General features: G+C 45.4%; 2 protein-coding genes across 3 annotated transcripts; one reads left to right on the top strand and one right to left on the bottom strand.

Moving 5' to 3' along the window:
- Nucleotides 1-34354: 34354 nt before the first annotated feature.
- LOC123425736 lies at nt 34355-37120 on the top strand. Of its 2 annotated transcripts, XR_006621873.1 has the most exons (3): nt 34355-35706; nt 36622-36702; nt 36870-37120. XR_006621873.1 is itself a non-coding variant. In XM_045109448.1 (2 exons), exon 1 carries the CDS (start codon nt 34365-34367, stop codon nt 35700-35702), a length of 1338 nt encoding a protein of 445 aa, XP_044965383.1. In that variant the 5' UTR covers nt 34355-34364; the 3' UTR covers nt 35703-35706; nt 36870-37120. The 2 variants fall into 2 exon arrangements, 1 of the variants encoding a protein (XP_044965383.1); XM_045109448.1 differs by lacking the exon at nt 36622-36702.
- Nucleotides 37121-37206: 86 nt separating this feature from the next.
- Nucleotides 37207-38557, bottom strand: LOC123425738. Its single transcript, XM_045109449.1, has one exon. It carries the CDS (start codon nt 38376-38378, stop codon nt 37704-37706), a length of 675 nt encoding a protein of 224 aa, XP_044965384.1. The 5' UTR covers nt 38379-38557; the 3' UTR covers nt 37207-37703.
- Between the last annotated feature and the right edge of the window lie 33532 nt (nt 38558-72089).

The following is a 72089-nucleotide window of genomic DNA, read 5'->3' as shown; positions in this document are numbered from 1 at the left end:
AGAATTGCTAGCATACATTTTCCTGTGCTTCGGTACTTCTCACTATTTGTGGGAAAATGTTTGATTGGCCGTGGGGAGGCTGGATCACTTAGTTCTCCAGACCTTGCGGTTTTGTGCGAAGGCCTTTATAACGATAAGACTTATAGCTTGGGCGCTATAGTAGCTCAACAGTTGAACCTGAACCGTTCTAAAGGTGTCGTCTATGGAGGTATCTATGCTACCCGTCTTGCCAGACACTTTGAGATACCCATCAGATTGGGAGAGGAAGGAGAGATGCTTCTCCCTGAGAAATATCTGGATTATGACAGCATGGTTCGCCATGATTTTCTGGATAGAGATGCTAGTAGACGGATGATTTATAACCTGGTGTTTAGTCAGGGTACTCGAGAGACTATTTCTTTGCCTGCTCCTTCTTTGTTTGATCTTCATGCAGGCAGGTACACTACTATGCCCTCGGACATCTACTCATATTGGGGCTTGGCCAAACCACAGGCGCCCGTGCCCGAGCCGCCAGTTGAGTACCAGACACCACTTTATCAGTGGGAGCCAGAGGAGCTCTCACAGCAGTGGCATCCATAGTCTGCTCCGGAGTATCCTGGAGCTAGTTATTTCCCACCTTGGGAGTAGACCAAGATAGGCCAAAAGCCTAAGAGTGGGGGAGTACGTGTTCTCACCGACTTTACATTCATGCTTAGGCTTTCACTTTGTTAGCCGGTGTTTACACTTTGCCACTGTATTATCCATGCTAGTTTATTTTCGTTTTCTAGTTTTGTGTCCTTCTGAGAAAACCCAAAAAGATTTTCTTTCTTCTTTTGCTTGTTGGGAGCTTTCCCGTGTAAATAGTTTTTTTTTTCTTTGTGTCAAGGTAGAAGATATTGGTTATAATGTTTATTGGTTCTTGCATGCTTACCTGTTTAGCTTTCAAAGAGCCATATTACTTTGTCTTTTCCTTTGTGTTTGCCTGCATATTCATCTTAGTCCAATGCACTTATTATTGTTCAGATCGTTCGATCGTGCAAATGAAAGGCAACAATGATGATATATGATGAAGTGACTGAGACTGAAAAGCTGGTATGAACTCTATCTATTTTGTTTTTGTAAATATGACTAGCTTGTCGACCCAGATTTAGCTTTGTTGTGAGAGAACCATGTTTGCAATGACAACTTAGAGATCATAGTTTCTGATGCCATGCTTATTTAGCTGAGAGCTTATAATGGTTTGTCTTGAATGCCAACATAGATTTTGAGATGACTATGATGTAGTATGATAGGATGGTATTCTCCTTTGAATGTTTCAAGTGGCTTGACTTGGCGCATGTTCATGCATGTAGTTGAAACAAAATCAACATAGCCTCTATGATGTTATTGTTCATGGTGATTTATATCATGTTCATGCTTGCATTCAATGTTAGTCAAACTCATTGCATCTTGATGACTGTTGTCGCTCTCTAGTTGGTCGCTTCCCAGACTTTTGCTAGCCTTCACTTGTACTAAGCAGAATACTGCTTGTGCATCCACTTCCATAAACCCAAAAGTTTTTCCATGAGAGTCCACCATACCTACCTATTTGCGGTATCTACATGTCGTTCCAAGTAAATTTGCATGTGCCATTCTCTAAACCTTCAAGAAATAATCTGTTTTGCATGCCCGAACCGCTCATGTGGTGACAAAGGGCTATTGGTATCTTCCATGCTATGAGTGTTATCCTCTACATGTGTTTATTCACTGTCATTCACGAGAAAGGGGCCGGTAATTGGAATGCCCAGATCCACGCTTAAATCAAAAACATAACTGTAAAACAAGACTCCCCCCGGATTGATGTTACTATGGACGGTACCCGAGGATTCGGCTAGCCGTGGAGTGTGATTGATTGGTGGTGGGGGAGTTAAAACTTTACTTTTCTGTTTGGGAACCGCCTATAGCATGAGTAGCATGGAAGATATTGAGAACTCTTGGTCATTGCATTGACAATGAAAGCATGCCACCCAAAATTATTATCTCTGTTTTCAAAGTTTGAGCTTTGGCACCTCTGCAAATCAATGCTTCCCTCTGCGAAGGGCATGTCTATTTATTCGCCTCTCGAGTCATCCTCCTATTATATAAGCACCAATTAAAGAGCACCTCTATCATTTTTATGCTTTGCTTTTGATTGATATTGAGTATGACTATGACTAGATCTTCGTTGCTATGAATTACAATGTTTAGTCAGCCCTTGATCTTTGAAAGTGCTCTGCATTTATGTTTCGCGATCTCAGAAAGAGCTAGCGAGATACCACCTATTCATATTGCTTCATGCTTGTTTTGATTGAAGTGTTGGTATTTGAAACTCATTATTATTTGCTCGTTAACTGATTATGCCATTGATATTAGTTTATCGTGAGACCTTTGTGTCACTTGCTTATGTGGTTAACTTGTGATCTTGCTGAAATTCTGGTTATGAGTTAGACATAGTTGCAACAACAAGATCAAACAGAGTTTTTCAAAGTTTTTCTTTCTCTCTCAGTTTGTCAACTGAGTTGCTTGAGGACAAGCAAGGTTTTAAGCTTGGGGGAGTTGATATGTCTCCATCGTATCTACTTTTCCAAACTCTTTTGCCCTTGTTTTGGACTCTAATTTGCATGATTTGAATGGAACTAACCTGGACTAACGTTGTTTTCAGCAGAATTGCCTTGGTGTTATTTTCGTGCAGAAATCAAAGTTCTCCAAATGTCCTGAAAATTTACGGGGAGCAGTTTTGGAAAATAAGAAAAATATCTATGCCAAGTTCCACCTGAGGGGGTGGGACAGTGGGCCACAGGCCTTGGCTCCGCCACCACCCCCTGGTGGCGGTGGGCAGGCTTGTGGAGCCCACACGGCTCTGCCGCCCCCAACCTCAGGTCTATAAGGCCCCTTTCGTCCCAGAAAATATAAAAAAGAGAAGTTTTCGTCGCGTTTGCGATACGGAGGCACCGCCATCACCTGTTCTTCATCTGGAGGGCAGATCGGGAGTCTGTCTTGGGCTCTAGAGAGGGGAAATCGTCGCCATCGTCATCATCAACCTTCTTCCCTCTCCAATTCCATGAAGCTCTTCGTCGTTCATGAGTAATCTATTCGTAGGATCGCTGGGCAGTGATGAGTAGGATGAGATCTATCATGTAATCGAGTTAGTTTTGATGGGGATTGATTCATAGTATCCACTATCTTCTGATATTGATGTTCCTACTACTTTTCCATGCTTAATGCTTGTCACTAGGGCCCGAGTGCCATGATTTCATATCTGGAATTATTATGTTGTCACCAATATATGTGTGTTTTAGATCCGATCTTGCAAGTTGTAGTTACCTACTATGTGTTATGATCCGGCAACCCCGGAGTGACAATAACCGGAACCACTCCCGGTGATGACCATAGTTTGAGGAGTTCATGTGTTAACCAAGTGCTAATGCGTTGTTCCGGTTCTTTATTAAAAGGAGAACCTTAATATCACATAGTTTCCTTTTGGACCCCGCTGCCACGGGAGGGATGTACAATAGATGTCATGCAAGTTCTTTTCCCTAAGCACGTATGATGACACACAGAATGCATGCCTACATCACATTGATGAATGGGAGCTAGCCACATATCTCTCCGTGTTATAGCTGTTGCATGATGAATATCATCCAAACAAATCACCGACCCATTGCCTACGAGTTTGTCCTACTGTTGCTACTGCTGTAACTTGTCTTGCTCTGCTGCTGCTACTAATGTTGCTACTGCTGTTACTTGTCTTGCTCTGCTGCTGCTACTACTGTTTCTACTGTTGTTACTGCTCTTGCTCTGCTGCTACTGTTGCTACTTGCTATTGCTGTCACTACTGCTTTTCCTTGCCGCTGCTATTGCTCGTTACACTGCCGTTACTCGCTACTTTGTTGTTACTACCTTGCTTGCAGATACTAATCTTTCAGGTGTGGTTGAATCTGATAAATTCAGCTGCTAATACTTGAGAGTATTCTCTCACCTCCCATCGTGTGAATCAACAAATTTGGGTCGAATACTCTACCCTCCAAAACTGCTACGATCCCACACGCTGGTGGGCGTCAACGACATTCTTCTAGTTTCAATTGCCGGAGAGTGCTAACACCATTCTTCTGGTGTCGTTGCAAAGGGGAAGAATAGTTGACATCAGTGCATGTCTCTCTCAAAAGGTGTGCAGCAAGGATGATTGTGACACAACAAAAATAAAATACTCCTACGATACAAGACGCTCCAAGCAAAACACATATCATGTGGTGAATAAAAATATAGATCCAAGTAATGTTACCGATGGATTGAAGACGAAAGAGGGGATGCCTTCCCGGGGCATCCCCAAGCTTAGGCTTTTTGGTGTCCTTGAATTTGGCTTGGGATGCCTTGGTCATCCCCAATCTTGAGCTCTTTCCACTCTTTATCCCTTTGTCCAGGAGAACATCACCCAAAACTTGAAAACTTCACAACACAAAACTTAAACAGAAACTCGTGATATCATTAGCACAAGAAAACAAACTACCACCTCTTTAGGTACTGTAGCAATCTTGATTTCTATTTATATTGGTGTTAGGTTAGTGTATTCAAACTTTCCCGTGGCTAGTACCCCCCCGATACTATCCATAGTTTCATTAAAACAAGAAGCCAACACAACAAAAACAGAATCTGTCAAAAACTGACCGGTCTGTAGCAATCTGTATACTTCATATACTTCTGGTACCTCAAAAATTCTGAAACATTACGACAGCCAGGTAAAAAGGCATATCAACCAGCATAAAAAATAATCAACTCAAAATATCTTTCTGAATAAAAATGAAAAATAATTTTGTGAGCGAAAAGTTTTTGTCTTTTTCCAGCAGGATCAAAAAATCAACACCAAACTAATCATAAAGGTTTTGCTTGGCTCAAACACAAAAATAAACACAAAAAACACAATCATAACAGAATTATGATGGTGTGGACACAACAAAACAGAAAGAAAAAGATAAATTCATTGGGCTGCCTCCCAACAAGCGCTATTGTTTAACGCCCTTAGCTAGGCATAAGGCGATAGAATCACGTATCGTCGTCTTCGGTGCTCAGACCATAAGTAGCCCTCATCATGGATTCGTAAGGAAATCTTATTTTATTTCTAGGAAAATTCTCCATGCCCTTCTTTAAAGGAAATTGAAATCTAATATTCCCTTCCTTCATATCGATGATAGCACCAATAGTCCTTAGGAAAGGTCTACCAAGAATGATAGGGCATGTAGGATTACAATCAATATCAAGCACAATGCAATCCACGGGTACATAGTTCCTATTTGCAATAATAAGAACATCATTGATCCTTCTCATGGTTTTCTTGACAGTAGAATCTGCAAGATGCAAATTAAGAGAACACTTCTCAATCTCATTAAAGCCTAGAACATCACATAAAGACTTTGGAATCGCAGAAACACTAGCACCCAAATCACACAAAGCATTGCATTCATAGTTTTTGATTTTGATTTTGATAGTAGGTTCCCACTCATCATGAAGATTTCTAGGAATAGAAACTTCCAACTCAAGTTTCTCTTCAAGAGATTTTATCATAGCTTCGACGATATGATTGGTAAAGGCCTTGTTTTGGCTATAAGCGTGTGGAGAGTTTAGCATGGATTGCATCAAGGAAATGCATTCAATCAAGGAGCAACTATCATAATTGAATTCCTTGAAATCCAAAGTAGTAGTTTCATTACTACTCAAAGTTTTGATATCTTCTACTCCACTTTCAATGCTTTTAGCATCAAGATAGATGGACTCCGAATCATAGGGGCGTTTGTCAACCAAAGTGGATTCATATCCAGCCCCATCAACATTAGGTTTGACACAAGAAAACAAGGATTCAATGGGAGTCATACCAAACACTTTAAGATCTTCGTGATTCTCATCACAAATTTCAGGTTTAGCAGCCATTTTATTGACTAAGGTAGCCTGTTTATCAGAAATCTGGGCTACCAATTTTTCAAGACGAGCAAACTGAGAATTTAGCGCAAGGAATTCTTTGGCCATATCATCAACTTCTTTATTCATAAAAGCCAAAAAAGAATTTTGCTCCTTCAGTTCCCTACGGAAGTAACTGTTATAATCAAACTGTGTAGACATGAAGCCTTTAACACTAGTTCCAATCTCTTCCAACCTCGCATAGTAAGCATCAAAATCCCTTGGTTGGACCATACAGGTCTTAGCAGGCAGACAAGCGAACATAAAGCAAGCGAGAGTAAAGGGCTAACGAAAAAGGCAAACGAAAAAGACAAATATTTTTGTAATTTTTTTTCAGAAGTGGGGGAGAGGAAAACGAGAGGCAAAAAAGTAAATGCAAGAGATAAGTTTGTGACACTTACTTGGATGAGTTCTTGACTTGATCCTCCCCGGCAACGGCGTCAGAAATCCTTCTGCTGCCTCTTGAGCTTGCGTTGGTTTTTCCCTTGAAGAGGAAAGGGTGATGCAGCACAGGAGCAGTAAGTATTTCCCTCAGTTTTGAGAACCAAGGTATCAATCCAGTAGGAGAATCTAGCCAAGTGTCTAGAGTACCTGCGCAAACACAAACGAGCTTGCACCCAACGCTATAAAGGGGTTATCAATCCCTTCAAGATTGATTGCAAAGTGAGATCTAAAGGAGGAAAGTGCAACGAAGTAAAAGAGTAAGGCTGAAAATATGATGTGAAGTAGACCCGGGGGCCATAGTGCTCACTAGAGGCTTCTCTCAAAATAGAAAATATTACGGCGGGTGAACAAATTACTGTCGAGCAATTGATAGAACCGCACAAAATCATGACGATATCTAAGGCAATGATCGTACATATAGGCATCACGTCCGAGACAAGTAGACCGATACTTTCTGCATCTACTACTATTACTCCACACATCGACCGCTATCCAGCATGCATCTAGTGTATTGAGTTCATGACGAACAGAGTAACGCCTTAAGCAAGATGACATGATGTAGAGGGATAAACTCAAACCAATGATGTAAACCCCATATTTTTACCCTTGATAGCAACAACATGATGCATGCCTCGCTACCCCTTCTGTCACTGGGTGAGGTCACCGCACGGTATGAACCCAAAGCCAAGCACTTCTCCCATTGCAAGAATCATAGATCAAGTTGGCCAAACAAAACCCACAACTCGAAGAGAATTACAAGGATATGAAATCATGCATATAAGAGATGAGTATAACTCAAATAAGATTCATAGATAATTTGATCATAAATCCACAATTCATCGGATCTCGACAAACACACTGCAAAAGAAGATTACATCGGATAGATCTCCATGAAGATCATGGAGAACTTTGTATTGAAGATCCAAGAGAGAGAAGAAGCCATCTAGCTACTAGCTATGGACCCGAAGGTCTATGGTGAACTACTCACGCATCATCGGAGAGGCTTTGGTGTTGATGAAGAAGCCCTCCGTATCCGAATCCCCCCTCCGGCAGGGCACCAGAACGTGCCCCAGATGGGATCTTGTGGAGACAGAAGCTTGCGGCGGCACAAAAGTATTTTCAAGGATCTCTCTCGCAGTTTTGGATTTTTATGGAATTTATAGGCGGATGAGGTAGGGCAGACGAGCCACGGGGGGGGGGGGGGGGGGGGCCATAAGCCTGCTAGGCATGGGCCCCCTCCCCTGGCCGCACCTAGGGGGCTTGTGGCCTCCCTTGGTGGCCTCTGCCTTGGTTCTCACGTCCCGTGTATATCTTCTGTTCCGGAAAAAATCTATTCGAAAGTTTTATTCCATTTGGACACCGTTTAAAATACTCCTCTGAAAAGGGTCAAAAACACGGAAAAAACAGGAACTGGCACTTGGCACTGAGTTAATAAGTTAGTCCCAAAAAAGATATAAAAGGCATACAAAACATCCAAAGTTTGACAAGAAATAGCATGGAACCATCAAAAATTATAGATACGTTGGAGACGTATCAATGGCAAAAGCCTTTGCCATCAGGTAGCTGACGACAAAGGTGTCGCATGGCACCCAGCTATGCAACCTCGGCAGCAGCAGCTGGCCATATGGGCTCTTTTCCGTCCGCTGACTCGGGAGGCTGACGGCAAAGAAGTCGACAGGCGCTGGCCCATAGAAGCAGACGACAAAGATGGGGAGGGAAGCAAACGGCAAAGATGCGGCGGGAAGCAGACGGCAAAGCCTCCGTTAGCCCTAACGGAGGCGTCGCCTGTCGGCTGCCGTCTCAATCTCTTTGTCGACTTCTCAGTGTCTGACACAGACAGCAAAGAGATTTGTCGTCCACTTAGGGTAGGCTGATGGCAAAGAAGCTACAATGCCGTCGTAGGCTGATGCAGAATCTTTGCCGACACGTGGCAGACGGAAAAGCTCTTTGTCGTCGGTGTGGACCTCTTTCCGTTTGTGATGGCGGACGACAAAGAAGCTGATTCCTATAGTGTTAGTAGTAATAGGATAGATAGCACGACAACATCGATGGAGACACAATGATGGAGATCATGATGATGGAGATCATGGTGTGGCGCCGGTGAAAAGAAGATCATGTCGGTGCTTTGGTGATGCAGATCAAGAAGCACAAGATGATGGCCATATCATGTCACTTATGAATTGCATGTGATGTTAATCCTTTTATGCACCTTATTTTGCTTAGAACGAGGGTAGCATTATAAGGTGATCTCTCACTAAAATTTCAAGATGAAATTGTGTTCTCCCCGACTGTGCACCGTTGCGATAGTTCGTCGTTTCGAGACACCACGTGATGATCGGGTGTGCTAGACTCAACGTTCACATACAACAGGTGCAAAACAGTTGCACACGCGGAACACTCGGGTTAAACTTGACGAGCCTAGCATGTGCATACATGGCCTCGGAACACAAGAGACCGAAAGGTCCAGCATGAATCGTATAGTTGATATGATTAGCATAGAGATGCTTACCACTGAAATTATTCTCAACTCACGTGATGATCGGACTTGAGTTAGTGGATTTGGATCATGTACCACTCAAATGACTAGAGACATGTACTTTTTGAGTGGGAGTTTATGAGTAATTTGATTAGTTAAACTCTAATTATCTTAAACATAGTCTAAGTCAACTTTGCAATATTTTATGTTGTAGATCAATGGCTCACGCAGTAGCAACCTTGAATTTCAATACGTTCCTAGAGAAAGCTAAGTTGAAAGATGATGGATGCAACTTTGTAGACTGTGCTCGTAATCTAAAGCTGCTCCTGCAAGCTGGGAAGAAGGGTTATGTCCTTAATGCTGCGCTAGGAGATGAACAACCCGCTACGTCTAGCCAAGATGTTTTGAACACCTGGTTAACACATAAGGAGGACTACTCAGTAGTTCAATGTACAGCCTTGTATGGCTTAGAACCGGGACTTCAACATCGCTTTGAGCATCATGGAGCATATGAGATGTTCCAGGAGTTGAAGTTTATCTTTCAGAAGAACGCCCGGATCGAGAGGTACGAGACCTCCGATATATTCTATGATTGCAAGATGGAGGAGAATTCGTTTGTCAATGAACTTGTGCTCAAAATGTTTGGGTACTCAAACCGTCTAGCTGAGCTGGGGATTGAACTCCCGCAAGAGGCTATCACTAACAAAATTTTTCAATCACTGCCACCTAGCTATAAGAGCTTTGTGTTGAACTATAACATGCAAGGGATGAACAAGTCACCCGGCGAGTTATTTGCGATGCTGAAAGTCGCAGAGTCAGAACTCCGGAAAGAACATCAAGTGTTGATGGTCAATAAGACCACTGGTTTCAAGAGAAAAGGCAAAGGCAAGAACGGTAACTCCAAGAAGAGCGGCAAGCCTGTTGCCAATCCGACAAAGAAACCCAAGGCTGGACCTGAGCCTGAAACAGAGTGTTATTATTGCAAGGGAATGGGTCACTCGAAGCGCAACTGCCCCAAGTATTTGGCTGATAAGAAGGCGGCCAAGGAAAAATCAGGTATATTTGATATACATGTTATTGATGTGTACTTAACCAACTCTCGTAGTAGTGCATGGGTATTTGATACCGGCTCTGTTGCTCATATTTGCAACTCGAAGCAGGAACTGCGGAATAAACGAAGAATGGCGAAGGATGAAGTGACGATGCGTGTGGGAAATGGTTCCAAGGTTGATGCAATCGCCGTCGGCACAGTCTCACTTCAGTTACCATCAGGATTAGTTATCAACTTAAATAATTGCTATTTAGTGCCTCTGTTAAGCATGAACATTATATCTGGATCTTGTTTATTGCGAGACGGTTACTCGTTAAAGTCAGAGAATAATGGTTGTTCTATTTCTATGAGTAATATCTTTTATGATCATGCGCCCAATGTGAGAGGATTGTTCATATTGAATCTTGATAGCGATGATACACATATACATAACATTGAGACCAAAAGATGTAGAGTTAACAATGACAGTGTCATGTTTTTGTGGCACTACCGCTTAGGTCATATTGGTGTAAAGCGCATGAAGAAACTCCATTCCGATGGGCTTTTGGAGTCACTTGATTTTGAATCACTTGACACGTGCGAACCATGCCTCATGGGCAAGATGACTAAGACCCCGTTCTCCGGAACAATGGAGCGTGCAGGTGACTTGTTGGAGATCATACATACTGATGTGTGCGGTCCAATAAGTGTCGAGGCCCGCGGCGGATATCGCTATTTTCTCACCTTCACTGATGATTTGAGTAGGTATGGATATATCTACTTGATGAAGCACAAGTCTGAAACGTTTGAGAAGTTCAAGCAATTTTAGAGTGAAGTTGAAAATCATCATATCAAGAAGATCAAGTTCCTACGTTTTGATCATGGGGGTGAATATCTGAGTTTCGAGTTTGGTGCTCACTTAAGACAATGTGGAATTGTTTCACAGTTGACACCACCTCGAACACCATAGCGTAATGGTGTGTCATAACGTCCTAATCTTACTTTGTTAGAAATGGTGCGATCTATGATGTCTCTTACCGATTTGCCGTTATCGTTTTGGGGTTATGCATTAGAAACAGCTGCATTAACTTTAAATAGGGCACCATCAAAATCCGTTGAGACTACACCATACGAGTCGTGGTATGGAAAAAGACCAAAGTTGTCATTTCTTCAAGCTTGGGGATGTGATGCTTATGTCAAAAGGCTTCAGCCTGAAAAGCTGGAACCCAAAGCGAAAAACTGCGCCTTCATAGGTTACCCAAAGGAGACAGTTGGTTACACCTTCTATCTTAAATCCGAGGGCAAAGTGTTTGTTGCTAAGAACCGAGCTTTTCTTGAGAAAGAGTTTCTCTCGAAAGAATTGAGTGGGAGGAAGATAGAACTTGATGAGGTTGTCGAACCTCTAATCCCTCTAGATGGTGGCGCACGGCAGGGGAAACCTCTGTCGAAGCGACGCTAGTTGAGGAGGAATTTAGTGATGATGATCATGAAACTTCGGATCAAGTTCCTATCGGACCTCGCAGGTCGACAAGATCACGTACTACTCCTGAGTGGTACGGTAATCCTGTCTTATCAATCATGTTGTTAGACAACAATGAACCTGTGAATCACGTACTACATCCATAAATGTTGAGACCAATATCATCAATGTCATAACTCCAGAGGAGTACATAAGGGATGTTTATCAGCCTGTTTCAGACCCTGAAAATGAAGAGGTATCTGTTTCGGTAAGAAATTGGACTCCGATGCTTTTCCATTAGGAAATTTCCTCCGTTTTGGAATTAATGGAAAATTAGAAAAATAAAAAGTAGTCCGGAGAGCGCATGAGGCGGCCACAAGCTTGACCACCGCCACCCCCTGGTGGCGGAGAGAGGGCTTGTGGGCACCTCGTGTGCCTCCCGGACTCCGTTTTCTTGTGGAGCACTCCTTCTGGTCCAGAAAAAATCAATATATATTCGCCTGAAGGTTTTGATCTCCGTATCGCGCAGTTTTCCTCTGTTTTCGTTTCGAGCTTGTTGTCTGCCGCAGATCTAGGTCAAGATGTCTTCTCAGGATTCACAGGGGGAGAGCTATGTGGGTAACTACCTTTCTAACCCCAAGGTCTATGGGGACCTGGAACCATATGGCTGGACCACAGACGAGGAAGAGGACTATGAGCCCAAGGGGAACGAACAAGCGAGTTCTGATGAAGAGGAGGCTCCTCTACCTCAACCTCGACGCACTCATATGGAGTTCAAGAAGTCAAGCCTCCCTGACCATAGGAAGAAGCCTAAGACCTTTTTTATCCCTTCTCTTTTCTTGCAGGAGAGTAAGCAGGAACTTTGCCATAGAGTGTTGAAACTTGAGGAGGAAAATGACGATCTAAGGGAGCAAAACTTTTTTCTCAAGTGGAAATTAGACAAGCTCAAGACTGCTTCAACAACTCCACCACCATCACCACCAAAGGAATACAACTAAGCATTGGTATGGGCAATCCCCTTGGCTTCTGCCAAGCTTGGGGGAGTTGCCCTGGTATCGTATCACCTTTATATCTTTTGCTTTTACCTTTGTTTTAGTTCTTTCCTTTTCAGTTTTTTTCTTCTCTTATAGGAATAAGTATTTAGTATTTAGTTTGAGTCTTTTGCTTTTGTCTCTCCTCCGATGTATTCGAGCTTACAAGCTATATAATAAAGAGTATCTTAGTCAAGGACTTTGCTTTGTGCCATGATCAAAAGTATGAAAAGAACGATAGCATGAAAGATCATGAGACGATCTTATGGAAAGTGATAACTTCACATATGACACGTATGATGATTGAAACTTGTTGAGAATAAATCAACATAGACCTCAGTCATTGTTGAAATTAATAAGAAGTAATAAGGAAAGAGAGGTTCACATATAAATATATCATCTTAGACACTTTTTACAATTGTGAGCTCTCACCAAACTATTACATGCTTAGGAGTAGATGTTGGACAAGGAAGACAACATAATGAATTGTGTTTGCTCGGTTCCAAACAATGTTATATGATTAGAGATCCCTTAGCATGTGACGATTGCTTCCACCTCACATTAGCCAAAACTCTTGCACCAAGTAGAGATACTACTTGTGCATCCATAAACCTCCAACCCAGTTTTGCCATGAGAGTCCACCATACCTACCTATGGATTGAATAAGATCCTTCAAGTAAGTTTTCATCGGTGCAAGCAATAAAAATTGCTCTCTAATATGTATGATCTATTAGTGTGTGGAAAATAAGCTTTGTACGAACCTGTGATGAGGAAGACATAAAAGCGACAAACTGCATAATAAAGTTCTTTATCACAGGAGGCAATATAAAGTGACGTTCCTCCGCACTAAGAGGACATGCATTCAAACCTCAAAAGCGCATGACAACCTCTGCTTCCCTCTGCGAAGGGCCTATCTTGTACCTTTACTTTTTTCCCTTGTAAGAGTCATGGTGATCTTCACCAATTCCCTATTTTTGCCTTTGTCTTGGCTACCGTCACATGCTTGGGAAAGATCTATATTCATATATCAACTTGGAGTTGAGTACTTATGCTTTATTATTGTTGACTTTACCCTTGAGGTAAATAGTTGGGAGGCAAAACTATAAGCCCCTATCTTCCTCCGTGTCCAACTAAAACTTTGACACCATGAGTACCACGTGAGTTGTAACAATTGTGGGAAACAAAAGATATGATTGAGTATGTGGATTTACCTTACAAGCTCTTACTTGACTCTTTCTGATGTTATGATAAATTGCAATTGCCTTAATGACTTTGGACTGTTGTTGGTTACTTCTTGGTAAGGTTTTTGCTTCATGCTTTTCTTTGTGAAGGAATTGTTACTTTCCCATAAGAATCTTTATGATGTATTGTTGTTCTATGTGTGATCATGATGCCCTCATGTCTGTATTATGTTCTATCGACACCTTCGTCCCTCAACATGTGGACATGTTTATGGAACTTGGTTTTCGCTTGAGGACAAGCGAGGTCTAAGCATGGGGGAGTTGGTACGTCCATTTTGCATCATGCTTTCATGTTGATATTTATTGCTTTATGGGTTGCTATATTACTTTGTGGTACCATATTTATGCCTTTTCTCTCTTATTTTGCAAGGTTTATTTGAAGAGGGGGAATTCAGGCAGCTGGAATTCTGGACTGGAAAAGGAGCAAATCTTAGTCCACTATTCTGCACATCTCCAAATGCCCTGAAAAGTTACGTGGAATTTTTTGGGATTATATAAAAAATAGCGGGCGAAAGAAGTACTAGAGGGGGGCTACCAGGGCGCCACAAGCCCTGCCACCGCCACCCCCCTGGTGGCGGAGGGCAAGCTTGTGGGCTCCCTGACGGCCCACTGGCCCCCCTCTTTTGCTATATGAAGGGTTTCATTCCAGAAAAAATCAATCGGGAGCTTTTTCGTGGTTTCACCGCTGCCACAAGGCGGAACTTGAGAAGATCCAATCTAGAGCTCCGGCAGGACAATCCTGCTGGGGAAACTTCCCTCCCGGAGGGGGAAATCGTCGCCATCGTCATCACCAACACTCTCTCATCGGAGGGGAGGCATCTTCATCAACATCTTCATCAGCACCATCTCCTCTCCAATCCCTAGTTCATCTCTTGTAACCAATCTCCGTCTCACGACTCCGATTGGTACTTGTAAGGTTACTAGTAGTGTTGATTACTCTTTGTAGTTGATGCTAGTTGGATTACTTGGTGGAAGAGTTTATGTTCAGATCCTTGATGTTATTCATTACACCTCTGATCATGATTATGATTATGCTTTGTGAGTAATTACTTTTGTTCCTGAGGACATGGGATAAGTCATGCTGATAATAGTCATGTGAATTTCATATTCGTTCGGTATTTTGATATGTTGTATGTTGTTTTTCCTCTAGTGTTGTTATGTGAACGTCGACTACATAACACTTCACCATTTTTGGGCCTAGAGGAAGGCATTTGGGAGTAGTAAGTAGATGATGGGTTGCTGGAGTGACAGAAGCTTAAACCCCAGTCTATGCGTTGCTTCGTAAGGGACTGATTTGGATCCACTAGTTTAATGCTATGGTTAGACGTTGTCTTAATTCTTCTTTTGTAGTTGTGGATGCTTGCAAGAGGGGTTAATCATAAGTGGGATGCTTGTCCAAGTAAGGGCAGTACCCAAGCGCCGGTCCACCCACATATCAAACTATCAAAGTAACGAACGTGAATCATATGAACGTGATGAAACTGGCATGACAGAAATTCCCGTGTGTCCTCGGGAGCGTTTTTCCTCCTATAAGACTTTGTTCAGGCTTGTCCCTTGCTACAAAAGGGATTGAGCCACTTGCTGCACCATTTCTACTACTTGTTACTTGTTACTTTTCGCTTGCTACGTTTCACCTCACTACACCATCACATGTTACCGCTACTTTCAGTGCTTGCAGTTATTACCTTGCTGAAAACCGTTTATCAGAGCCTTCTGCTCCTCCTTGGGTTCGACAGTCTTACTTATCGAAAGGACTACAATTGATCCTCTATACTTGTGGGTCATCAGTATCAGACGTCGCAGCGTAACTGGGTGACTATAAAGGTTCTCTACAGGTATCTCCGAAGGTGTCCGTTGAGTTAGTATGGATCAAGACTGGGATTTGTCACTTCGTGTGACGGAGAGGTATCTCGGGCCCCACTCGGTAATACAACATCACAAACAAGCCTTGCAAGCAATGTGACTAAGTGTAAGTCACGACATCTTGTACTATCGAACGAGTAAAGAGACTTGCCGGTAACGAGATTGAAATAGGTATACGGATACCGACGATCGAATCTCGGGCAAATAACATACCGAAGGACAAAGGGAATGACATACCGGATTATATGAATCCTTGGCACAGAGTTTCAACCGATAAGATCTTCGTAGAATATGTAGGATCCAATATGGGCATCCAGGTCCCGCTATTGGATATTGACCGAGGAGTGTCTTGGGTCATGTCTACATAGTTCTCGAACCCGTAGGGTCTGCACACTTAAGGTTCGATGATGTTTTAGTATAGCTGAGTTATATGTGTAGTTACCGTATGTTTTTCGGAGTCCCAGATGAGATCACGGACGTCACGAGGGTTTCCGGAATGGTCTGTAAACGAAGATTGATATATAGGATGGTTTCATTTGGTCACCGGAGAGTTTCGGGCATTACCGGCAGTGTACCGGGAGTGACGAATGGGTTCCGGGTATTCACCGGGAGGTGCCCACCCACCCGGGAGTGAGCCCAGTGACTCTAGGTTGGCACACCAGACCTTAGGGGGCTGGTGAGGCCAGCCCAATAGGGCCATGGTGCCACAAGAAAAAAATACCAAAGGAAAGAAGAAAAGGAAAGAGGGAGGTGGGAAGGAAGGAGTGGACTCCTTCCCCCAAACCGAATTGGGGTGGGAGTCCACCTCCTCCCTTCGCCCGGCCCCTCCCCTCCTCCTATATATACTGGTGGTCTTAGGGATTTTGAGACACAACTTTTCCACGTGCAACTCAAACCTATACCTTGTAGTTTTACCTCTAGATTGGATTTCTGTCGAACTCGAGCGGAGCCCTGCAGGAGTAGATCATCACCACCACCGGAGCACCGTCATGCTGCCGGAGAACTCATCTACTTCTCTGTCTCTCTTGCTGGATCAAGAAGGTCGGGATATTCATCGAGTTGTACGTGTGCTGAACGCGGAGGTGTCGTCCGTTTGGCGCTACATCGGAACGGATCGTGGGACGACAGTGATTTGAATCACGAAGTTGTACCACTACATCACCATCATAGATCTACAAGGGTACGTAGATCTAATCTCCTCTCATAGATGGACATCACCATCATAGGTCTTCGTGTGCGTAGGAAATTTTTTTGTTTCCCATGCAACGTTTCCCAACAGGTTTCTCTAGTGGCTTCTCTCAAGAAAATAGCAAGCGGGGGGTAGACAAATTATTGTTGGGCAATTAATAGAAAGGAAAATAATTATGACGATATTCTTGACAAGGAAAACAATTATTGCCATGGTTCTTGAAGAAATGTTTATCAAAGACGGAAACAATAAGTTGTGGGAGCACATGACCTACAAGGTTGAGAAATTGATTTCTGGTTCATCCATAAGGAGGAAGGCTGGAGCGTCAATCTTTGTTGCGTTGCCCTTAAGAGGTGATTTGACTATTGATAACGAAAAATTAGTTTTGATGTAATTATTTCCCAACCATGTGTTTGAATGGGTTATTGGTTTCCGATCTAACTTTAATTTCAATAGCAAAATATTGATATTGTAGGAGGTGATTTTGCATTTTGGTTAGGATATTTCAGCAGTACAAAAAAATTGAGCTAGTTTTAAAATTTTGTCTAACATTGATGTTTGATTTAAGTCAAGTTCATACCAAAATTTATGGTCATTTGGCCATATTGGAAACTACAATTCCATATTCCATTTATTTTAGGGGTGCCACAAATATTTCGAAAACCAAAGTCTATGTCAGAACTGTTGACTCGTGATTAGGTCTAAGAAATATGGGGCATTGCTATGCCTCGCTCGACATGTATTTCTTAAATATCTGTCGGCTCGACAACCGTTAGTTCTAGTGCCAATGGATGGTCCAGTCTTGTCTTTATGATTGCAACAACTAGTTCTGGTGCCAGCGGAGTCTTGTCCTTATGATTGCAACAACAACATTTAGTTGCTCCCTAAGGTGGTTTTGGAAATTAATCACAACATATGCATCCCTAGACTAATGAATTTATCCAAGTACATTTCAGAACAGTTTAAATATGCTTTGGCTACATGATTGTGTGGAGATGCCCCTTCGATGCAAAGAAGGAATAAGATTGGCTAAAGCTTCAAGCAAGAAGACTCTTCCTCTTACACTTTGTGAAAAAACACATTTGAGTCCATAGGAAAGCCAATATTACTAAAAGGGTTTGAGGTATTATGACTTATTTGGTTGCTCAAGTGCTTAGAGATAGCCACCAAGAATACTCATCCACTTCCCCACAATATATATTTGTCCCAAGCCAAATATGGAAAATCGGAGCCACCAACATTCCTCACTCGGCTATACCGATTTTACACTTAGATAGATCCTATGCCAATCCCATCATCTCGGTACAACCAACATTCTTATCGGTGCCACCGAGATTAGGTGACCAACTTTTGGTTAAGCTAATTTCAATTTTAAGAAATTCCGAGTTTGAAGTCGGCCTCACCAAGTTTGGAAATCCAGTCTAGGTCATTGTATCGGAACCACCAAGATTCATATATCGGTCTCACCAAGAATTCAAAGTTGCCACGTTTAGTGCAACTCGGTACCACCGAGATTAATATTTCGGCTTCATTGAGTTTGCCAATAATGGTGTAATGGTTGGATTTTGGGAGATGCCTATATATACCCCTTCACCTACCTCTCATTCGTAGAGGAAGCACTCAGTACACACTTACACTTGCCAGATCCATTTTTCTGAGAGAGAGCCACCTACTCATGTGTTGAGATCAAGAGATTCCACTCCAACCATTTGAACCTTGATTTCTGGCCTCCCCAAGTTGCTTTCCACAAGTTCAATCTCTCCTACCCCTGCCAAATCCGAGAGAGAGTGATTGATTGTTGAGGAGACTCTCTTTTGAAGCAGAAGAGCAAGGAGTTCATCATTCTACCACATATATTACCTTTTGGAGGGTGCTGCCTCCTAGATTTGTTAGGTGTTGCTCGGGAGCCTCCTACTTCGTGGTGTGGAGTTGAACCAAATTTTTGTAAGGGCAAGGAGATCGCCTACTTCGTGAAGATCTACCGTGAGTGAGGCTAGTCCCATTTGAATGGAAGCCATGCTGTAATGGACAAGGTTGCTTCTTCATGGACCCCTTGTGGGTGGAGCCGAATTGCAATCTCTGGCGATGGCTAGACGAATGCTGATGACAACAAACCTTCCCCTGCAACGGCACCAGAAGAATGCTGCTAGCACTCCCCGGCAACGAAACTAGAAGAATGTTGTTGATGGCCCACCAGCGCGTGGGTTCGCAGCAGTTTTCGAGGGTAGAGTATTCGACCCAAATTTGTTGATTCGCACGACGGGAAATGAGAGAATACTCTCAAGTATTAGTAGTTGAATTGTCAGATTCAACCACACCTGAAAGATTAGTATCTACAAGTACAGTAGTAACAGCAAAGTAGCGAGTTACGGCAGTGGCAAGGAACAGCAGTAGCAAGTAGCAACAGTAGCAAGCGACAGTAGTAGCAGCAGCAGCAGAGCAAGACAAGTAACAGCAGTAGCAACAGTAGTAGCAGCAGCAACAGAGCAAGACAAGTAACAGCAATAGCAACAGTAGTAGCAGCAGTAGGACAAACTCGTAGGCAATGGATCGGTGATTTGTTTGGATGATATTCATCATGCAACAGCTATAACACGGAGAGATATGTGGCTAGCTCCCATTCGTCAATGTGATGTAGGCATGCATTCCGTGTGTCGTCATACGTGCTTAGGGAAAAGAACTTGCATGGCATCTATTGTCCATCCCTCCCGTGGCAGCGGGGTCCAAAAGGAAACTACGGGATATTAAGGTTCTCCTTTTAATAAAGAACCGGACCAACGCAATAGCACTTGGTGAACACATGAACTCCTCAAACTATGGTCATCACCGGGAGTGGTTCCGGTTATTGTCACTCCGGGGTTGCCGGATCATAACACATAGTAGGTAACTACAACTTGCAAGATCGGATCTAAAACACACATATATTGGTGACAACATAATAATTTCAGATCTGAAATCATGGCACTCGGGCCCTAGTGACAAGCATTAAGCATTGAAAAGTAGTAGCAACATCAATCTCAGAACATAGTGGATACTAGGGATCAATCCCCATCAAAACTAACTCAATTACATGATAGATCTCATCCTACTCATCACCGCCCAGCAAGCCTACGAATAGATTACTCACGAACAACAAAGAGCTTCATGGAATTGGAGAGGGAAGAAGGTTGATGATGACGATGGCGACGATTTCCCCTCTCCGGAGCACAAGACGGACTCCATATCTGCCCTCCAGATGAAGAACAGGTGGTGGCGGCGCCTCCGTATCGCAAACGCGACGAAAACTACTTTTTTAATTTTTCTGGGACGAAAGGGATCTTATAGACATGAGATTGGGGGTGGCAGAGCCGTGTGGGCCCCACAAGCCTGCCCACCGCCACCAGGGGGTGGTGGCCGAGCAAGGGCTTGTGGCCCACTGGCCCACCCCCTGAGGTGGAACTTGGCGCAGATATTTTTCTTATTTTCCAAAACTGCTCCCCGTAAATTTTGAGGACGTTTGGAGAACTTTGATTTCTGCACAAAAATAACACCAAGGCAATTCTGCTGAAAACAGCGTCAGTCCAGGTTAGTTCCATTCAAATCATGCAAATTAGAGTCCAAAACAAGGGCAAAAGAGTTTGGAAAAGTAGATACGATGGAGACATATTAGAGCCCTCCGTGGACTCTCGCACTCGTTACCGTCCGTGGGTTAAAGTCTCCACTAGCATGGACGTACGATAGCGCCACCTATCGGAACCATGCTAAAAATCACAGTGTCAACCTTTGTGTTAGATCTCCCTACCTTACCCTCTATTTACACTTGCATGTTTTACTTTCCGATGCAATACTCTTAGATATGCATGTGTAGGGTGTACTTGACTATTCATAGTTGCTAAAACTGGCCCACACTAAAAATTGGGAAAAGACTAAGTTTTATCTTGTCAAGTAGTCTAATCACTCCCCCCCTCTAGACATCCTTTCGATCCTACAAGTGGTATCAGAGATTTGGTCTCCATTAAATTGGTTTCACAAGCTAGGAGAATATGGCGTCTAGTGAGGGAAACCGTAGAGGTCCATATTTTGATGGCACTAATTTTGTTAGTTGGAAGCATAAAATGAAAATGCATATTCTTGGTCATAACCTTCCGTTTAGGGTGTTGTTCGTGTTGGTGTGCAAGTTGATTTCTTCAGAGAAGGAAAATAACCGGATCGTTATGCCACACCGAAAGAACTGAAGATGTTGCAATTCAATGCTCAAGCCTGTGACATCTTGTTAAACTGCTTGTGTTCCGAGGAATTAAATAAAACCAGTCGCCTTGAGAATGCAAAGGAAATTTGGGATACTTTGATTGATATGCACGGAGGTACGATTCTATTAGAGAATCTAAGTTGGATGTGCTTCAAAGTCAGCTTGACAAGTTCAAGATGAAGGATGGTGAAGGAGTCATTGAGATGTACTCTAGGCTATCTCTCATCACGAATGAGATTGCCCGCTTAGGGGGCGAAGAGATGATCGACAAATTCATCGTCAAGAAGATACTTAGAGCTTTGGATGGAAGATACGATACCATGTGCACATTAATCCAAATGATGCCCAACTACAAAGATCTCAAGCCTACTGAAGTCATTGGAAGGATTGTTTCTCATGGAATGTCTCTCAAAGAAAAAGATGAGTTGCACAACAAGTCAAGCGGTGCTTACAAAGCTTCAGTCGATGCTCCCGCTACTTTAAGTGACAACCTTGTTACCAATGAAGAGATTAGCCTCATGGTCAGAAAGTTCAACAAGTTTTATAAGAGTAGAGTCAAATAGAGAAACTCAAGCTCAAGATATGATGAGAAGCGTTCATCTAGTCGTGACCGAAACTGCTACAACTTTGGAAAGCCATGACACTTTTCAAATGAGTGCTCGGCTCCCACAAACGAAAAGAAGAGTCACCCAGAAGAAGAAGCTCAAGAGATGAGTCACCTCGCAGAGAGAGAAGGAGTAAAGAAGATCATTATGAATGAAGCCACTCCTGGAGAGGCGGAGAATCTGAGAAGAAGGACAAGTACACCAAGTGCAGTTCAAGAACAAGACATCAAGCTCATGTTGGTGAATGGGTTTCTCGCTCCGAGTCTGAAAACCAATCGGAGAGAAGTTATCACTCCAACTCTGACTACAGTCAAGATGAAGGTGTTGCCGGCATTGCACTTGTTCCCTCTAACTCCTACGACTTATTTGACTCGCCAAATGAAGGGATTGGAAACTGCTTCATGGAAAAAGGCCCCAAGGTATGACACCCCGAGTATTTTGACTTTGATAGTGACGAGGATGACTTGTTAGGAGAAGATGACTTGCTCCTTGATAAGACTAGTGATAATATTGAAAATAAACTTGCTATTTTTCATGCTAGTAAAGAGAAATCGAATGATGATGACAAGTGAGAGATTGAACGACTAACTAAATAATTAAACACTCTTAAGTTAGCTCATGAAACTACTCTAGAAGATCATAGAGAGATTGCAAGAACTCATGAGAAGATACGCTTCGAGAAGATAAACTTAGAGCAAGAGCATGAGTTCCTAAAAGCAATCAATGATGATCTTCGAAAGAAGAGTTCCTCTTATCTAGCCAAACAATTAATCTTGTCTACTTTTGTTCCACAAGTTAAACCTAAGAACAGTAGTAAAAAATCAAGAAAGTTACTTCATCTAGTAACAACAATGCTAAAGCTAAATCAAATGATATTGTTGCTAGTAGCTCTCTTGATTCCACTAATGATTCTATTAGACAAGTTACACTTGAGCAAGAAAACGATTTATTGAAAGGTGGTCCATCTTGAGGAAGCCAAGATCATCATCATCTAGCTCAAGAGGACGAGGTGCAAGGTATAGGTTTGCCCTTGATAGGTTTTCTGTTTAGGATAGATTGTTGTACTATCAAGGGGAGCTCTCAAGTGAGTAGCTTGATCGTATCGTTCGTTGAGAGCTCAAACCATTTGCATCCTTGCATCATACTTCTTGGTTCTTTTTTGGTGTTTCTCTTCGTGAGTTTTAGAGCTTATGGTCATCTTCGTGACAAGCTCGAGTTCATCGAAAACGGAGTCCATATGCATCTACTATGATGTTTTCGATGTTAGAGTTTTTGCCGGTTCTTCATTCATAGAGGACTCACATCTCTATATCATTGGCATTTTCATATCTGCATGGTCTTGTCGCTGTTTGGATAGCTCTTGTCGTCCTGAATCCAACAAGCTTGGATTTGCTCGATTCGGAGCTCGTATGCGAAAGTTATGGTTGTTTCAGTGGCGAGCGGTAGTACCGCTGGACCTAGCGGTAGTACCACTGGCCCTAGCGGTAGTACCGCTAGAACTGGCGGTAGTACCGCGCCCAGCAGTAGTACCGCCCTTGGCCAGCGGTAGTACCGCTCCAAGTTTTTAGTACCGTCATCTTTGCGGTTGTACTGCGTCGGACATTTTTGCGAAGACTTTCTTGGCGGTGGTAGTGCCTTTGAACTACCAGGGGCCAGCGGTAGTACCGCCGGAGTGCTAGCGGTAGTACCGCTGCAACCAGCGGTAGTACCGCCCCTGGTCAGCGGTAGTACCGCTGGAATGCCAGCGATAGTACCGCTGCAGCCAGCGGTAGTACCGCTGGAGCTCGGGCTGTAAGTGGGGGTAACGGTCTGATTTCTTCCCCCACTATATAAAGGGGGTCTTCTTCCCCCTTGGCCTTATCTATCTGTTGAGCTCTTGTTCTACCTCCATTGTTGACATTCTTAGAGCTTGCTTACTCTCAATCCCTCCAATGATTCTTGCTTGTTCTTGAGGGAAAGAGAGAGGAGATCTAGATCCACATCTCCACCAATCACTTTCCCCTCTATGTGAGGGGAACCCCTTGGATCTTGATCTTGGAGTTCTTTGTGAGCTCCTTGTTCTTCCTCTCATATTTCTCCATAGCTTTCGTTGTTGTGGAGGGGTTTGAGTGTGAGGGACTTGACCACTTCGTGTGTTCTTGCCATTGCATTGGTTGCAACGGTTTGAGTTCTCCACGGTGATACGTGGAGGTGAGAAGTTGAGAAGCTTACTACCTTTGGTACTTAGTACCCTAGATATTGTTCTTCGTGGATGCTTTGGCGTCCTAGAAGCTTGGTGGTGTCTCGGAGCTCAATCATTGTGGTGTGAAGCTCCGGGCAAGCGTCAGGGTCTCCAATTAGGTTGTGGAGATTGCCCCGAGCTATTTGTACGGGTACCGGTAACCGCCCCCAAGGGTTGCCACGTGTACGGGTTCGGTGACCGCCCCAAGGTTTGCCATTTGTACGGGTTCGGTGACCGCCCTCAAGGGTCCCTTAGTGGAATCACGGCATCTTGCATTGTGCGAGGGCGTGAGGAGATTACGGTAGCCTTAGTGGCATCTTGGGGAGCAATGTGCCTCCACACCGCTCCAACGGAGATTAGCATCCGCAAGGGTGTGAACTTCGGTATACATCATCGTCTCCACGTACCCCGGTTATCTCTTACCCAAACCCTTTACTTATGCACTTTACTTTGTGATAGCCATATTGTCTCTTGTCATATATCTTGCTATCACTTAGTTGTTTACCTTGCTTAGCATAAGTTGTTGGTGCACATAGGTGAGCCTAGTTGTTTGAGGTTTTGTGCTTGACATATTAAACGTTAGTTTTATTCCACATTTGTTCAAGCCTAAACCTTAATTATTTTAAAGCGCCTATTCACCCCCCCCCCCTCTAGGCGACATCCACGTCCTTTTCAAAGATGACATGATGTAGAGGGATAATCTCAAACCAATGATGAAAACCCCATCTTTTTACCCTTGATGGCAACAACACGATGCGTGCCTCGCTACCCCTTCTGTCACTGGGTGAGGTCACCGCACGGTATGAACCCAAAACCAAGCACTTCTCCCATTGCAAGAATCATAGATCTAGCTGGCCAGACAAAACCCACAACTCGAAGAGAATTACAAGGATATGAAATCATGCATAAGAGAGATCAGAAGAAACTCAAATAAGATTCATAGATAATCTTATCATAAATCCACAATTCATCGGATCTCGACAAACACACCGAAAAAGAAGATTACATCGGATAGATCTCCATGAAGATCATGGAGAACTTTGTATTGAAGATCCAAGAGAGAGAAAAAGCCATCTAGCTACTAGCTATGGACCCGTAGGTCTATGGTGAACTACTCACGCATCATCGGAGAGGTCATGGTGTTGATGGAGAAGCCCTCCGTGTCTGAATCCCCCCTCCGGCAGGGCACCAGGACGTGCCCCAGATGGGATCTTGCAGAGACAGAAGCTTGCGGCGGTGGAAAAGCGATTGCGATGATTTCCTGATTCTTTCTAGAATTTATGGGAATATATAGGCGAAAGACCTAGGTCAGGGGACGCCCAGGGGGCCCACAAGCCTAGATGGCGCGGCCCCCCTTGCCGTGGGGTGGGGGCTTGTGGGTCCCCTAGGGCTCCCCTGCCTTGGCTCCCAAGTTCCCAGATCTTCTTCCGTTCCAAAAAAAACTTTTCGGGGATTTTCTTCCGTTTGGACTCCGTTTCAAAATCTCCTCTGAAAGGGGTCAAAAACATGGAAAAAACAGGAATTGGTACTTGGCACTGAGTTAATAAGTTAGTCCCAAAAAATATATAAAAGGCATGCAAAACATCCAAAGTTTGACAAGATAATAGCATGAAACCATCAAAAATTATAGATACGTTGGAGACGTATCAAGCATCCCCAAGCTTAACTCCTGCTCGTCCTCGAGTAGGGAAGTGATAAATAATGAATTTTTGATGTGGAATGCTACCAAGCATAGTTGTCCTTTGCAACTTCTTTCACGTGACATGAATGTTCAGATCTGTAAGATTCAAAACAATAGTTTGCTATTGACATGAAAACAGTAATACTTCAAGCAAACTAGCAAAGTAATCATGAACTTTCAAAATAACAGGGCCAAAGAAAGTTATCCCTACAAAATCATATAGTCTCGCTATGCTCCATCATCCTCACACAACTAATGTAAATCATGCACAACCCCGGAATTGGCCAAGTAATTGTTTTTCGCACTCTTACTTTCTCAAACCTTTTATAACTATCACGCAACACATGAGCGCGAGCCATGGATATATCACTATAGGTGGAATAGAGTGTGGTGGTGGTTGTGAGACAAAAAGAAGGAGATGGTCACATTGACTCGGCGTATCAATAGGCTATGGAGATGCCCATTAATAGATATCAATGTCAATGAGTAGGGATTGCCATACAAGAGATGCACTAGAGCTATAAGTATGTGAAAGCTCAAGAAGAAAACTAGTGGGTGTGCATCCAACTTGCTTGCTCACGAAGACCTAGGAAAATTTTGAGGAAGCCCATCATTGGAATATACAATCCAAGTTATAAAACGAAGATTCCCACTAGCATATGGTAGTGACAAAGCAAGAAGCTCTCAATCATGAAGAACATGGTGCTAACATGAAGCACAAGTGTGGAAAAAGGTAGTAGCATTGTCCCTTCTCTCTTTTTCTCTCTTTTCTTTTTTTCATTTGGGCTCTTAGGCCTCTTTTTTTTCTTTTCTCCTTTTTTTGTTTTTGGGCTCTTTGGCCTCTCTTTTTTCTCACATGGGACAATGCTCTAATAATGATGATCATCACACTTTTATTTACTCACAGCACAAAGATCACAATGATGATGACTCCATAGGAAATGCCTCCGGTAGTGTACCGGGATGTGCAACGATCTAGCATGGCGTATGACGTTGAAACATCTCGCTAGCTATCTTAAGATCATGCAGTGGCAATATGAGAGTGACGGCACAAGTCATGAGACAGAACGGTGGGAGTTGTATGGCAATATATCTCGGAATGGCTATGAAAATGCCATAGTAGGTAGGTATGGTTGCTGTTTTGAGGAAGGAATTTGGTGGGTTTGTGCACCGGCGAGAATTGCGCGGCACTAGAGAGGCTAGCGATGGTGGAAGGTGAAAGTGCATCTATACCATGGGCTCACATTAGTCATGAAGAACTCACATACTTATTGCGAAAGTTTTTATTAGTAATCAAAACAAAGTGTTAAAGGCATACTCCGAGGGGAAGGGTTGGTAGGTGTAAACCATCGCGCGATCCCGACCTCAACACAAAGGATGACAATCAATAGATCAATTATGCTCCGACTTCCTAACATAGCGGTTCACCATACGTGCATGCTACGGGAATCACTAACTTCAACACAAGTATTTCTAGATTCACAACACCCTACTAACATAACTCTCAATATTACCGAATCCACATCTCAAAACTAATTGAGAGGAATCGGAACTTCTCTTTCTACTCAATGCACATGAAGATGAGGTTTTTGCATCCTCTTTGGGTACCTAGCACATTTGGGACTTCTTTCATAGCATAAGCCAACTACCAAGTCATGCACCGCCGTGCTCTAAAGATATAAGTGAAGCACAAGAGCAAAAGTATCTAGCTCAAAAGATATAAGTGAAGCACAAGATCAAAAGTATCTAGTTCAAAAGATATAAGTGAAGCACTAGAGCAAAAGTATTTAGCTCAAAAGATATAAGTGAAGCACTATGAGCATTCTAGCAAAATCACGATGAGTGCATGTCTCTCTCTCAAAAAGGTGTGCAGCAAGGATGATTGTGACACAACAAAAATAAAAGACTCCTAAGATACAAGACGCTCCAAGGGAAACACATATCATATGGTGAATAAAAATATAACTCCAAGTAATGTTATCGATGGATTGAAGACGAAAGAGGGGATGCCTTCCCGGGGCATCCCCAAGCTTAGGCTTTTTGGTGTCCTTGAATTTGGCTTGGGATGCCTTGGGCATCCCCAAGCTTGAGCTCTTTCCATTCCTTATCTCTTTGTCCATGAGAACATCACCCAAAACTTGAAAACTTCACAACACAAAACTTAAACAGAAACTTGTGATAACATTAGTACAAGAAAACAAACTACCACTTCTTTTGGTACTGTAGCAAACTTGAATTCCATCTATATTGATCACACAAAGCATTGCACTCATAGTTTTTGATTTTGATTTTGATGGTAGGTTCCCACTCATCATGAAGCTTTCTAGGGATAGAGACTTCCAATTCAAGTTTCTCTTCAAGAGCTTTTGTCATAGCTTCGACGATATGATCGGTAAAGGCTTTGTTTTGGCTATAAGCGCGTGGAGAGTTTAACATGGATTGCATCAAAGAAATGCATTCAATCAAGGAGCAACTATCATAATTGAATTCCTTGAAATCCACGGTAGTAATTTCATTACTACTCAAAGTTTTAACGTCTTCTACTCCACTTTTAATGCTTTTAGCATCAAGATAGATGGACTCCGAATCATTGGGGCACTTTTCAACCAAAGTGGATTCATATCCAGCCCCATAATCATTAGGTTTGACACAAGAAAACAAAGATTCAATGGGAGTCACACCAAGCACTTTAAGATCTTCGTGATTCTCATCACGAGTTTCGGGTTTAGCAGCCATTTTATTGACTAAAGTAGCTTGCTTATCAGAAATCTGGCCCACTAGCTTTTCCAGACGAGCAAACTGAGAATTCAGCGCAAGGAATTCTTTGGCCATATCATCAACTTCTCTACTCATAAAAGTCAGAAAAGAATTTTGCTCCTTCATCTCTCTACGGAAGTAACTATTATATTCAAACTGTGTAGACATGAAGCCTTTAACACTAGTTTCAATCTCTTCTAAATTCGCAAAGCGAGCATCAAAATCCCTTAGTGGGGCCATTCAGGCTTTAGCACGCAAGCAAGCACACAAGCCAACAAAGAGCGGGCGAGAAAAAGGGCGAACGAAAAGGCAAACAAAAAAGGCAAATTGGTGAAGTGGGGGAGAGGAAAATGAGAGGCAACTGGCAAACAAAGTAAATGCAAGAGATGAGTTTGCGACACCTACTTGGATGATTCTTGACTTGATCTTCCTCCCCGGCAACGGCGCCAGAAATTCTTCTGCTATCCCACAGATAACAACGCCAGAAATTGACACATTGACAGAGGCTGGGCTTGCGTTGGTTCTTCCCTTGAAGAGGAAAGGGTGATGCAGCACATGAGCAGTAAGTATTTCCCTCAGTTTGAGAACCAAGGTATCGATCCAGCAGGAGGGTCTCGTCAAGTCCAGAGTACCTGCGCAAACACAAACAAGCTTGCACCCAACGCTTCAAAGGGGTTGTCAATCCCTTCAAGATTGTTTGCAAAGTGAGATCCGAAGGCGGAAAGTGCAACGAAGTAAAAAGTGTAAGGCTGAAAATATGGTGTGGAGTAGACCCTGGGGGCCATAGTTTTCACTAGAGGCTTCTCTCAAAATAGCAAGTATTACGGTGGGTGAACAAATTACTGTCGAGCAATTGATAGAACCGCGCAAAGTCATGACGATATCTAAGGCAATGATCATGCATATAGGCATCACGTCCGAGACAAGTAGACCGATACTTTCTGCATGTACTACTATTACTCCACACATCGACCGCTATCCAGCATGCATCTAGTGTATTGAGTTCATGACGAACAGAGTAGCGCTTTAAGCAAGATGACATGATGTAGAGGGATAATCTCAAACCAATGATGAAACCCCATATTTTTACCCTTGATCGCAACAACAGGATGCGTGCCTTGCTACCCCTTCTGTCACTGGGTGAGGTCACCTCACGGTATGAACCCAAAACCAAGCACTTCTCCCATTGCAAGAATCATAGATCTAGTTGGCCAGACAAAACCCACAACTCGAAGAGAATTACAAGGATATGAAATCATGCATAAGAGAGATCAGAAGAAACTCAAATAAGATTCATAGATAATCTGATCATAAATCCACAATTCATCGGATCTCGACAAACACACCACAAAAGAAGATTACATCGGATAGATCTCCATGAAGATCATGGAGAACTTTGTATTGAAGATCCAAGATAGAGAAGAAGCCATCTAGCTACTAGCTATGGACCCGTTGGTCTATGGTGAACTACTCATGCATCACCGGAGAGGTCATGGTGTTGATGGATAAGCACTCCGTGTCCGAATCCCCCCTCCGGCAGGGCACCAAGACGTGCCCTAGATGGGATCTTGCCGAGATAGAAGCTTTTGGCGGTGGGAAAGCGATTGCAATGATCTCCTGATTTTTTCTAGAATTTATGGGAATATATAGGCGAAAGACCTAGGTCAGGGAACGTCCAGGGGGCCCACAAGCCTGGATGGCGCGGCCCACCTGGCCGCGCGGTGGGGGCTTGTGGGGCCCCTGGGGCTCCCCTTCCTTGTCTCCCAAGTTCCCCGATCTTCTTCCGTTCCAAAAAAAATCTTTTCGGGGATTTTCTTCCGTTTGGACTCCGTTTCAAAATCTCCTCTGAAAGGGGTCAAAAACATGGAAAAAACAGGAACTGGCACTTGGCACTAAGTTAATAAGTTAGTCCCAAAAAATATATAAAAGGCATGCAAAACATCCAAAGTTTGACAAGATAATAGCATTAAACCATCAAAAATTATAGATACGTTGGAGACGTATCAGTCAGCAGCTGTGCGAGTACTAGAAGATAGACCGTCTTCATCAGCTCAAGCGTCGGCTCCTGCTCCACCACCTCTAGTGTCTACACCTCCAGCTCCTGCTCCAGCAACATCAGCCAAAGCCTTCGTCAATGCTCTCTTGTCTACTCAAACATCTGCTACCGAAGGAGATCATGCCCAGAGAGACGCTTAGATTAGACCTTTGAACTTTTTGGTACTTGTTGCCAAAGGGGGAGAAGTGTATAGATCAATAGGGCTTCGAGAAAGGGAGGGCTTTTGACTTTATTTGCTCTCGTTTGGTTTTCAAAACTTTATTTGGTCTTTTGGATGACATTACCAGTTTAGATGTGTGTTTGATCATACGTTTTGATTGTTTGATGCTACCACGTTATTACTTTTGAGCTATCTACATCATGATCATTCACTTGTTTGTTTGGTGATATGTGCATTGCTATTCATTCTTATCATTTATGCGCACCACCAAGCTGTATGTGACATGGAAGAATAACCCATGGTCCTAATCGATAGTGCATTTGCATTCAAACACAAATTTAAAATAATGCACAAATTTAGGAGGAGCTCTTTCTTTTCACATACCTCTCAAAGCATCGATGCTAATCATTGGTTATATCTTTTGTCGAAGCTTTGATCTATATGTTGTCATCAATTACCAAAAAGGGGGAGATTGAAAGCACAATTTCTCCCTAAGGTGGGTTTGGTAATTAATCACAACATATGCATCATTGTGTTGGGGAGCATTGCATGGGAAACAAAAAATTTCCTACGCACACGAAGACCTATCATGGTGATGTTCATCTACGAGAGGGAGATCGGATCCACATACCCTTGTAGATCGCTAAGCGGGAAGCGTTAAGAAATGCGGTTGATGTAGTGGAACAGCTTCATGATTTAAATCACCGTCGTCCCGTGATCCGTTCCGATCTAGCGCCGAACGGACGACACCTCCGCGTTCAACACATGTACAGCTCGATGACGATCTTTGCCTTCTTGATCCAGCAAGAGAGACGGGGAAGTAGATGAGTTCTCCGGCAACATGACGGCGCACCGGTGATGGTGATGATCTACTCCCGCAGGGCTCCGCCCGAGCTCCGCAGAAAACCGATCTAGAGGAAGAACTACGAAGTAGAGGTTTGGGTTGCACGTGGCAAAGTTGTGTCTCAAAAACCCTAAAACCTCTAGTATATATAGGAGGAGGGGAGGGGCTAGCCTTGGGGCCCAAGGGAGCCCCTAGGGCGCCGGCCAAGAGAGGAGGAGGAGGACTCCAACTCCAATTCGGTTTGGAGGAGAAGGAGTCCCCTCCTTCCTTCCCACCTCCCTCTTTTTTTTTCTTTCCTTTGATTTTCTTTTCCTAGCCGACATAGACCACTTGGGCTGGCCTCACCAGCCCACTAAGGGCTGGTGTGCCACCCTTGGCTATTAGGCTCACTCCCGGGTGGGTGGGCCCCTCCCGATGAAAACCGAGAACCCATACGTCACTCCCGGTACACTATCGGTAATGCCCAAAATCTTTCCGGAGACCAAATGAAACCATCCTATATAAAAATCTTTGTTTCCAGACCATTCCGGAAACCCTCGTGGCGTCCGTGATCTCATCCGGGATTCCAAACAACCTTCGATCACCAACACCTATAACTCAACTATACCGAAACGTCACCGAACCTTAAGTGTGCAGACCCCGCGGGTTCGAGAATTATGCAGACATGACCTGAGACACTCCCCGGTCAATATCCAACAGCGGGACATGGATGTCCATATTGGATCCCACATATTCTACGAAGATCTTATCGGTTGAACCTCTGTGCCAAGGATTCATATAATCCCGTATAACATTCCCTTTGTCCTTCGGTATGTTACTTGCCCAAGATTTGATCGTCGGTATCCCTATACCTATTTCAATCTCGTTACCGACAAGTCTCTTTAGTCGGTCTATAATACAAGATCCCGTGACTAACACTTGAGTCACATTGCTTGCAAGGTTTATATGTGATGTTGTATTACCGAGCGGGCCCCGAGATACATCTCCGTCACACGGAGTGACAAATCCCAGTCTTGATCCATGCTAACTCAACGAACACCTTCGAAGATACCTATAGAGCAACTTTATAGTCACCCAGTAACGTTGTGACGTTTGATACACACAAGGTATTCCTCCGGTGTCAGTGAGTTACATGATCTCATGGTCATAATAATGAATACTTGACACGCAGAAAACAATAGCAACAAAATGACACGATCATATGCTACGTTCATAGTTTGGGTCTTGTCCATCACATCATTCTCCTAATGATGTGATCCAGTTATCGAGTGACAACACTTGCGTATGGTCAGAAAACCTTAACCATCCTTGATCAACTGGCTAGCCAACTAGAGGCTTACTAGGGACATTGTTTTGTCTATATATCCACACATGTATCTATGCTTTCATTCAATACAATTATAGCATGGATAATAAACGATTATCTTGAAATAGGAAATATAATAATAACTATTTTATCATTCCCTATAGGGCATATTTCCAACACAAGAAGGAATAGGATTGGCTAAAGCTTCAAGCAAGAAGACTCTTCATCTTACACTTTGTGAGAAATCACATTTGAGTCCATAGGAAAGTCAATACTATTAAAAAGGGATGAGGTATTATGATGAATTGGTTGCTCAAGTGATTAGAGATAGCCACCAAGAATACTCAGCCACTTTCCCACAATATATATCTCTCCCAAGCCAAATATGGAAAATCGGAGCCACCAACATTTCTGACTCGGTTATACCAATTTTACACTTAGACAGATCCTATGCCAATCCCACCATCTCAGTACAAACAACATTCTTATCTGTGCCACCGAGATTGGGTGACCAACTTTCGGTTAAGCTAATTTCAATTTTGGAAATTCCGAGTTTGAAGTCGGTCTCACCGAGTTTGGAAATCCAGTCTAGGTCATCGTATCGGTACCATCGAGATTCATATATCGGTCTCACCGAGAATTCAAAGTTGCCACATTTGGTGCAACTCGGTACCACCGAGATTAACATTTTGGTTTCACCGAGTTTGCCAATAATGATGTAACGGTTGAATTTTGGGAGATGCCTATATATACCCCTCCATCTACCTCTCATTCGTAGAGGAAGCACTCAAAACACACTTACACTTGTCAGATCAATTTTTCTGAGAGAGAGTCACCTACTCATGTGTTGAGATTAGGAGCTTCCACTCCAACCATTTGAACCTTGATTTCTAGCCTTCCCAAGTTGCTTTCCACAAGATCAATCTCTCCTACCGTTATCAAATTTGAGAGAGAGTGATTGAGTGTTGAGGAGATTCTCTTTTGAAGCATAAGAGCAAGGAGTTCATCGTTCTACCACATCTTTTACCTTTTGGAGTGTGGTGCCTCCTAGATAGGTTAGGTGTCGCTTGGAAGCCTCCTACTTCGTGTTGTGGAGTTGAATCATGATATTTGTAAGGGCAAGGAAATCGCCTACTTCGTGAAGATCTACTATGAGTGAGTCTAGTCCTGTGTGGACGGAAGCCGTGGTGTAATAGACAAGGCCGCTTCTTCGCCTACTTCGTGAAGATCTACTATGAGTGATGCTAGTTCTGTGTGGACGAAAGCCATGGTGTAATAGAAAGGGCCGCTTTTTCGTGGACCCCTTGTGGGTTGAGCCCTCCGTGGACTCTCGCAGTCGTTATCCTCCGTGGGTTGAAGTCTATACTAACATAGACGCACGATAGCGTCACCTATCGAAACCATGCCAAAAATCACCGTGTCAACCTTTGTGTTTGATCTCCCTACCTTATCCTCTATTTACACTTGCATGTTTTAATTTCCGATGCAATACTCTTAGATATGCATGTGTAGAATGTATTTGACTTCATAGTTGCTAAAACTGGTCCACACTAAAAATAAGAAAATGCTAAATTTTATCTTGTGAAGTAGTCTAATCATCCCCTAGACATATTTTCGATCCTACATTCTTTAAATTTAAATCGATTTTAATCGAATTTAGGTTGTGTTTTTTTTTTAAAATCAATTGAGGGCGGCCTTTAAAGCGATCAATGAAAACCCGAACCCATACTGAATTTTTTTTCATGGACGCGTTCCTAGACGACACTATTTCACGTTTTTGTGGGTCCGAACAGATGGAGATGCTCTAATCACTTCGGACTTTTATTGATGGGATTTTGCCCCGAGCACTTTCAGACATTTGACCTACCAGGCCAACGGAGCTGCCTAGTTCCGATCCAGCGACGCCAAAGCTCCTTCCTTCCTCCACCTGTCCCACCGGCGACCAGCCAGGAAATGGCGGAAATGAGCTCCCTGCCGGTGACCGACGACCTCTTGGCGGAGATCTTCCTCCTCCTGCCCACCCCGGCCGACCTCGTCCGCGCCTCGGCGGCCTGCGTCGCTTTCCGCCGGCTCGTCACGGACCGCCCATTCCTCCGCCGCTTCCGCTCCCTCCACGCCCGACCCTTCCTCGGCTTCCTCAACCACAAGGGCTTCCACCCCGCCCGCCCGCCCCACACCTCCGCGCCCGCCGCCAGCGCCGTCTCCCTCGCCGCCGATTTCTCCTTCTCCTTCCTCCCTTCCCACGACAGCTGGATCGTCCGGGACGTCCGTGACGGCCGCGTCCTCCTCGACCGCACCCCCGAGGACGTCGCCGGGGAGGAATCCCCCGTCTTCACGGAGCTCGCGGTGTGCGACCCTCTCCACCGGCGGTGCGTCCAGCTCCCCCCAATCCCTGACGACCTGGCCGTTTCGGTGGAGCACCCGCTCCGCGTGGAGTTCGAGCGCTGGTGCGAGCCCTTCCTGGCTCCCCCCGGCGAGGAGGCAACGGAAGAAACATCATTCAGAGTGATCTGGATGGCGCAGTGCAAAACGAAGCTGGTCGCCTTCGTCTTCTCCTCGAGCACCGGAGAATGGCGAGCCGTTGCGTCTCAGAGCTGGGGCGATTTGTTAGTGGGCACTGGCGTGTCGACGGCGTCGTCCAAGAGCCCTGTATTCTTCGGCCGGCAATACGCTTGTGGCTGCTTCTACTGGGTCATGGACTGGAGACAGAAATTGCTCATGCTTGACACCCAGATGATGGAGTTCTCCATTGCCGACCTCCCACCTGGCTACCGAAGGCCACCGATTGCCATTGTGGATGCGGGGGAAGGCAGACCTGGGATGTTTGCTGTCCGTGAAAACGATGCAGTTGGCACATTTGACCTCTATTATACCATCAGGCGAAACGAAGGTCAGAGTTTCAACCAGTGGCAGATGGAGAAGACGATCCCATTGGAATCCGGGTACCGGTATTACCTGAGAGGTGCAACAGAGAGGTATTTGCTACTACTAAGATCTGAAGATGACTCCGCAAGTTCATCATCGTTAGAGATGTCAGGCACGGAATGTTTCTCATTGGATGTCAAGACATTGCAGCTTGAGAGCATCTGCAGGTTGAAGCATCACATCCTACGCGCACACATATATACCAACTTCCCACCATCGTTGTCGTCCCAGACAATATGAAGTGGTAAGCACTCTGTTGCATTCTAGTTATCTTCCTACCTGCATAGTTATCACATAAATTGTTTGGTGCTTGATAGTTCATTATTGTACTCCGTAGAAGGCAAGTCTCGTTTTAAAGGGTTGTGTTTATTTCTCCTGAGCTCCTGGGAAACCTAACTTAAATCAGGAGCAATAGTGTTTGCTTGCCATCTTAATTATTCAGACAAGTAAAGAAAGTGTCTTCCACACCATAGATCATTGAGTACTATCCATCCACCATTCAGAGACCAAGTGGAATTGTAGAAATCACTAAATCTTTTGTTTGTTACAAATATATGCAAAGATAAAGGGATTGCCTAATCTGGGAAGCAGTAATTGTGTAAATGTACTATACTCAGGTTTATATCCTTTTACGTATGCGATTGTGTGATGTAACTCGAACAACCATGAATTTCGGCAGATCCCCTGAATTTACTATACTCAGGTTTATATAAGAAATATATCTGTTCAGAGCCCCTGAATTTCGGCTCCTGCGGATGTAGGCACACAGCTGAACCTAGCAAACAAAAAAAGTTTCATGTCTTCTTCTTCTTCGGTTCTTCCTTGGATGTGATTGCTTTTCCTTGGTAGTTTCTGTGTTGTCTTGGCTCCAACAAGATGACAATAACTAACTACTCCCTCCGTCCCATAATAAAAGAGTGTTTTTGACACTATAGCTCTTATATTATGGGACGGAGGGAGTATTATGGAGGAGCATTTTATGGTTAATTTAATAGAGAAGGAATATAAGTTAAAATCCAGTCAAGCATGACTTATCTTGTCCACTTTTCTTGATAGATATAAGGTCACCCATCTGTAATTTTTCATGATTTTGAAATAAATCAACTTAACTGGTATGGCTGCAACTTAGAGTCTGAATCATTACTCCGAATCGTATCAGAACCAATCAAAGTGGTGAACTGGCAAGAACTTGTGCTTCAAAGATATTTAGCCCTCACTATCAATTAGAGCAATTACACAGGTGTGTTTGCTTCTCTGTTCGTGAATGCAGGACACACTGATTACTGTCTATTTTTTGCGAATCACTGATTACGGTCTCTTGACTATCTTTATTATGAAGCACATGTATATTTTTTAGTGAAGAATTCTTGTCAGTTGTCTGATTTGTTAGTCTTCTTTTCGTGTCAGATTCACTGGAGTCATAGTCACTAGGCAGAGCAGCCATTCAAATCCAGAACTCAAAGTGATTGGTGTGATCTTGTTGTATGAAGTGTTGGGCTAATTTCACAATAAAGATGCATTATTGTAAACCGATTGTGCATGAGGGTTATATATATACTTGTATGCAAGTGGCCGCAACTTGTATATTATTGTTTCCTGCTCAGGACATGTATGTCGTCTGGCCTAAGAAATGAGACTGATAACATTCTTTTCGTTTCCTTCAAGAGTCATTATGTTATGATGAAAGAAGAACACAAGGAAATTGTCAATGCAGGTCAGTGACCGAACTGCATATTTCAAAGAATTGAAATCCAGCAAAATGTATACTCTTTATTGATCTTGGAAACCTTGATGAACAGACTTACACAATGACTGATTTGGGCTAAATAATTTTTGGACACATGAATTGCACGATACTAAAAGCCGTCGGGCAAAACATCGAATACTCTTTATTGATATGGGATAAACCCTACATAAGGACTAACTGACTGTAACACGCTACTCCTTAGCAAGACTAGACCTAGACGAGAACAATGGACTTGAGTCGACTAACACTTGTCGTACTCAATCTGACAGACCCGACATTTAGGCGAGCATTTGATCTCCGGCGTCCTCAAACTCCTTCCCTCTGCTGGATCTCCAATGAAAAGAACCTACATTGGGAACACAGAAACGACAGTAAGTAGTATCAAGTAAGCGACAGAAGGAAAGCATGCTGAGATCCTGCCTGACATGATTCAATTCAATGCTTATTCAAATCCAATGCGAGCGATGCAATGGTGAGAGAAAGAGTTTGAGAACTTAGCTCCGGTTGAAGAATCCTGAGATGCCGTAGCGGGCGGCGAGCTGGCATGCTCGCACGCGGCGTGGTTCCTCCTCGTCCTGGGCCTTCCTCTTCGTCGCTCCGCAAGCCAGGCTGCTGCGTGCTGGAGCTGGACGGCGTTCCAGGATCCTGAAGAAGCGCTGGAATTCTTCGTCGGCGATGAAGAGGCGGTAGTTGAGGGCGCGTAGGAACAGCAACTCCAGCGGGCACATCTCGCTGGACCGGATGGACTGGCCCGAGCAGATCTGGAACGATTCCACCCGCCTCTCGAAGTACCTCGGGCTGACGAACTTGGCGCCGATCAGGACCGCCACGGAAACCAGACGGTGCGCCGTGGCCGGCTCCACGACGATCCCCGCCTCGAGCGCGGCGGGGCTGCGCATGAAGAGCGCGAGGTACGCCGCCGCGAGGACGTAGACGGCGCTATCGAACAAGTAGTTGCAGCGCTGGAGACGCTCGAGGAACTCGACGATGGGGATGGTCGGGGTCGCGCCGCCGCGGAACGCCCGGACGAGGTCGTTCTCGGCGGGTTGGGAGGCGGCAGAGGAGGCGAAGCGGCGGGACTCGGCTTCCACGAGCGACGCGAAGAGGCGGAGCGTCCTCGGGTTCCCGTTGCCGTCGAGGCGCAGGACGTCGGAAGCCGACGGCGCCATGGAGATGGATCGAGGAGCTTTTCGCGAGAGCGCTAGGGTTTGCTTTCGCGAGAACGGCTGTAGCGGTAGAGATACGTACGTATACGTATTGTCTACCTCGTATTTGTACAGCCATACGTCGCGTAGAGGTAAAGCTAAGCGTATTTCTGATCCTTTCAGAAAATAAAAAAGATATCGATCCAAAAAAAAAAAACGAACATGCATACACGTCCGTCCGTCGAGAAGAGACCACCATGTGTACATGGGCTGCTGATATTTTAAGCGGGCCTTTCCATCTACTCACTTCGTTTTTAAATATAAGTTTTTTTTAAAGGTTCTACTAAAACATTATATACGGATGTAAGACATATTATAGAGTATAGATTTATTTATTTACTCCATACATAGCCTTTAATAAATTTTTAAAAAGACTTATATTTCAGAATAAAGGAAGTATTTAAATGTAGTCCTCAACAATAACAACAAAGTCCCATAAAAAAGACAAAAAAAACTGTGAGAGCCACGAAAATGGCTCCGGAGCTCATCTGGTTAGTTCTTTTAGCAGGTTAAAAATTAAGCCGTCTCCTTTTTAGTTCTACTCATAAATCGTCTATCGCATTTAATGAGGCTTATGAACTAGTTATAGAATTACTAATTTAAAAGTCTCAACAAAATTAAGAAACAACTTATTTTTAAAATTTGGGAAGAGATAGCTTGTTTTTCCGTCCAAAAAAACCCGGCTCATAAACAGTAAAATTGAAAATATATAAAAAAACTGTTTTTTCTTACAAGGAAGATGAGCTTGGGGTGCAGAAATCAGTATTCACAAAAGTGTTTATATGTTTTCAAAATATAAATGTTTAGCTCGATCTACGTCAACAAGATCCAAGACTTCGCTATATCGTGCTCAAGCTCGTGAAAAGCGTCTATGCCGCCGTTGCCGTCCCATCTTGCCTCTTCCTGCACCGCCGCTGCATATGTTGCAAGCTACCGTAACATCTCCCTGCTGCTAGACCTACGTGATGATGCGTCTAGAAAATAGTACTTCTAAAACTTTCAAAATAAAGATCTCACCGTTGCTTAGGGGGCTACAAAGTTTAACGGTGTTACCTTCGGCTAAGCACTCACCCTTTGATGCAAATTTTGCTTGCTATTTGATCTTGGAGGTGGAAAAATATGATGGACTTAGGGTGTGTTTGATTGAGTTTTAGATTCGGAATAATCATATGCAAGCTAAGAAAGATGTTGTGAGGTGAGAATTGTGGAAAAGTTGAAAGTTGTTTATTTGAGAGAATCGTAAACTTATAATTTTGATATGAATTTTCTATAATGTCCCAAGGTCTGAAATATTATTTATATGATAATTGATTGTAAAAGAATTATTTGTACATTGGTAAGCAATTCAACGACCATTTTTGAAAGGAAAATGTCGACGGTGTAGTAATTAAACTATTATCTTTCTTAGGCAGGTGTTCGACAGCCTGGTGCTGATCAAGGTAGGCGTTGGAAGCCGTGTGCTATTCTGGAGGGATAGATGGATTCATGGGTTTGCGATCTTTGACATCGCACCGCTGATTCATAGCAGCGTAGATACTCGCACGCGCAATCGGAGGACAGTTCTGGAGGCTCTGACTAACAATAGATGGCTCCAGGACATACATGGCAACGTCTCCTTCACGGCCCAACTCCAACTTATGCATCTGATGCACGCGATTGGATCTGTGCAGAGGGACGTGTAGACGCCGGACGCCTTCTCGTGGCCCTGCGACAAATTAGGACTGTACACGGCGAGATCTACCTACCAAAGGCTGTGCACTGGCTTGGAGAGGGCCCCCTTTGCGAAGTGTATTTGGAGGAGCTGGGCACCCCTTAGGTGCAAAATCTTTGCTTGGTTGGCCGCACAACGACGTTTATGGACCTCGGATCGCCGCGCCAGACATGGATTGCAAGATCACCCCTCTCCTTGTTTCATTTGCCTCCACGACCAAGACAATATCGAGCACATTCTGATCCAATGTGTATACGCAAGAGAGGTGTGGTACTTAGGTCTCCAAGAGCTCAACATCCAAATCAGGACTCCGGAGCCTCAAGATACATTGACGGAATGGTGGCTTTGGGCGAGGGGCCACTTCAGGCGCGCCGAGCGGCGTGGTTTTGATACACTGGTGATTATCACGACCTGGGCATTGTGGAAGCAGAGAAATGCCCGGGTGTTTAATAGGCCGTGGCAAATCATGAACCCTACGCAACTGTTGGGCCAAATCGAGAAGGAGGTGCAGGATCTTAGGACTGCAGGGATAGGAGTAGGAGGTCTTCAACGTTTTGTGAGACAGTAGCCTTAGTCTGTTTGTATGGAGTTGGCTGGCTCGAATGTTCGCATTCTACGCTAGCGTCTTGTAAATATTCTTTCTGCCTTTTATAAAAATATGGTACGCCATTGGCGTACTCTCGAAAAAAAAATTCGATGGGAAACATGCAAGAAGGTTGAATCACTAGCCAGGTGACGAGCTATGCCATGTGGGCTAAGGGATTCAACAATATCAAGTGAAAGCTCGTAGCCACTGAATAAAATCAGGATATTTTTACAAACATATAATATGCAAGAGGAAGGAGGGAGGGTGAGGTAACACGAGGGAGAAGGAAGGCGTCGTGGCTACCTACTTATAGACTAGCCGCCAGCATAGCTCCAGGCAGCTGCTAGGATCATGTACAAACATTGAAGGCATATGGGGCTTCAGTGGCTGGGGGCACTATGACACCCCGAATTATGCTACGGTAATCGTTGTAATTAAGTTACAGTATGTGGGAATTAAGCTATTTTTTTACTAATCCAAGTATGATCGTTGTTGTAATCAAGCTCAATACAAATTCCTTTGCATTTTCAATTCATTTGAAAAGTGGATTTAAAAGTTTTGCAATCCAATAATTAAAAATCACGCAGGGTGCAAATATTCCCTAAGCTATTAAAAAAATCAGAACCAACATTTTATGGATTATTTTGGTGCCTCAAAACAATTAAAATTAGGGCCAAAACATTTATTAAATGTCCTGTTGCATTTTTACTGTATTCAAATAAATTCTAAAAAAACAAAAACTTTTGTTGAACGGTATAGAAATACCATGAGAACTGTGCAGCTAGTCCCAAATTTTTATAAGTATTTTAGGCACTAAATATAAAATATAATAAAAAGGTAAAAAAAGCCTTTGACCCAATTGGGCCTCGGCCCATTAGGCCAACCAGCCGAGCCGGCCCACCCCCACCTGGGGGTATAAAAACCCGAACCTAATCGTAGCCAACCAACCACCCCCACTCCCCAGTGAGGTCCTTCCCTTGCGGCTCCCCTCCTCCTCTCGATCCAGATAGGATCGGGGCCGCCCCGCGCCACCCCCTCTCGTGCCCCACCGACGGCCACCGCCCGCCTTTTCCCACCAGGCTTCCTCGCCTCTACCTCATTGGCCTCATCGAGCCTCGTCACCAACCCTTCCTCGTAATGCCGGTGAGCCCACGGGGCTCTCCCTTTCTCCTCCTTAATGCCCCTCGGCCGCACTCCGGCGAGCACCCATGTCATCACCGCGCCGCGTGGCCGCAGCCCCATCCTACTGCCCCTTGCTGGCCTCGTGCCACCGCGGTCAGGCCGGCGCCGCCCGCGACCGCACCACCCGCAACCTGCGGCAGCCCCCCTCCCCCTGCATCGCCCTTGCCGGCGCCCCACCGTTGCGGGCCGCGTCCGCTGGCCACCAGGCCTTTGGCCCGCCCTTCTGCCCCCCTCCGGCCACGGCCGTGGCTCGGCTGGCTTCGGCCCCGCTGGTTTAGTGGGGGATTAACCACCCAACTAATCCCCTTCCCGATGACAACACGAGCCGAGCCCCTTTAGAACGTAAAAATAAATAAAATTATAATAATAATTAAAAGAAAATTTAAAATGAATTAATTAATTAGTTAACTAGTGTAATTAGGATTAATTATTTTTATTAATATGTTGTTAATTTAATAGACTATGACATGTGGGCCCAACCTGAATTGGAACTAATTAAAACAATTTAATTAAGTCTCCTACTTAATTACACTAACCACTCTATGACATGTGGACCCCACCTATTAACTAACTTGTTAAAAGTTAACTAAAACATTGATTAACCCGAGTCTATGAGAGTTGGGTGTGACAGGCCGAGACCGACGTTCGAGAAGATTCACTTTTTCTTTTCGTTTTCGTCGTGTGATTATTTTTATTTGTCGCATCATCATCGCATCATGCGCATCATCCGCATTGCATCGATATTTCGTTGCCGCCAGTTTTCAAATTTGCATCCGTTGTTAGTTGTTGGTTCTCGTCGTTGTCCGTTCTGAGCCCGACCACACACGCACGCGCCCGAGGCATCGTCAAAATCCTGTTTTAAAAGTGTGTATAAAACTTTCTCTGATTGGGTTGAAACTTGGCGTGCAGTCTTATTTAGATATAGGTAGGCCGCCTGTCAAATTTCGTCGCACTCGGAGTCCGTCTGGTACCCGAACGGTCGTCCGTAGCGGCACCGTCTTCGATTATTCGTCGACGTTTTTCGGGGTTTTAAATATCGTTGTCGGGCCGCACCATTTCCCTGTCATCCCTACATAGTCCAACTACACAACCCATTAGTGCCAACTAGCCACTTCCTCGATTCGTGGTCGTCGGATCGCGATCGGACGGACGAGGTCCAACCCACCATATCCCAACCCTATATAAGCACCACCCCGTGAAGAGAGCTCTCTCACTTCACTAGGGTTTTCCCCTAGCCATTTTTGCAGCCCCCTATAAAACCCCACCTGCTAGGCCTAACCCTCTAAATCCCGCAGCCCAAACCCTCGACCAAATCTGGCCATTGGATTTACATCTAATGGCTCAGAATAGCCCCGAATCCCACCTACCGGACAATGTCCGGGCGACCACAGCTTCCGCAGCCTCCCGATCTCCTCGTGCGCGTGACGAGGCGCCCATGGCTGTGCCGCCTGGCTCCTTCTCCTCCCGCTGCGCCGACGAGCGCGCCCTACCTCCCAGCCTCATCGCCCCGCGCACGCACCTCCGGTCGCCCCAACCCTCGTCGGAGCTTCAAAAGAAGTAGCCGGAGCTCGCGTGCCCTTGCTGCCTCGCCCCGCCGGCGGACGGATCCGGCCAGATCCGCTGCCCCTCGTGCCATGGAGCTCCCTGCCGGCCGGATCCGGTCCGAGAGGCCACCTCCGCCGCCCTAGAACCCGCACCGCGCCGCCAGCAGCTCCCGATCGGGAGGAGCACGACGAGCGCGTGCGCCCGCTCGCTCCCCCGCCATGGGCTGTTCCAGAGCCACCTCGGTCGCCTCGCTCGCCAGGTGAGGCCCAGCTCCCATCGCCCCGCAGCCCAGGCCGGCCTCTGCCTCCATAACGCCCTTCGACCCAGCCGACGCCGTGCAGCCGAGGCCCAGCAGGCGCCCCCGAGGCCCAACTCGCCGCTCCCCGCAGCGTCGCCCCCAGGCCTGCCTCGCCAAGGCCCATCTCCCCTAGGCCCAAGGTGAGGCCTCCCCTCGTCTATCCCTCGCCCGGGCGAGGTTTAGTTAAATTGCACATGCCTCTGTTTGGGCCCTGTTGCGGATTCGGCCCGTTTAGTTTTTTTTTTTAGATTTTCGCAAATTTAGTTATTGCAGAAATGCTAGATATTAATATGGCCGTAGTTATTAAATCGTATGTCGGATCGAGGCGAGTCATATATGTAACTTGTGTAGTTTTTCGCATAGAACATGATTTTGCCGCTTGCATGCATGTTTGAATTTGTTTGACCCGCCAAATGCCTAGTTTTACGTGCTGTCCCAATAGGGAGTTGTTCTGTATTTAATTTTCGCGCGTGTCCGGATTGCTCAAACCCCGTATAGAAAATGCTTATGTTTTTAGGAACCTTTTTCCATGTATTTTAGAGTAGTTGTTGGTATTTTTGCATGTAGGATTCCGTAGCTAGTTTGCTATACCGTGTTTAGGACATATTCCCGCATATACGTGTGCCGTTGTTTTTATTTTACAACACCTCATGTTATATATGTTTTTGGGGTAGAAAAATCCATAGAATTTAACTGTGCATTTAGTTTTAGCTTTTGAGCAAGTTAGTTCGCGTGTTATTTTGCCGTGATGCCCTTTTGTTTATTTTGTGGGATTTAATCTGTGCGTGATATGAAGGAGTTGACAACTAGAGGTTTGCCCTTGGGTGTGTAGACTAGCCCTTGATAATTTTGGTTGCCATAGAAATCAATGTTTAGGTGTGGTTTGATTTCTCTCAACTTGCTAGGAAATAGTGCTGATTTGGAGATGCTGAAATATTTCTAAGTACGAGATGTGTTATATTTTGTTGCTGTCTTGTTATGAGTTTTTCTGGTGTTCTGTACATCTTTTGAGGTTGGTGCAATGGAGTTAGTTGTAGACTTTAGGATTCTCTATCATGTTGTGAATTTTCATGCCATTTGGAGTCCTGTAGCTTATGGTTTTGTTGCTGTCAATATGCCTTCAGATCAGAAACTGCACTATCATAAACTGTGTTTTTCACTAAGTCTGAAACTGTTTGTGAGATGCCTTTTTATGACTTCTTTCCCTAGTGATCCATGCTTCCATGCTAGATGTTATTAGTTATATGTTGTAGTGCATCTTGCCCTCTACCGCCTCATGCCTTGGTTGAGCATATTGGAGTTGCGTAGCTCGTAGTTGTGCGGTGTAGAAAATGCTATGTGGCTGATTTTGGCAGATTGTGTCTATTTCTTGTTTAGCTCATAGTTGTTGAACCGTTGCTCCGTTTTGATCGTGTCCTATATGAAACTTGCTTACAATCTCGTGTAGTTTCATATTATCTTGCTGGTTGTGTGTTTTGGAATGCTCGTGACTGTCGTTGCACACATATTGCATTCATGCCATCATATCTTATGGTTTTTGTATCTTTTGTTCCGTACCTCCGTTGGAGATGTTCTTTAGGTGTAAGTTGTTTGTAACGATGCGTAGAATCATGTGAACCTATTTGTTTTGCTCTTTAACAAACATTTAAAAGTGTTAGTTCAGATCTGGACAGAATTACAAATTAACGTATGAGGTCATCTCGGAGATGCTATATGTCATTTCCGACCTCATTTAAAATGCCTAGATAGGTAGATTAATTACGCTTCATCTCTTGCCATGTTTAACCACAATTAATATTGTCGTGTACCTAATTGGGATAGAACTAAATTATCCGTATGTGGATTTTCGTCAATATGCAACTCGTTGCATATTGAACTTCACTCAGTGTGTAGAGTTTGATTGTTGTGAATTGACATGTCATGTCTTGCATATATTCAGCTGATCATGCATCATATGTGGATTCCATCTTGCCGTGCATGTGCCGTGGTGAATATCTGAGTTGATGTTTGTTTCCGGTTTCCTTCGTCTCGATAGAGTTTCGCAAGCGTGTCGGAAAGTGAGGACCCGTTCGACTACGTCGGTTCTTCTGCTTCACGGAGTCGTTCTTCTTCCAAGCGGGATCTCAGGCAAGATGATCATTTCCCCAGATACCATTACTATCATTGCCATGCTAGTTATTTCGATTCTATCGTTATTGTCTCGCTGCCTACCACCTGTTAAATGTCAGCCTCTCAACATTGCCATGAAAACCCCCAACATGTTCACAACCTAGCAAACCACCGATTGGCTATGTTACTGCTTGCTTAACCGTATGATAGCGTTGCTAGTTTCAGGTGCAGTTGCTTCCATGTGATGGTTCCTTGTTATATCACCCTATTAAATGCTATTTAATTTAATGCACCTATATATTGGTAAAAGGTGGAAGGCTCGACCTTTCTAGCCTAGTGTTTTGTTCCACCTTTGCCCCCTTAGTTTCGGCTACCGGTGTTATTTCCATATATGAGCGCTCCTAACACGATCGGGGTTGTTATGGGGACCCCCTTGATAATTCGTCTTAGATTAAAACTGGTCTGGCAGGGTCCAACTTTGGTTTTACATTTGCCTAATAACTAATAAATGCATAGGGACCCGCCGACACCCGCGGAGTAATTAATCAACCCCGGGCCAGTGCTCCGCATGAGTGTTGGTCCAAACTGGCAGATTACGGGGCCATCGCGGGGCAACCCGGAGGTTTGGTTTCTCCTAGTGTGACCCATCCGTCGTGTCCTGAGAACGAGATATGTGGCTCCTATCGGGTTCGTCGACACGTCGGGCGGCCTTGCTGGATTAGTGTTACCTTTGACAAAATATCTTGTGCATCGAGATTCCGGTGATGCTTTGGGTAATCTCAGAGTTGAAGTTTTCCACTAAGGAGTATGACGAGATTGCGAGATTCGTGATCGAGGATTTCTATGCGGCTTGTGGTAATTTGTGATGGACTAGTTGAAGCACCCCTGCAGGGTTAAATCTTTTCGGAAAGCCGTGCCCGCGGTTATGTGGCAACGTGGAAACTTTGTTTAACACTGGTTCTAGATAACTTGAAGTTAACTTAATTAAAACTTGCCAACTGAGTGCGTAACCATGACTGTCTCTTTCGCGAGTTCCTTCTCCGATCGAGGACACGGCGGGGTTATGTCTGACGTAAGTAGGTGTTCAAGAGCATTCTTTTGATCACTATTAGTTCACGTTCGCTATGCGTTGATCTTTCCCCCTCTTTATTCTTGTACTCGTAAGTTAGCCACCTCACATATGCTTAGTCGCTTGCTGTAGCCTCACCACTTAACCATACCTCACCTAATAAGCTTTGCTAGTCTTGATACCTTTGGAAATGAGCTTGCTGAGCCCCTGTGGCTCGCAGATTACTACAACACCAGTTGTAGGTACAAGTAAAGGTGACTTGACGCGAGCGCATTGATTGTTCATTTGGAGTTGCTTCTTCTTCTTCTTCTTCTTCGATCTAGAATGGGTTCCAGGCCGGCAGCCTGGGATAGCAAGGATGGACGTCGTTTTCTTTTCTCGTTTGTTTTCGTCCGTAGTCGGACCCTGCTCTTCTTCATGATATTTATGTATTGTAGTGATGTGACTCTGATGTAGCTTGTGGCGAGTGTAAGCCAATTCCATATATCTCATCTTTTCAGTACATGTACTTGTAACGATATCCATTCTTGCGAAACGACGAGATGCGCTTTTACCCCTGACGAGGCCCTCGTGTCAAATTAAGGATAGGGTCACGTCTTGGGCGTTACAAGGGGCCCACTGGTTAGTTTGACCAGTCAACCCCACTGTTGATTGCTCATGTCATCATGGCATCATGTTGATGTCATATTTAAATTATTAAATTGAATTAAATCTATTTATTTATAAAATAATTATTAAAACTTTAAAAAATAATATAAAATAATCTGTAGTCGGGATGAAAATATTTTGTACATGAAAGTTGATGACAAAAATGAGACAAACCAGGATACGCTATCCGTTCGTGTGTCACGCGTCCTTAGCATAGCGAACATAGAATTTTCCATCATTTTCGTGTGTCTGGTAGTGGCCACACACCCGGGAGATATCGTGAAATATTTTCCTGATCCGTCTATGACGTGTAGTTCTGTGTTAGATCAAGCCTAGCACTGCCTATTGTCATGTCATGCATCATGATGCATCTATCTGCTTTATATTTATTGTTTCTTTCCCCTCTTCTCTCCGGTAGACGCTCACGCTGCTGCCAGCTACGACTACCCTCCCGACGACTAGCCCTTTGCCGTTGAGCAACAAGGCAAGCAACCCCCTTGATCATTCCTATATCGCCTATTCCTTCTCCCTCATGCTTGCATTAGATTTTGCTAGTGTTGTAGATAACTCCTATTCTGATGCATAGCCTGTTTTTGATACACTGTTATATACTCTACTGCAATATCAAATGCTTGGTATAGGTGGCCAGTGATGCCCATTGACCCTAGTCCAGTTTCCCCCGCTTTATCATGGAAGTCTGGATCTATTGATTGATGAGCCAAGACCCATCACATCACAAGTAGTTGCATCACTCGAGGCGCTCGAGGAACTCGACGATGGGGATGGTCGGGGTCGCGCTGCCACGGGACGCCCGGACGAGGTCGTTCTCGATGGGTTGGGAGGCGGCGGAGGAGGTGAAGCGGCAGGACTCAGCCTCCACGAGCGACACGAAGAGGCGGAGCGTCCTTGGGTTCCCGTTGCCGTTGAGGCACAGGACGTTGGAAGCCGACGACGCCATGGTGCTGGATGGAGGAGCTTTTTGCGAGAGCGCTAGGGTTTGCTTTCGCGAGATCGAAGGATACGGTTATAGCGATAGAGATATGTAAGTATACATATTGTCTAACCCGTATCTGTACAGCCATACGTTGCGTGTAGGTAAAGCTACCTTTCTTTTCTTTCTTTTTTCCAGTCGAGTACATGGGCTACTGGAATTTTAAGCAGGGTCGTCGCCACGTCGGGTGGTCTTGCTAGACTTGTCTTACCTTAACGATATAACTTGTGCATGTGGATTCCGGTGAGACTTTGGGATTTCTTAGAGTTGAGGTTTTCTACTAAGGAATCCAACGAGATCGCGACTTTTGTGATCGAGGATTTCTATGCGGCCTGTGGTAATTTGTGATGGATTTGTTGGAGCACCCCTGCATGGTTAAATCTTTCAGAAAGCCGTGCCCGGGGTTATGTGGCAAACATGGAAACTTTGTTAACATCCGGTTCTAGATTACTTGAACATAACTTAACTAAAACTGTCATCTGTGTGCGTAACCGTGACTGTTTCCTTCAGAGTTCCTTCTTCGATCGAGAACACGGTGGGGTTATGAATGACATAAGTAGGTGTTCTGGATCACTTAGTGATTATTCCTAGTTCACGACCGTCATGCGTAGACCACTATATATTTAATTCTTGTTCAACGTAACTTAGCCACCATAAATGTTTATGTTGTTGCAAACTGAAACACATACCCCATCCTTACCCAACAACTTAGTTAAATTCGTTGCCATGGTCATAAGATTGCTGAGTCCTCGTGTGACATCCTCGACTTTTGCTACAGTAATGATTGTAATTAAGCGACAATGATCCCGCGTTAATGATGCCATGTCATCGTTAATGATATCAACGATCTCGTGTTGGTTGAAACCGAATCAAAATTCGATGCTTTAAGATGAAGTAAACGAGGAAAGAATTCAATTGATGAAATGCAAATGTCAGGGGAGTTATAAGAATTCCCTAGCGAAGTATAAAAATGAATTGAGAACTTTTGGAATATTTGATAAGCCCAATATATTTAGAGGTGGAGCCTTAAACAAAATAAGTAAAGAGAAATATAGTAAATGTAAAAGAAATAAATAAAAGAAAGAAGTAAAAGTATATAAAATAAATTATAAGAGGTAGTAAATAAAATTAGGTACTAAAAAGACTTAGAAATAATAGAAAAAGAAAAAAAACAAAACAAAAAAAAGGAAAAAGGAGAGTAATCCTCCCACCCCCTGGCCCAACTAGGCCTAGAGGCCCAGCCGACCAGGCCACCCTCGCCAGCGAGCAACCCTAGCGTTGCCCCCCCGCTCTCTCGTTTCTCCCCAGCCGCCACCGCCAGAGGCGGTCGGTCGCCACTACCCTCGCGGGGGTCCCCCCCCCCAGCGCCCCCACGTGTCCCCAAGCCGACACCTCCCGCTCTCTCACCCGCGGGGGGCCCTCCCCACGATTCCTGCCTCACCCCTCGGTCCTATCCCTCCGCATGAGAGAAATATGTCTCGTCTCTCTCTCTCTCGTAACTCACCCCCCACCGAGCCGAGCCCCAGATCCACTCTCTCCCTCCCCTCGCATCTCCCTCCACCGCCGGCTCCCCCACTGGCCGGCGAGCCTCCCCATCTCAGCCTACCCCTCCCACCGGCCCTTCCACCCGAGCTCTCACCCCGCCGGCCACCCTTCCCCACCATCGGCCTCCACCCCAACCGAACCACCCCGCCGGCCCACTCAGCTCCGCCGGCCTCTCCCTCTACCCCGCCGGCCACCAACTCCGGCAACCACCATGACCGGCCGGCCTCCCTCCCCTTGAGACCGGGCAGGGAGGACCTCCACCTCGCCTGATCCGGCTGGCCCCTTCTTCACCGGAGGGCTCTCCTCTCCGGCCACGAATCCGGGAGGCCCTCTCCGACGACCTTCACCGCCGTCACCACCGTCCTCACCGTCACCGTCACCACCGGAACCGCGCCATCACCGCCGACACCTCCGCCTTCCCGCGAACTCCGGCTTCACCGGGCCGTCTCATCAACGTCGGTGAGCCCCTCCTCGGGCTCCTCCCACTATCTTGTTCTCCTCGCCGTCCCGGTTCCGTTTCGGCAAACGGGGCTCCGATCCGTCGACGTTTGACTCCGGTAGGAGGAGATGAAGTTGGCTCTCTTCTATGTTGAGAAAGTTAACATAGACTCTTTGTTGTGTTGTCTGTTAACACAGAGAGTTGTGAGAGATGAGAGTTAAATAAAAAATAAAATAAAAGGTGTATTACTTGCGTATGTATGCATGTATGAGATGCGATGTATGTATTTGCGTATATAGGTATTTGGAGGAATACAATATTTGCACCCCGCTGTCTATGACAGGGAGGCCCCACACCCCTTTTAAAGAAAAGTGGAATTAAAATATAAAAATAAAAATAATGTTTTTATTAAATAAATAAATAGATATATCAGTTAATTAATTAATTGGATAATTAGAATAATTAGAGTATGTCACGTGGGTCCCCCATTAAATTAATGTGATTAATCAATATTTAATCTAAATTAAAACTTGTGCCTATGACGTTCGGGACCCGCTGGTCAGCTGACCAGTCAAATGTTGATGTGAGCATGACATCATGCTGATGTCATAATAGCTTTTTATTAAGTTATTTAAATCTGTTTTTAATTCCTAATTATTGAATAAAACTTTAAAAATTAATATTAAATAATCCGTAAGTCAGATCAAAATATTTTCAACATGAAAGTTGATCAACAGAACGAGACGAACCCGTATACATGGCCCGTTCGTCTGTCACGCGTCCCTAGCATAGCAAACATGGAACATTTTCATCGTTTTCAGTCTAACCGGTAGTAGCCCGAGACCCAGAAAATATCGTCAGATATTCTTCCGACCCGTCTATGATGGATGTTGCTGCGTTAGCTCATGTCTAGCCTGCATCTTGCCATGTCATGCTTTGTGTTGCACCGTTGCTATTTTTTATTGTTTATTTCCCCTCTTCTTACCGGTAGACCCCGAGACTGACGCTGCTGCCGGGTACATCTACGACCCTGCCGATCAGTCCTTTGCCGCAGAGCAGCAAGGCAAGCAAACCCCCCTTGATCATTCCTATATCGCCTATGTCTTTTTTCCTACTACTTGCATTAGTATTTTGCTACTGTTGTAGTTAGCTCCTATATCTGATGCATAGCCTATTTTTGATGAACTGCTACTTTCAGTCCTGTACCTTTAACCTGCTTAGTATAGGTGGAGTAGTCATCCCCTCTGACCCCGTAGTTCAGTTGCCTCGCTTGTTTTTCAAATATTGATCCCTGATCGACGAGCCAGACCCGACACATCACATACACCCCCCTTAGTTGTACGACGCTACAGAGATACTATCGGGTACCGAGGGTGACACCTCGCTAAGTACTCCTGATGATATCTCTGTAGTATAGCTAGTCGGTCGTGGTTATCGAGGGTGATTCCTCTTTCACCATTCCCGATGACGCCTCTGTCGTGCAACCCCTCAAGTGTGGGACCCCCGAGGGTGATTCCTCTAAGCCCACCTTGAGGTTCCCGCCGATGACGACTGCTACCCCGACGGTGCCTACTACTACGTGGAGGCCGCTGATGATCAGGAGTAGTTAGGAGGTTCCCAGGCAGGAGGCCTCGCCTTGTTCGATCGTTGTATCTTTTGTGCTAGCCTTCTCTAAGGCACCCCATGTTTTATGTCTGTACTCAGATATTTGTTGCTTCCGCTGACTCATGCGTTTGTCGAGCTTTCGTATTCTAGCCCTCGAGGCCCCTGGCTTGTAATATGAAGCTGATGTTATTTTATTTGTGTCTAGAGTTGTGTTTTGATATCTTCCCGTGAGTCCTTGGGTTTGATCATACGCATTTGCGTGTATGATTAGCGTACGATTAAACCGAGGGCGTCACAAGTTGGTATCAGAGCCGACTGCCTGTAGGCAGCCCCCTTTCCAACTCCTTTGCCGAAGTTGAGTCTAGTGTTTAAAAAACTTTACTAAAACTGATGTTGTGGCTTATGGGCCCACATCTCAAGTGGGTGGTATTAGTATCTTTTACTCCTTTCCTATACTCTGGGCTCTACTCTCTATTCTCTTTCGGGTCAAAGATTTTACTAACTCTAACATTAGGTTCTCGTAATCACATCGACCCGGAGCGCTGGACTATCTACTCTTTCTCCTGAATATATGTTACACACACTGTCATTTGACATCTCTCAATCTTATTTTCAGATGCGTCCCACAAGACAGCACGTGCGCCTGACACAGGCACTGAGACGACTGGGTTCCCGGCCATTTTGGTGGACCTCCTGACCAGGCTGGGATATCGCTGGTACCCCGAGTACACTGTGTTCGAGGATTTCCGCGAGTACAACCAATACCAGTACCAGGCTGAGGTTCGCATCTTCGACCAGAGGGGCAGCGAGAGCGCCACGTCTTCTGTGGTATTGGAGTGTTGGTCGAGATGGCCGTCCATGATGCGGCCTACATCGCCATCACCCGTCTTCGTGGAGCGTACCCTCACCTAGAGGAGAGCCCTTTCAGATACATCCCGCATGCTCCTGCTGGGGATGATACTGGGTCTGATCTCACTGCCCACGCTTGTGACTTTCGGGAGCGCAGCGACCGTTCCTACGTCGCTGTCTGCGCCCCCTACGTGACACGTCGCTACGACGCGCGGTTTCTGGTGCAGTACACTGAGGCTCTGGATCATGCTTTCCGAGCTCTGACTGTGGAGCTGTATGCTACGCGCGCTCGTCTTTACAACGCGTTGACAGAGCTGCAGCCATCACACTGCCCGAGGGTTCCCCCTATGCGCATCCGCGAGCCGAGCAGGACAGAGCTACCATCAGCTCTCGAGTGGACTGATGTTGGGGGTAGAACCCTGCACTTGGACCTCAGCTCCTCGACTGGAAGCGGTGCACTCACCAGAGTCACAACGGGACACACGGTCCTGTCCCTACCTTCTATCACCGCCAGCTAACAGGATTCGATCGTCCTCTCTGACGTTGATGTAGCCTTATCGCTACATCTCGTTGTGGTACTCTTCCACCGCATGCCTGCGCGCCAGCTAGTGAGTCCAGGGTATCGTCTAATGCGTCCGGGCTATCGCCAAATTTCGAATTTGTAATCGTTAGTCTGTAATCGAACTTATGTATGGGTCTGTATGTCGAACTCAACTACTATGGAGTATCTATCGCATTTCCCCTTTCATCATGCTTGATTACTTCATGAATGCGTGCGATGCCTTTGCAATTACTTTAAGCTAAACTAACCCTGTTAAATATTTAACAGGATGGTTAGACCAGCTGGCCGCCCGCGTGCCCCTGCCAACGATGCACCACCCCCGCCTCTTGAGTATATGGCGGGGATGATCCAACAGTTTGAGCTGAACCGCCAGTTTATGCAAGGGCTCATGGATCAGTTCCAAAGGCCGAACATGAACCAACCGCAAGGCGTGACACTTCAAGACTTCTGCCGCCTCAACCCTGCGATCTACCGCAGCTCAACTCAGCCTCTTGATGCTGATGACTGGCTCCATGACATTTCTTACGAACTTGAGTCTGCCAATGTGCCCCTGGCGAGCTATGTGAACTTTGTCGCCTACTTTCTGAAGGGTCCCGCTGCTCAATGGTGGGACAGCCACATGCGCTCTCAGCCCGATGGCACTATCATCACTTGGGCACAGTTCAAGGCTGCTTTCCGTGCTCGTTACCTTCCTCAGGGAATCATGGACCGGAAGAAGCGTGACTTCCGCAACTTGGTCCAGGGCAACAAGACTGTGGATGCTTATCAGCGGGAATTTATGGACTTATCTCGCTATGCTGAAGAAGACATTGCAACTGATGCACGCAGGCAGGAGAAGTTCTGTGAAGGCCTCCACCGTGATATCAAGCTGACACTCCTCGTTCAGGACTATGCTGACTTCGCCACCCTGGTGAACAAGGCTATTCAGGTTGAGACTGGTCTGCAAGAATACAAAGATAACAGCAAGCGCAACCGTGACATGGGCTCATCTTCGGTCTCATCTTCACAGAAGCGGAAGATCTGGATTCCCAACAACATGTACCATGCACCTGCTCCTGCTCTGAGGCCGTCCTATGATGCACCTCGCCTGCCTCCTCCACCACCTAGGCAGCCGAGGCTTCCAGCTCCACCGCCTCGAGTTCCTCCTTCCCGTCCTAAGGAAGGGCTGTGCTTCAAGTGTGGCCGTCCAGGTCACCGTGCTAGAGACTGCAGGCAGAATCCGAATCAGCTGACACTTCCCGCAACTGGCAGTGGCAACAACCAGAACCGCAACTTCAACGCTAAGCCTGCTTATGTTCGTGGTCAGGCCAACAACATTGATGTGGGTCAAGCTCAAGACCAGCCTGCTACCGTGATGGGTACACTTCTTGTTAACTCAGTACCCACTTCTGTATTGTTTGATACAGGAGCATCGCATTCCTTTATGTCGGAAAGTTTTGCATTCATGCATGGCATTAAGTACGAAGAGATGAACGTCCCAATAGTGGTAAACACCCCCTCGGGCCAATGCCGACCCTCCATGGTCTGCTCAAATGTCCCCATTGAAATTGAAGGATTGGAATTCTTTGCCTCTCCCATGTTATTAAGTTCTTCCAACATTAATCTCATACTGGGGATGGACAGGTTGAAAGCTCATACGGCATCGGTCGTTTGTGCCACCAAGACCGTCCACCTCCTACACCCTTCAGATGAATTAATAATCTACCATGCTCATCTCGTCCGTAATGCTGAGGCACGGCTGTATGCTTTGAATGCATTAAATGTGTCGCCTCTTGAAGGGATTGAAAACATTCTAGTGGTCCGAGAATTTCAAGATGTCTTCCCAGAAGAACTTCCGGGGATTCCCGCTGCTCGAGCTGTCGAGTTTTTCATTGACTTGGTACCCGGTACCACTCCTATTGCCAAGCGTCCTTATAAAATGCCACCACATGAACTCCTTGAACTTAAGCAAGAAATTGAAAACTCGCTCCGTCTGGGTTTCATCCATCCGAGTTCCTCTCCTTGGGGAGCACCTTCTCCCTTTGTTAAGAAGAAGGATGGGACAAATCGATTGGTTCATGACTATCGTCCTATCAACCAGGCCACTATTCAAAACAAATATCCTCTCCCTCGGATAAATGATTTGTATGATCAACTTGTTGGTTCCACCGTCTTCTCTAAGCTCGACTTGAGATTGGAGACCACCAGATCCGTGTTCGCAAGGAGGATATTGCAAAGACCGCCTTTGTTACTCGTTATGGATCATGCGAGTACACCGTCATGTCCTTCGGTTTAACCAATGCACCGACAACCTTCTCTCGATTGATGAATTATATATTCATGGACTACCTCGACAAATTTGTCGTGGTATATCTGGATGACATTCTGGTATTTTCGAAGAACAAAGAAGAGCATGCTGAACATCTTCGTCTTGTACTGGATAAGCTTCGGGAGCATAAACTCTATGCGAAGTATTCCAAATGTGAGTTCTGGCTAGATGAAGTGACTTACCTTGGTCATGTGATTTCCAAGGATGGTATTGCAGTCAACCCCGAACGAATTCAAGCTATTCTTGACTGGACTCCCCCAAAGAATGTCAAGCAAGTCAGAAGTTTTCTCGGACTCGCCAGCTATTGCTGTCGATTCGTCGAGAACTTCTCCAAGATTGCGAAGCCCTTAACCAACCTGCTTCACAAAGGTGTTAAGTATGAGTGGACTGATAAATGTCAGGAAAGTTTCCAGGCGCTCGAGGACAAACTGATGTCCGCTCCAGTACTTGCTCCTCCGGATACGAAAAGGGATTTCGTCATATACTGTGACGCTTCTCGTCAAGGAATAGGTTGTGTCCTGATGCAGGATCGCAAGGTGACCGCTTATGCTTCACGTCAACTGCATGCTCATGAAGAGAACTACCCAGTTCATGATCTCGAGCTTGCCGCAGTCATTCATGCATTGAAGGAATGGCGACAATACCTTCTCGGTAATCGCTGTGAAATCTACACCGACCATCAAAGTCTGAAGTACTTGTTCACTCAACCGGAGCTGAACCTACGTCAACAAAGATGGATGGAGCGTATAACAGATTTTGACTGTAGTATATCATATACCCCTGGCAAGGCTAACGTAATGGCTGATGACTTGAGTCGCAAGTCATACTGCAACCACCGCCAGATTCATAAGGTTCACGATTGTCTGCTAGAGGAATTCCGTAAGCTGAACCTCCATATTGTTCCTCAGGGTTACCTTGTTCCCCCTCCTGAAGAGTGTCAAAAGATGAACCTTCGTGTTGTTAATCAGGGTTCCCTCAGTAACCTAGTGGTTGAACCAGATCTTGTGAGCTCCATAAAGAATCTGCAAGGCTTTGAAGATGATGTCGACAGGATTAAGAGTTATATTGTGAAGGGTAAACCCTCCTTTTTCACTGTTGATGAAGATGGCGCCTTGTATTTGAAGGGTCGCCTATTCGTCCCAAATAAGAAGGAAAATCTCAGGATGACCGGGAAGGTGATGGAAGAAGCTCATGACACACCATTGTCTATTCACCTGGGTAGTACCAAGATGTACCAATACATCCGGCAAAGATTCTGGTGGCCCAATATGAAACAAGATATTGCATGCTATGTGGCAGAATGTGATGTATGCCGGCGTATCAAAGCAGAACACCAAAAGCCTGCTGGAACTATGCAACCTATCTCTATTTCTGAGTGGAAATGGGACCATGTTGAAATGGACTTTGTCACTGGTTTCCCCAGATCTCAGAAAGGTAATGATGTTATTCTTGTCGTCATTGATCGACTGTCCAAACTTGCACATTTCCTGGCCGTCAAAGAAACAATTAATGCTAGTCAGCTGGCAGATCTTTATATGTCAAGAGTTGTTTCACTTCACGGTATTCCGTTGGTAATCAGTTCGGACCGTGGCAGCTTGTTCACTTCAAAATTCTGGGGAAGTTTTCAGAAGGCTATGGGGACTCATTTGTCCTTCAGCACTGCATTTCATCCTCAATCCCAGGGACAAGTTGAACGAGTCAACCAAATTCTCAAGGACATTCTTCGAGCTTGTGTCATTTCTTTCGGTAAGAAATGGGAGGAATATCTCCCGTATGCCGAGTTCTCTTACAACAATAGCTATCAAGCTAGTCTGAAGATGGCCCCTTTCGAAGTATTGTATGGACGAAGGTGTCGAACTCCTCTGAATTGGTCAGAAACTGGGGAACGATCAATCTTCAGTCCGGATATTATTCAACATGCCGAAGATCAAGTCCGCATTATTCATGAGAATCTGAAGGCTGCTCGGTCTCGTCAGAAGAGTCAGTATGACCGTCATCATCAAGATATGGTCTATCAACCTGGCGAAAAGGCTTATCTTCGTGTCACACCAATGAGAGGTGCACACCGTTTCGGAATCAAGGGCAAGTTAGCTCCTCATTATATTGGTCCTTTCAGTGTTCTCGAAAGGCGTGGAAGAGTGGCTTATCAATTGGAATTGCCGGCGAACCTTTCTCAGTTTCACGATGTCTTCCATGTTTCTCAGCTCCGTCGCTGCTTCAAGGACCCTATTCAAGCAGTGGATCATGGTATGCTTGAGCTGCAACAAGACCTCTCTTATGAAGAGCATCTGGTCCGCATTCTCGACCAAGCTGAACGTAAGACTCGTCGCAAAGTCACCAAGTTCCTCAAGGTGCAGTGGTCAAATCACTCTAAAGATGAAGCCACTTGGGATCGCGAGGATCATCTTCGTGATGAATACCCCGGGCTCTTTCCCTCTACCTCTTAATTCTCGGGATGAGAATTCTTGTTAGTAGGGGAGAATTGTGACATCCTCGAGTTTTGCTACAGTAATGATTGTAATTAAGCGACAGTGATCCCGCGTTAATGATGCCACATCATCGTTAATGATATCAACGATCTCGTGTTGGTTGAAACCGAATCAAAATTCGATGCTTTAAGATGAAGTCAAACGAGGAAATAATTCAGTTGATGAAATGCAAATGTCGGGGGAGTTAGAAGAATTCCCTAGCGAAGTATAAAAATGAATCGAGAACTTTTGGAATATTTGAGAAGCCCAATATATTTAGAGGTGGAGCCTTAAACAAAATAACTAAAGAGAAATATAGTAAATGTAAAAGAAATAAATAGAAGAAAGAAGTAAAAGTATACAAAATAAATTATAAGAGGTAGTAAATAAAATTAGGTACTAAAAAGACTTAGAAATAATAAAAAAAGAATAAAACAAAACAAAACAAAAAAAGGAAAAAGGAGAGTAACCCCCCACCCACTGGCCCAACTGGGCCTAGAGGCCCAGCCGGCCAGGCCACCCTCGCCAGCGAGCAACCCTAGCGCTGCCCCCCCCCCCCGCTCTCCCGTTTCTCCCGAGCCGCCGCCGCCAGAGGCGGTCGGTCGCCACCACCCTCGCGGGGGGTCCTTCCCCCAGCGCCCCCACGTGTCCCCAAGCCGATACCTCCCGCTCTCTCACCCGCGGGGGCCCCTCCCCACGATTCCTGCTTCACCCCTCGGTCCTATCCCTCCGCACGAGAGAAATATCTCTCGTCTCTCTCTCTCTCGTAACACACCCCCCCACCGAGCCAAGCCCTAGATCCACTCTCTCCCTCCCCTCACATCTCCCTCCACCGCTGGCTCCCCCATCGGCCGGCGAGCCTCCCCATCTCGGCCTACCCCTCCCACCGGCCCTTCCACCCGAGCTCTCACCCCGCCGGCCACCCTTCCCCACCATCGGCCTCCACCCCAACCGAACCACCCCGCCGGCCCACTCACCTCCGCCGGCCTCTCCCTCTACCCCGCCGGCCACCAACTCCGGCGACCACCATGACCGGTCGACTTCCCTCCCCTTGAGACCAGACAGGGAGGACCTCCACCTCGCCGGATCCGGCCGGCCCCTTCTTCACCAAAGGGCTCTCCTCTCCGGCCACGACTCCGGGAGGCCCTCTCCGACGACCCTCACCGCCGTCACCACCGTCCTCACCGTCACCGTCACCACCAGAACCGCGCCATCACCGTCGACATCTCCGCCTTCCCGCGAACTTCTGCTTCACCGGGCCGTCTCATGAACGTCGGTGAGCATACACAAGGCTGTACTAGCATGCCTACATTTCATTTTCTTGAGAGCATAATTGTAAGGATTGCAAACGGAGACAAGTTAATAGCATACACAATCTTTATCTAATACTAAATCGGCTATTGCTTCTGCCCGTTCATCCATCGTGGCGTTTTTACAAAAAAAAACTCCTGTTTTATGGTAATTAAACCCGCAATCCTTAACTTCAGTGGAAAAAAAGTTTCACCTTTCTATTAAAAAAAACCTGGGCAACTTCGCTCCGACGCATTCCGGCGCTCCTCCTCCCCCTCCCCTCACCCCTCCTCCTCCTCCCCTCGCCGCGCGGCTCCGTCGGCCGCACCTCCTCCTCCCCTCGCCGCGCGGATCCGTCGGCGGCGGGTCTCTGGTGCGCGGGTCTGAGCATAATTGCAAGGATGGTAAATAGAGAGAAGTTAGTAGCATACACAACTTATATTCAGAGGGCAATTCGGAACTACAAAAGAAACCATATTTAACTCAAGTGCTCCCCAAATTTACCCAAAGCTTGCTACAATTGAACAATTGATTAGCAATATTATGTAGTGCACACATACCTCATTTAATAGTAGTGACCTTGATTAGGAGTATTGACACGTTTATCATTAACTTTTTTCCATTCTCCCAAGGATGGACAAAAGCCATAATGTGTGTCCTTATGCACCAAAGCACGAAAGGCTCTTCGAAATGGGAGCCCTTATGATATAAAGCTTGAGGAGAGCTTCTATGGGTCCCCCACGTGTCGTCCCCGCAGGCGACCGAGGGCAAGCCCTAGAGTCGCCCCCTCCACCACCTTCCCGACTCCCCCCTCGCCCGCTGCGAGGCAAAGCCCGGACGGCGTAGCGACCGGGGGGGGGGGAGAGTCCTTGTTTCCCCTCAGCATGGCGCTCTGCTAGCGTGGGGTAGTAGGTTTGTTAGATAAAAACGAGATCAACGAGACACGAGAGACACGAATTTTTACGTGGAAAACCTTGCGGGAGAAAAGCACGGACGCACGAAGGCGCAATCACTATCAGGGTGGAGTATTACAAGCAGGAGATGACTGCCCGTCTTTAGGTGCGACTACATGGAGTATATATGAGGGGCAATACATGAGAGTCCTTGGACGACAAGTAAACGAGTTGTACTCGTACGCGTCGGTACCAACGCAAAGGCCCACACCGGTTGTACTACGTCTAGTCCAATACGGTAGAATTTGGATCACAATTTAACAATCTCCACCTTGAGCCAAATTCCCTCAAGTAGTCGAAGAAAGTGAATAACTCCATCCAAATCAGCATAAACACCTTGTGCGTCAAAAGTCCATATGACTAGTGAGAAATTCCAACTAAGCCTGAGCAAAGCTCAAACTTATTGGTAGGAACTGGCTTTGTCATCATATCAGCAGGATTATCATGAGTACTTATCTTGCATACCTTCAAATCACCTTTAGCAACAACATCTTAAACATAGTGAAATCTGACATCAATGTGTTTTGTTCTCTCATGATATATTGGATTCTTTGTAAGGTATATAACACCTTGACTGTCAGAAAATATGGTAGGGCAAGATGAATCTCCACAAAGCTCAATGTACAAACCTCTCAACCAGATAGCTTCTTTGCATGCCTCAGAAATAGCCATATACTCGGCATCGATAGTGGAACAAGCCATAATAGACTGCAAAGTTGCTCTCCAACTCACAACACAACCACCGATGGTGAAAACATAACCTGTGAGTGATCTTCTCTTATCCAAATCACCAGGAAAATCAGAATCAACAAAACCAACAAGTCCATCTCTAGTTTTCCCAAACTGTAAATAAGCATTAGAAGTACCTCACAGGTATATGAAAATCCACTGAACTACTTTCCAATGCTCTTTTCTAGGATTAGCCATGTATCTACTAAAAACACTTAATGCATAGGATAAATCCAGACGAGAACAAACCATGGCATACATAAGTGAACCAACTGCACTCGAATAGGGAACTCTAGACATGTACTCAATATCTGCAACTGACTCAGGACATAAGGCTGGTGGTAATTTGAAGTGTGCAGCTAACGGAGTACTTACTGGCTTGGCATTATGTGTTGGGGAACATTGCATGGAAAACAAAAAATTTCCTACGCACACGAAGACCTATCATGGTGATGTTCATCTACGAGAGGGAGATCAGATCCACATACCCTTGTAGATCTCTATGCGGGAAGCATTAAGAAACGCGGTTGATGTAGTGGTACAACTTCGTGATTCAAATCACCGCCGTCCCACGATCCGTCCCGATCTAGTACCGAATGGACGACACCTCCGCGTTCAGCACACATACAACTCGATGACGATCTCCGCCTTCTTGATACAGCAAGAGAGACGAGGAAGTAGATGAGTTCTCCGACAGCGTGACGGCGCGCCGGTGTTGGTGATGATCTATTCCTGCAGGGCTCCGCCTGAGCTCCGTAGAAATCCAATCTAGAGTAAGAACTACGTGGTATAGGTTTGATTTTCACGTGGCAAAGTTGTGTCTCAAAAGCCCTAAAACCACCAATATATATAGGAGGGGAGGGGCTAACCTTGGGGCTCAAGGGAGCCCCAAGGGCGACGGCCGAAGGGGAGGAGGTGGACTCCCACCCCAATTCGGTTTGGGGGAAGGAGTCCACTCCTTCCCACCTCCCTCTTTCCTTTTTTTTTCTTTCCTTTGGTTTTTTCTCCTTGTGGCGCCATAGCCCACTTGGGCTGGCCTCACCAGCCAACTAAGGGCTGGTGCGCCACCCTAGTGCTGTTGGGATCACTCCTAGGTGGGTGGGCCCCTCTCGGTGAATATCCGGAACCCATTCGTCACTTCCGGTACACTGGCGGTAATGCCCGAAATCTTTCCGGTGACTAAATGAAACCATCCTATATATCAATCTTCGTTTTCGGACCATTCCGGAAACCCTCGTGATGTCCATGATCTCATCCGGGACTCCGAACAACCTTCGGTCACCAACACATATAACTCAACTATACTAAAACGTCACCGAACTTTAAGTGTGCAGACCCTGCGGGTTCGAGAACTATGCAGACATGACCCGAGACACTCCTCGGTCAATATCCAATAGCGGGACCTGGATGTCCATATTGGATCCTACATATTCTACGAAGATCTTATCGGTTGAACCTCTGTGCCAAGGATTCATATAATCCCGTATAACATTCTCTTTGTCCTTCGGTATGTTACTTGCCCGAGATTCGATCGTCGGTATCTCTATACCTATTTCAATCTCGTTACCGGCAAGTCTCTTTACTCATTCCGTAATAGAAGATCCCATGACTTACACTTGAGTCACATTGCTTGCAAGGCTTGTATGTGATGTTGTATTACTGAATGGGCCCCGAGATACCTCTCCGTCACACGGAGTGACAAATCCCAGTCTTGATCCATGCTAACTCAACGGAAACCTTCGGAGATACCTGTAGAGCACCTTTATAGTCACCCAGTAACGTTGTGAAGTTTGATACACACAAGGTATTCCTCCGGTGTCAGTGAGTTACACGATCTCATGGTCATAGGAATGAATTCTTGACACGCAGAAAACAATAGCAACAGAATGACACGATCACATGCTACGTTTATAATTTGGGTCTTGTCCATCACATGATTCTCCTAATGATGTCATCCAGTTATGAAGTGACAACACTTGCATATGGTCAGAAAACCTTAACCATCCTTGATCAACTGGCTAGCCAACTAGAGGCTTACTAGGGACATTGTTTTCTCTATACATCCACACATGTATCTATGCTTTCATTCAATACAATTATAGCATGGATAATAAACGATTATCTTGAAACAGGAAATATAATAATAACTATTTTATCATTGCCTCTAGGGCATATTTCCAATAGTCTCCCACTTGCACTAGAGTCAATAATCTAGTCTCACATCGCTATGCGATTTACATTCGAATGAATCTAACACCCACACAGTTCTGGTGTTGATCATGCTTCGCTCGTGGAAGAGGTTTAGTCAGCGGATCTACTACATTCAGATCCATGTGCACTTTGCAAATATTTACGTCCTCTCCTTCGACGTAGTCGCGAATGAGGTTGAAGCGTCATTTGATGTGTCTCGTCTTGTTGTGAAACCTTGGTTCCTTTGCTAAAGCAATGGCACCAGTGTTGTCACAGAACAGAGTTATTAGATTTAGTGTGCTTGGCACAACTCCAAGATCCATCATGAACTGCTTCATCCAGACACCCTCCTTAGCTGCCTCTGAGGCAACCATGTACTCCGCCTCACATGTAGAATCTGCTACGACGCTTTGCTTGGAACTGCACCAACTTACCGCACCCCCATTAAGAATAAATACGTATCCGGTTTGAGACTTTAGAGTCATCCAGATTATTGTCAAAGCTTGCATCAACATAACCCTTTACGATGAGCTCTTCGTCGCCTCCATCAACGAAAAACATTTCCTTAGTCCTTTTCAGGTACTTCAGAATATTCTTGACCGTCGTCCAGTGATCCACTCCTGGATTACTTTGAAACCTGTCTGCCATACTTATGGCCAGGCTGACTTCCGGTCTAGTGCACAACATTGCATACATGATAGACCCTATGGCTGAAGCGTAGGGGACGGTACTCATCTTTTCTCTATCTTCTGCAGTTACTGGACACCGAGTCTTACTCAACTTTATACCTTGTAATACTGGCAAGAACCCCTTCTTGGACTGCTCCATTTTGAACTTCTTCAAAACTTTATCAAGGTATGTGCTTTGTGAAAGTCCTATTAGGCACCTCGATCTATCCCTATAGATCTTAATGCCTAATATGTAAGCAGCTTCTCCTAGGTCTTTCATTGAAAAACATTTGTTCAAGTAATCTTTTACACTCTCTAAAAACTCCACATTGTTTCCAATCAGCAATATGTCATCCACATATAATATTAGAAACGCCACAGAGCTCCCACTCACTTTCTTGTAAATACAAGATTCTCCAACAACTTGTATAAACCCAAATGCTTTGATCACCTCATCAAAGCGTTTATTCCAACTCCGAGATGCTTGCACCAGTCCATAAATGGATTGCTGGAGCTTGCATACTTTGTTAGCATTATTTGGATCGACAAAACCTTCGGGTTGCATCATATACAATTCTTCCTTAAGAAAACCGTTAAGGAACGCTGTTTTGACATCCATCTTCCAGATTTCATAATCGAAAAATGCCCCTATTGCTAACATGATGCAGACAGACTTCAGCATTGCTACCGGTGAGAACGTCACATCGTAGTCAACTACTTGAACTTGTGAAAAACCGTTTGCCACAAGTCGAGCATTATAAACGATCAGATTACCGTCCACGTCCGTCTTCTTCTTAAAGATCCATTTGTTCTGAATAGCCTTGCGACCTTCAGGTAATACTTCCAAAGTCCACACTTTGTTTTCATACATACATCCTATCTCAAACTTCATGGCCTCCACCCATTTGTTGGAATTCGGGCCCACCATTGCTTCTTCATAATTCACAGGTACATTGTTGTCTAACAACATGATAGATAAGGCATGATTACCGTACCACTCAGGAGCAGTACATGATCTTGTCGACCTGCGAGGTCCGGTAGCAACTTGATCTGAAGCTTCATGATCATCATCATTAGCTTCCTCCTCAACCGACGTCGCCTCGACAAAGGTTTCCCCCTGCCCTGCGCCACCATCTAGAGGGAGTAGAGGTTCTACAACCTCATCATGTTCTATCTTCCTCCCACTTAATTCTTTCGAGAGAAACTCCTTCTCAAGTAAAGCTCCGTTCTTAGCAACAAACACTTTGCCCTCGGATCTGAGATAGAAGGTGTACCCAACTGTCTCCTTTGGCTAACCTATGAAGACGCACTTTTCCACTTTGGGTTCCAGCTTTTCAGGCTGAAGCTTTTTGACATAAGAATCACATCCCCAAAATTTAAGAAACGACAACTTTGGCCTCTTGCCATACCACAGCTCATATGGCGTCGTCTCATGGATTTTGATGATGCCCTATTTAAAGTGAATGCAACTGTCTCTAATGCATAACCCCAAAATGATAACGGCAAATCGGTAAGAGACCTCATAGATCGCACCATATATAACAAAGTACAATTATGACGTTCGGACACACCATTACGCTGTGGTGTTCCAGGCGGTGTAAACTGTGAAACTATTCCACATTGTATTAAGTGAGTACCAAACTCGAAACTCAGATATTCGCCCCCTCGATCAGAATGCAGGAACTTGATCTTCTTGTTATGATGATTTTCAACTTCACTCTGAAATTGCTTGAACTTCTCAAATGTTTCAGACTTGTGCTTCATCAAGTAGATATATCGATACCTACTCAAATCGCCAGTGAAGGTGAGAAAATAATGATATCCGCCGCGCGCCTCCACACTCGTTGGACCGCACACATCGGTACGTATGATCTCCAACAAGTCACTTGCACGCTCCATTGTTCCGGAGAACGGAGTCTTAGTCATCTTGCCCATGAGGCATGGTTTGCACGTGTCAAGTGATTCAAAACCAAGTGACTCCAAAAGCCCATCGGAATGGAGTTTATTCATGCGCTTTACTCCAATATGACCTAAGCGACAGTGCCACAAAAATGTGGCGCTATCATTGTTAACTCTACATCTTTTGGTCTCAATGTTATGTTTATGTGTATCATCACAATCAAGATTCAATATGAACAAACCTCTCACATTGGGTGCATGACCATAAAAGATATTACACATGAAATAGAACAACCATTATTCTCTGACTTAAACGAGTAACCGTCTCGCAATAAAAAAGATCCAAATATAATGTTCATACTTAACGCACGCACTAAATAACAGTTATTTAAGTTCATAACTAATCCTGATGGTAACTGAAGTGAGACTATGCCAAAGGTGATTGCATCAACCTTGGAACCATTTCCCATCCACATCGTCACTTCATCCTTCACCAGCCTTCGTTTATTCCGCAGTTCCTGATTCGATTTGCAAATATGAGCAACAAAACCGGTATCAAATACACATGCACTACTACGAGAGTTGGTTAAGTACACATCAATAACATGTATATCACATATACCTGATTTTTCTTTCGCCGCCTTCTTATCAACCAAATACTTGGGGCAGTTGCACTTCTAGTGACCCAGCCCCTTGCAATAATAGCACTCTGTTTCTGGCTTAGGTCCAACCTTGGGTTTCTTCATCGGATTGGCAACAGTTTTGCCGCTCTTCTTGGAGTTACCCTTCTTGCCTTTGTCGTTTCTCTTGAAACCAGTGGTCTTATTGACCATCAACAGTTGATGCTCTTTCCGGAGTTCTAACTCTGCGACTTTCAGCATCGCGAATAACTCGCCGGGTGACTTGTTCATCCCTTGCATGTTATAGTTCTACACAAAGCTCTTATAGCTAGGTGGCAGTGATTGAAGAATTCTGTTAGTGATAGCCTCTTGCGGGAGTTCAATCCCCAGCTTAGCTAGACGGTTTGAGTACCCAGACATTTTGAGCACATGTTCACTGACAGACGAATTCTCCTCCATCTTGCAAGCATAGATTTTATCGAAGGTCTTATACCTCTCGATCCGGGCGTTCTTCTGAAAGATAAACTTCAACTCCTTGAACATCTAATATGCTCCATGATGCTCAAAGTGCCGTTGAAGTCCCGGTTCTAAGCCATACAAGACTACACATTGAACTACTGAGTAGTCCTCCTTACGCGATTGCCAAGCGTTCAAAACATCTTGGTCAAGCGTAGCGGGTGGTTCATCTCCTAGCGCAGCATCAAGGACATAATTCTTTTTCCCAGCTTGTAGGATGAGCCTAAGATTACGTACCCAGTCTACAAAGTTGCTTCCATCATCTTTCAACTTAGCTTTCTCTAGGAACGTATTGAAATTCAGGGTTGCTACTGCGTGAGCCATTGATCTACAACATAAAATATTGCAAAGTGGACTTAGTCTATGTTCAAGACAATTAGAGTTTAATTAATCAAATTACTAATAAATTCCCACTCAAATAGACACCCCTCTAGTTACTTGAGTGTGGCATGATCCAAATTCACTAACTCAAGTCCGATCGTCACGTGATTTGAGTGTAGTTTCAGTGGTAAACATCTCTATGCTAATCATATCAACTATACGATTCATGCTCGACCTTTCAGTCTCTTCTGTTCTGAGGCCATGTCTGCACATACTAGGCTCGTCAAGTTTAACCCGAGTGTTCCGCGTGTGCAACTGTTTTGCACCCATTGTATGTGAACGTCGAGTCTATCACACCCGATAATCCCGTGGTGTCTCGAAACAACGAACTGTCGCAACGGCCCACAGTCGGGGAGAACACAATTTTATCTTGAAATTTTAGTGAGGGATCACCTTATAATGCTACCGCCGTTCTAAGCAATATAAGGTGATAAAAGGATTAACATCACATGCAATTCATAAGTGACATGATATGGCCATGATCTTGTGCTTCTTGATCTCCATCACCAAAGCACCGGCATGATCTTCTTGTCACCGGCGCCGCACCATGATCTCCATCGTCGTGCCACCATCGAGGTTGTCGTGCTATCTATGCTATTACTACTAAAGCTACAACCTAGCAATATAATAAATGCATCTGCAAACACAAACATTAGTTTAAAGATAACCCTATGGCTCCTGCCGGTTGCCGTAGCATCGACGTGCAAGTCGATATTAACTATTACAACATGATCATCTCATACATCCAATATATGAAATCATGCCTTTGGCCATATCACATCACAAGCATACCCTACAAAAACAAGTTAGACGTCCTCTTATTTGTTGTTGCATGTTTTACGTGGCTGCCATGGGTATCTAGTATGATCGCATCTTACTTACGCAAAAACCACAATAGAGATGTGCAAATTGCTATTTAACCTCTCTCCAAGGACCGCCTCGGTCAAATACAATTCAACTAAAGTTGAAGAAACTGACACCCGCCAGTCATCTTTATGCAACGAGTTGCATGTTGGTCGATGAAACCAGTCTCTTGTAAGCGTACGAGTAATGTCGGTCAGGGCCGCTTCAATCCAACAATACCGCCGAATCGAGAAAAGACTAAGGAGGGCAGCAAATCAAACATCAACGCCCACAAAAGATTTTGTGTTCTACTCGAGATAACATCTACGCATGAACCTAGCTCTGATATCACTGTTGGGGAACGTTGCATGGAAAACAAAAAATTTCCTACTCACATGAAGACCTATCATGGTGATGTTCATCTACGAGAGGGAGATCGGATCCACATACCCTTGTAGATCGCTAAGCGGGAAGCGTTAAGAAATGCGATTGATTTAGTGGTAGAGCTTCGTGATTCAAATCACCGTCGTCCCACGATCCTTCCCGATATAGTACCGAACGGACGACACCTCCGCGTTCAGCACACGTATGGCTCGATGACGATCTCCGCCTTCTTGATCCAGCAAGAGAGACGGGGAAGTATATGAGTTCTCCGGCAGCGTGACGGTTCGCCGGTTTGGTGATGATCTATTCCTGCAAGGCTCCCCCCGAGCTTCGCAGAAATATAATCTAGAGGAAGAACTACGTGGTATAGGTTTGAGTTGCACGTGGCAAAGTTGTGTCTCAAAAGCCCTCAAACCACCAATATATATAGGAGGAGGGGAGGGGCTAGCCTTGGGGCTCAAGGGAGCCCCAAGGGCGCCGGCCGAGAGGGGAGGAGGTGGACTCCCACCCCAATTCGGTTTATGGGAAGGAGTCCAATCCTTCTTTCCCACTACTGGAATTGATAAATTTGCCGTCTGCCGTGCCTTTGCCGTCTACTGACGCATGGCAAAGATGCTCTTTGCCGTCAGTTGGTACAAAGCGGACGGCAAAGAGGTTGCCGATGGCAAAGGTTTTATTTGCCGTCTGCCACCTCTTTGCCGTGTGCTGACGCATGGCAAAGGCCCTAAAGGCGGACGGCAAAGAGCACGCGGACGGCAAAGGGGTGCCACCCTAACGGCCAACTCGCGCCCCACCCCACCCACCCCTTTGCCGTCTGCCTCCCATCCTTTGCAGACGACAAAGGAGCTCCCCCTAACGGCGCCCAGCCCCCACCCCCAGCTCCTCTAACGGCCAACTCGCGCACTGCCCACGCACCCCAGCGCAAGTCCTCCCTGCGCACTGCCCACTCCAGCGCCGCCGCCCCTCCTCCCCGCGCAACTCCTCCCCTCGCCCTCCTCTCCTCCCCGCGCAACTCCTCCCCGCGCCCGTCCTCCACGCGCCCCTCCTTCCCGTGCCCTGCCCACCCGAGTGCCGCCGCCGCCACCATCGGAGCCGCTCCGGCCCACCACCGCCGTGCGGCCGGAGGTCGCCCTCCCCTCCTCCCCCCGCACCTCCTCCCCGCCGCCCAGGGCCGGAGCTCGCCCTCCCCTCCTCTCCCACTGCCCTCCGCCCCGGCCGCCCACTGCCCCTACGCAGGTAAGGTTTTTTTTCTCTTTATTTCTTGTTTTTTCTTTTAAATTAGATAGTTAATTTAGATAGTTAGTTTATTTTGTGTTTTTCTGTTAAATTGGATAGTCAGTTTTTTCTTCTTCTGTGTTTATGTTAAATTAGATAGTTAGTTTATTAAGTAGAAAAAGTAGATAGAAAAGAAAAAAATAGATAGAAAAAAGAAATGATAGATGAAGAAGGGTATGGGCCCCAAAAAAGAAATGATAGATTTGCATTTGAAGTAAATGTGCATTTTTGACAGAAGTTGCATGTTAAGCTTTTGGTCTGAAGATAGGAGGTGTTGACATAAACCTCATGCATGAAGCATTGATGTAGTTTTATTTGCACCTCTTAGATCTTAGCCTTTTGAGGTTCTATTGTGATAGAAACATGTATGTTTGCGCTGAATTGTATGTTATGCTCCTACTCTACATGCTTTATCTAGTCAAACTTAGAAGAAAATAAGAGAATAACAAACTAGAAGAAGAAAGAAGAAGAAGAAGAAGAAGAAAGAGGAGAGGAGGAGAAAGATAAAAGAAAGAAGAAGAAGAAGAAGAAGAAGAAGAAGAAAGAGGAGAGGAGGAGAAAGATAAAAGAAAGAAGAAGAAGAAGAAGAAGAAGAAGAAGAAGAAGAAGAAGAGGAGGAGGAGAAGAAAAAAGAATAATAATAATAATAATAAGATGATCAAGAAGAAGAAGAAGAAGAAGAAGAAAAAGAGGAGAGAGGAGAAGAAGAAAGAAGAGGACCCTGACCCCCGACCCGCGGCCCCCGACCACCGGCGCCCGACGCCACCAACCCCCGACCCTCGACCCCCTACCTCCGACGCCACTGACACCCGACTCCCGACCCTCGAGACCCGACACCACTGACCCCCGACACCACTGACCCCCGACACCCGACTCTCGACCCCCGACGCCCGACGCCACCAACCCCCGACCCTCGACCCCCGACCCCCGATGCCACTGACACCCGACTCCCGACCCCCGACCCCCGACGCCCGACACCACTGACCCCGACCCCCAACTCCCGATGCCCGACACCACTAACCCCCGACACCCGACCTCCAACCCCCGACTCCCGACCCCCGACCCCCGACCCCCGACGCCACTATACCTCGACCCCAGACCCCCTACCCCCGACCCCCGACGCCACTAACCCCCAACCCGGGCCCCCGACACCTCTTTGTCCTCTTGTTGATCAAAAAGACCCCAACCCCCGACGCTAGTGACCCTCGACCCCCGATGACACTGACCCCCGACCAACGACGCATTTAACCCGACTCCCGACCACCGACACCCGACATCACCGACCCTCGACGACACTGACTCCCGACGCCACTAAGCCCCGACCCCCGACACCTCTTCTGCCTTCTGTTGAACGAGAAGGTGCTTTTAGGCCTTCTAGAGGCCCACGGGGTCATAATTTTGTAAATTATGAGTTAGGTCACATATTTTACGATTATGTTAATTATAAAAACATCGTATTTGTGTTGATCGGGTGAATTTCAATGTGCAGTTGTTCGACGACCTCCACGTGCGTTGGACGAGCTCCACCCTTGCGTTTGTTGGTGAGCACAAATGACTTCTCCTACCCCTTAATTTGCTCTGTCCCGGTCTTCGTGCCGATGAAACTTGCTAGCTATAGGTTTCTTCAATCATGAGTATGCGTGACCAGTATGCGTCTCCCGTTCGAAAGGGCGACATCTATAAATATGCATTTCTTTGCATATTTATAACCGCCATCCTTTCGAATTGTCCAACATTATCCATGGACAGCCCGAGTATGTGTAGATTGGGTTTGTTTTCCCGTATGCTGTGCTCCGGATCCGATGCGAAATTTCGTCAGTGCCTCCCCTGTTGTTCTCCGGGTACACATCCTCTCTGCTTATTGCCGAGACGTGTACCAGGAGAACAGCGGGGAGGTGCTGCCAAAATTCTGTGTCGCATCTGGAGCAGAGCATGGGAAAACGAACCCAGTCTACACATACTCGGGTGGGATTAGGACCTATCTTTACCTATTAGCGTGTAGGTTGCATGGA

This window comes from Hordeum vulgare, chromosome 2H, assembly GCF_904849725.1.
Source record: "Hordeum vulgare subsp. vulgare chromosome 2H, MorexV3_pseudomolecules_assembly, whole genome shotgun sequence".
In the NCBI taxonomy this organism is placed as follows: domain Eukaryota; kingdom Viridiplantae; phylum Streptophyta; class Magnoliopsida; order Poales; family Poaceae; genus Hordeum; species Hordeum vulgare.
This window is presented reverse-complemented; position numbering and strand designations above follow the sequence as displayed.

Coding starts and splice junctions, on each gene's coding strand:
- LOC123425738 (XM_045109449.1), bottom strand. CDS start 38,378: ATGGCGCCGTCGGCTTCCGACGTCCTGCGCCTCGACGGCAACGGGAAC.
- LOC123425736 (XM_045109448.1), top strand. CDS start 34,365: ATGGGATTTTGCCCCGAGCACTTTCAGACATTTGACCTACCAGGCCAA.